This window comes from Myotis myotis, unplaced genomic scaffold, assembly GCF_014108235.1.
Source record: "Myotis myotis isolate mMyoMyo1 unplaced genomic scaffold, mMyoMyo1.p scaffold_m19_p_19, whole genome shotgun sequence".
NCBI classification, from domain to species: Eukaryota; Metazoa; Chordata; class Mammalia; order Chiroptera; family Vespertilionidae; genus Myotis; species Myotis myotis.
In genome coordinates this window covers 127,168-188,115 of record NW_023416323.1, presented here as the reverse complement: position 1 = coordinate 188,115, position 60,948 = coordinate 127,168, and the positions used below count along the sequence as shown (strand labels likewise).

The window sequence follows — 60,948 nt, the reverse complement described above, 5'->3', positions numbered from 1 at the left end:
AAAGGAAAAATCACTCTTCAAGGTCGTACTCTCAACAAGGCCACATGGATTTCTGGTAGATGAAGCCTGTTTGTTGGAAAGAATCTCACAATTCATGTCAACACACAGGAAGAAAACAGCCCAGCAGGAGGTAGAACCAGCAGACACAACAGGTGACAGAAGTGATGGCCCCAAACACCAGGTGACTGGATTATCAGGCGTACTACTATACTATGCGCAACATGCTTCAGGATGTCCAAGAAGAATCTAAAACATGAAAAAAGATCAAGGCGCTACCAAAAATTAAAAGCAGAGGAATTGGACAGAGGGAGAATCGGATCTACGTGAGCGACATCCCTTCGAAGGAGGTGAGTTTAAGACTGCTTTGCCCAAAATAGGAACAGTGACAATCATTTATTAAGTCGGAATGGGAGCCAAAGAGAAGGAAGCCAACTTCTGTGCAAACTACCTTTATTTATAAAGAAGAACGTCCCCATTTTGTTACAAAACCAGCACTGTGTGAAGGCACTTGGTCGGTTGGAGAGTGTGGGGCGGGGATGGGGGGGGGGAGTGTGTGCAGAGATCCCGGTAGAGAGACCAGCGTGCCTCACCTGGTCCCCCCCAGGGCGGCTGGGAGAAATGGGGGCAGAGGTGACTCCCAGGCAAAGCCACTGGAGGTGGCCCATCCCACTGGGATGATGGGTGGGCTTGCTTTGAGGGGCTTGGGGAGGAGCTGACAGGAGTGGAGGGCACTTCAGACAGAATCTGATTTGGCAAATGGCGGGCGGGGGGTGGGGGAGTCGTCTCTCTTGCCCCACATGACCTCCCACAGTTAAGGCAGGCTTCTAAACGGAAGGCTGAGCTTCTCCTTCTCCCCTGGGCGGGCTTCTGGGAAAGCAGAGAGACGGTGGCGAGGATCCCGCCCCTGCCGGGCTTGGGGTGCAGGGAGGGGCAGCGGTCAAGGGTCGGGAGGTCTGGGGCCACGGCAAAGCTGCTTCCTCCTGTCTCCCCTGAAGATGTCCTCTCCGCTAGACCTTACTCCTCTGAGCCTTCACCCTGGGGAAGAGCTGGGGGAGGACAAGAGTTTCAGACACCAGGGGCTCCCACCCCTCTTCCCTCCCCCAAACTGACTGCAGTCTCCTACCCACCCCAAACACCAGCCGGTCTCCCTCATCCCATTTCTTCCTGAGGACTAGCTCAGCACCTCCCAGCCCGCTCTGGAATCCTGAGTCCCTGTCACCTTCAGGCACCACACGGAGCCTTCCGGCAGGCAGCCTGCTGGATGAGCTGGGAGGTTCTGAGCCCCCACTCCGCCTCTCCCCACCCCGTGGCGGTCTGGCTGGGACCCACCTCCACCCATCCCCAAAGCAAAAGACTCTCCTCTCTTAGACATAATGGGATCTCCTTGCTCTCCTTCACGAACCTTGTAGAATCCCTCCCTCAATTCTACCATCATTTTATTAATGGATTCTTTCTCATCCTGCCCAATTCAGCATCACAATGTAATTGTTCATCTCTTCCCTTGGCTGAAATACACTCTTTACCTCCCATTAGTATAATAAGGGATGATAATAAAACTATCAGAGCTCGAACCAATCAGATAACCATGAGGCAGTTTTGGTGCACACCCCACGCAGTACCGCCCGTGGGAGGCCGCTCCTTACCTCCCGTTACTATAATGGACTTTCCTCACCTTCCCAGGCCCAGGCGGACTTTTCTGCACCCGCCCCTCCCATATAATGGACTAACCCTCTCGCCCTTCGTTTTCCTGGGGGGTCACCCCTGTCCCCAAACAGCCATCTGTAGGCCCCACATGTCTCCTCTGGGCTCACCCCGAAGTAGTTACGGGGCACGTAGCCCTCCTGGCCGTGCAGCGTGGCCCACCACCAGTCCGTCTCCTCCGGCCCGTCCCTGCGCAGCACGGTGACCGACTCGCCCTCGCGGAAGGACAGCTCGTCCCCGAACTCGGCGCTGTAGTCCCAGAGGGCGTACACCATCCCGTTGTGCATCAGCCCCATGCTCTGCTCCACGTCTGAAGGCGAAAGGGCGGGGCTCGTGAGGGCCGGGACACTCAGGGACGCGAGGCACAGGCTGGCTGGGGACAGGGCCAGCCAGGCCCCGGGTTCGGTGCTGCCCCGGCTGGGGGTGAGCCACCGGAGCTGAGTCAGCTGCCTGGACTGGCGGTCTCGAAAGCTGGAGAACGTTGGGGTGCATCAAGCTGGGCCAACCCCCAAGACAGGGCCAGAGGTCTCCATGCCCTCTTGCACATTGAGTCCCCATTCCCCCTGTTACATGCCCTCTTGTACATTGAGAGCTACAGTCGCCTGCACCCCCCACTTAAGTGGTTCAGCCCTACTCGGCCTTCCTCTCGGCGGCCCCATCTCCCCTCTCCAGAGGGTGCAGCCCACTCTGCCCCGCCTCCCTAAGTGATGAAGTTTCCAAAAAGGTTGTAATAACTTCCCTGGATGGCACAGCCCACCCCCCTCCCCAGAGGCCACAGCCCTTCCTCTCTCTGGTGAACAGTCTATTTCCCCACAAGTGGCCAAATGCCAGTCTGGCCCTGGCCACCCGTGAGGCCGCTGTCACAGCCCACGGCTCTCACCCACTTTCTGCCACAGCAGGCTTGCCTCGCCCCTCAGGCTCCTCTCCTAACCCCCTGGTCCCAGCCCCGGTCCGCAGCCTGCCTTGCCCCATCTGTGCAGTTCCTCACCCTGCCCTGTGCCCTCCAGGGGCGCAGCGCAGAGCCGATGCACACCCCGAGGTACAGCCTGGTTAGGTGATGTGGCCCCCCTCCTGGAGGTATAGGGTACAGCCTCATATGGCCCTAAGTCAGCGGTTCTCAACCTGTGGGTCGCGACCCCTTTGGGGGTCGAACGACCTTTCACAGGGGTCGCCTAAGACCATCGGAAAACACATATATAATTACATATTGTTTTGTGATTCATCACATGCTTTAATTATGTTCAATTTGTAACCATGAAATTGGGGGCCACCACAACATGAGGAACTGTATTAAAGGGTCGCGGCATTAGGAAGGTTGAGAACCACTGCGTGGAAGAGTCCCCGAGCCCCTCTGCAGAAGCCACGGCCCGCTCACCTGCCAGCTGCGTGTGCTGTATCTCCCGCAGGGAGCACAGTCCACCTGCCCAGCCCCAGCTATGCCAGGCCGGTGGTAGAGTGGGAAAGTCCAGCTCCCACCCCGCCCCCCCACCCCCGAGGTGAGAAAGCAAATGAACTGCCCAATTTCTACGACCACTTTTCTCCCCATTGGAGTCCAACTTGCAAGGCACAGCCCCCATGGTACCCCTCTCCCTCCAAGGTAGCACCCTCTGCTCTCCCACCCCGTTTGCACCTGCGGGTGGGGGGGGCGTCCATCCTGCAGCCCCCTCTTAAGCTACCTGAGCTACGTGGTTGGAACAGCCCCCAAGTCCTCCCTCTTTCCAGTGTGAGCGGCATCTGCGACCTCGCCTCCCCGCCCCCCCCCCAGGCGGCCCCGCCCATCAGCCCGCCCCGCAGGCCCGGCCCCGCCTCGCACCTGCCAGGTACGTGGCGCAGTCGCCGTAACCCTCCCGGTAGGGGTCGCACTTCTCGATGGCGGTCGCGCCGTCGCTGAGCGTGGTGGCGAAGATGGCCGCGCCGTGCTGCACCAGCGCCGTGCAGATGGCCGTGTCGTTGCACGAGGCCGCGCAGTGCAGCGGCGTCCTAGGCGTGGAGGCGGCGGGAGAGGCGTGAGCAGCCGCCCGCGGGGGGCCCGGTCCGCCGCCGTCCCCGCCCCCGCCCCCCCCTCCCCCTCCCGCGCGGGCCGGGGCTCACCAGCCGTGGCTGTCGGGGGAGTTGACGTTGGCGCCGGCCGCAATGAGGAAGTCCACGATGGGGTAGTTGGCGCCGCAGATGGCGTTGTGCAGGGCGGTGATGCCCTCCTCGTTGGGCTGACTCGGGTCGTTCATCTGGGCGGCCCGGAGACCCGAGGCTCAGTGCGCGCCCTCCCGCGTTCGCGCCGCGCCCCGCCCGCCCCGCGGCCCGCCCCGCTCACCTCCTTCACCGCCTGCTGCACCACGTCCAGCTCCCCGGTCAGCGCCGCGTCCAGCAGCAGCACCAGCGGGTTGAGACGCGCGCGCCGGGCCTTGCGCGGAGAGCCCGCCTTCCGCAGCACCGAGCGCATCTCCTGGGCGACAGGGTGGGGGGGATTCAGTGACTTCCAAAGATTGGGAAGGAAATACTCAAAACCTAAGCCAGGGTTCTCTCCAAGTGCTGTGATTTGGGCCTCTTTTGAAAAAAACATATTTTTATTGATTTCAGAGAGGAAGGGAGAGGGAGAGAGAGAGAAACATCAATGATGAGAATCATCCATCAGCTGCCTCCTGCACCCCCCGGCAGGGCAAGTGCCCTGACCGGAATCGAACAGTGACCTCCTGGTTCATCAGTTGATGCTCAACTACTGAGCCACGAGGGCCTGACACGGATTTTGGCCTCTTTAGTCTTATCTATTTCCTTAAGTTTCAATGGTGTTTGGGTATTCCTTTCTGGTAGAAATATTCATTTAAAATATAAATCTGTATAACAACATATTAGTGCACTAATCTGTGACTTTATGATTCAAATGACAAGTCTTTTAATTTTCAGGTTTAGGGACTTTTAAGAATCAGAAATTAGCCCTGGCCCACACGGCTCCGTTGGTTGGAGCAGCCATCCAATACACCTCAGGTTTGATTCCTGGTCAGGGCACGTATCCAGGTTGTGGGTTTGATCCCCCACGGGGGGCACTTAAGGGAGGCAACCTACCAATGTTTCTCTCTCACGTTAATGTTTTTTTTTTCTCTCTCTCTCTCCCTCCCTCCCTCTTTTTCCTCCCTCCCTTTCTCCCTCTAAAATCAATTAAAAAAAAAAAAAGAATCAGCAACTATGCACCTGAAACCTGTATAATTTTGTTAACCTGTGTCACCCCAATACATTTAATAAAAAGGGATAAAAAATCAGTAATGAACAGGATCTGTGTTACTTTTTAATTCTGAAATCCCATTCTTCAAACCTTTAATGCTCTAAGAGTCTGGAATTGTGACTGTGATTCCAGGATTGAATTATTGAATTCTGTGAGTCTTCAAGTTTCTCTGTGGCCAGGATTTTGTGATTCTACAATGAGGCAACTGGGCCATCTTACATTCATCATGTCAAGATCCTAAGCCTCAACAGTTCTTGGCTCCACACTCAGGAGGGCCTGGGAGAAGGCATTTTAAGGTGCCCCCACTTCTTAGGGAATTGTTCCCCTCCATCTCCCCACACTGAGCGATCAGGACTGTTTTACGTGACCACACCCCCCAATCCCAGCCAAGATGCAAAGACTAGACAAGATCAGCAGGAGGCCATCCCCTGGCCAAATAATAGCAGTAATAGCAGTTAACAGGCAAGTGCCAGGCACTATTCTAAGCAATATGTTAATATATTTTATCCTCATAGCAACCCTACGATTATTCTCATCCCCATTTTACAGAAGAGAAGACTGAAGCCCAGAGAGGCTAAGTGTCTTGCCTAAGGTTGCACAGCGGGTTAGTGCTGTGGAGCTGGTATTTGACACTTAACCACAACAGCCACAGCCTCAGAAACCAGAGACTTGCTCTTGGAAATCTGAATGGAAGAAGCTCCCAGTAGAGTTAAGAGGACTCCATGGGCTTGAACTAAGAAGTCATTTTGAATCAGGGCTGGCTGGGCCATTTCTAGCCATGGGTTTGTTGAGGTATAAGAGGAGAGAAGGCAGACACAGAGCCTGTGTAATAAAGTGCCTTGCTTCAGACAGGCTTTTCAAGTCCCAGAATAAAACCTCTGTCTGCCAAGACACGGTCATTTCCAGGTTAGAAGACTCCACAATTCCTAGCCCTGGCCAGGTAGCGTGTCATCCCGATACGCCATGGTTTCAGGTTCAATCGATGGTCAGGGAACATATAAGCATCAACCAAGGCCCTAGCCGGTTCGGCCCAGAGGATAGAGCGTCAGCCCGTGAAAGGTCCCAGGTTCGATTCCAGTCAAGGGCACATGCCTGGGTTGCGGGCTCGATCCCCAGTGGGGGGCGTGCAGGAAGCAGCCCATCAATGATTCTCTCTCATCATTGATGTTTCTATTTCTCTCCCCCTTTCCCTTCCTCTCTGAAATCAATAAAAATATCTTAACAATAATAAACAAACAAACAAACTTGACATGCTTCTTAAAAAAAAAAAAGAATCAACCAAGGAATGCATACATAGGTGGAACAACAAATCAATGTCTCTCTCTAAAATCAATTTAAAGAAACGCACACACACAGCTGCAGGCTCCCGGGAGGGTGCCCTGGCGGGGCGGGGTGTGCTGGAGAGGAACAGGGAGTCCGGGTGGCCAGGGCATTTGCTTGTTGCTCCATGTGTTTTTCCTTTCTTTTGAACACGGGCACGCTAGATTCAAAACTACATTTCCCAGCCTCCCTTGCAGCTGGGTTCCTAGCCAATGGGGCGCAGCAGACGTGATGGGCGCAATTCCCAAGTTCTGTTCTAAGCGGGAAGGGGCACCTCGCAGGTGCTAATATACCTCACTTTCCTCCTGGGTTACTCACCATGCTCTGCAGCTGCTCTGGTGGGCTGCTCTGGGGCGGGGCCGGGGGTGGTATGGGAGCTGGTGGGGCGGGAGCAGGGGGTCCCGCCCTGGCCTCAGGTCCCTCAGAGATGGAGGACAAATCGGGCTCAGGCGCCCCGGGCGCACCATGACGATGGAAGAGGCGGCTGATGATCTGCTGGTACTGCTTCTTATGGGTGGGGGGCAGGGCTACGGCAGGGCTCTGTTCCATGGAACCCCTTCGTTTGAGGGGACGAGGAATCTCCGCCAGCACCCGTGCCACCTCCTCCAGCTCAGGCACCGACTGTGCCTCGGGTGGCAGCGCTGGCTGCAGCCGCGTGGGACTGAGGGGCCGAGTGACAGTGCCTTCATCTGCATCTCCAGCCTCCAGCACTGGTGCCAGCAGCCCCTCCAGCTCTGGTTCAGGCTCCAGCTCAGCAGGGGCTTTGGGGGCGCCTAGAAGGAACGGAGGCAAATCAGAGGGGTTCTCAGGAGGCCCCCAAGACTCCCTCCCCACAACCTCCAAAGCCTGCAAGCAGCACCTGATTTGCTGTGTGGCCTCAGGGCAGTTCCTTGATCTCTGGGCTACCTGTTCCCTGGGCTGTGATGCCATTTCCCCTTTATCAAGCATTTAGCATGTAGCTGGTGCTGTACATGCCTGTCTTGCTGAACTCTCACCTCACCATCCTGTGAGGTAGACATGTCTATCACCTCCTTATCACAGAAGGGAAACTCAGTCTCAGAGACAGCAAATCAGTTGCCCAGTGACAAAAAATTGGGTTGCGACCTCAGTTCTGACTCTGTACTCCTACCATCACGATAGACGTGAAGTTCTAAGCATCTAAGTATTTCTTCTTCTACCTAGCATGTCAGGAGAAAACTCCTGCTGGGACTAGAATCCTGGCCTTGCTGGTCTCTTCTGACTGCCTTATTCCCCTCTATCAGAGCTTTAAAAGCAGGTAGAAATAATAATGATCACTTTATACACATTATTATTATACACTGAATTCCCAACAGAACTTGTGCAATAGATATTATTAGTCTCTCTTCACAGATGAGGAATTAGAAGCTCAGGTAGGTTAACTGATTTATTTGGCACCTCACAGCATCCATGGCGGAGAGAGGCTCAGAACCCAGTCTACTCAACTCCAGGCCCTGCACTGGTCTCCCACCAGGAAACAGTAATAATCATTATAACGAATATGATAGCTATAAGATTACTACACATCAGGCCCTTTATATAAGATAGGTTCTATCATCACCTTTTACAGTCCAGGAAATTGAGGTTCAGAGAGGTGAAGTGACTTGCCCATGTCACTCAGCATGGAGCCAGGCTGTCTGACTCCAGAGTCCCTGCTTAACCACCCTGCATCCCCAGCCCCCCCCCCTCACCCCCCCCCCCCCCTTCCCCACGCTTATCTGGCCTTGCTCTGCAGGGACAGGCTCTGAAAACAGGTGTTGGGCCGCGATGGCTCCCTCTGCTGGTCGGGTCCCCAGCCATTGGACCTCCCTTCACCAAGCCCTCTGGAATCCCCATTGCTGACTTACCTTCACTCCAAGTCTGTTGGGGGAACTGGGGCACTGGGGCAGGGGGTTGAAGCTGGAGCTGAGGCTGGGATGGTGGTTGTGACTGGGGCTGTGGGGGCACCTGGGACTGTGGTTGGGGCTGGGGCGGTAGCTGGGGCTGGGGAGGTGCTTGGGGCTGGGGAGGCATCTTGGGCGGAGGAGCTCGGGAGAAGATGGGGGAGCCAGGGAACATGGCTCTGCTGGCCCCGTGCTCCCAGAAGGCGTTCTGCAGCTTAAAGATCATGCTGAGGGGGATGGGGCGCTGGCGGGGGGCGCCCCGAGGCTGGGGGTTGGAAGGAGGCATGGGGATGCGGCTGACAGGCTGCCAGCTTCGCGGCAAAGTGCCCGATGGCCCCGGGGAGCCCAGCGATCGGCGGTAGCTGCCCACGTCAGAACGCCTGTCATTGGCCAGAGGGGAGACCTTGTAATTGCGGGGCAAGGTGGCGCTGGTGAGGTTGTCCTGGGGAGAAAGGGGGGAGGAGGGAAGGGAGAGGGGCTCAGGCGGGAGGAAGATAAGGGAAGGAAAGGTTAGGGGGGGCAGCAAACGATGAGAAGGGAGAGAAGGAGGTGAGGGAAGCCAGAGAAAGTGAGGGGAAGAGGACAGGGAAGGACTGGAAATCCAGGATAAAGAAGGAAGCGCTTGGGGGAAGGGCACAGAAAATGGGGGCACGGCCTGGAGGGGGAGACTAGCCCCGGCCCCGCTCCCGGCCCTTGCCCGACAGCCCCCTCCCCAAGCTGCTCCAGCCCCTCACCTTGCCGGTGGCCCCCAGCCCGTCCAGGCTGCTCTCTCTCCAGGGTAACAGCTGCAGGCCCGGGGAGGAGGGCCTCCCGAAGGCGTCCAGGCCTGAGAGGGGGGAGTCATTAGGATCTGGGGGCCGCCTCTCCGCTGCCCCCTCCCCCGGTTCCCCTCACTGACGTTCGTAGCTAACTGCGTGTGAGGACTTCTTCTCGTATGCCACGTCCAGGTCCGACTCGTTCCAGGCTTTGGGAGGCCGCCGGCGCAGCATGAGGTCGTCTGGGGAGAGGCGGCGAATGAGGATGCGAGAGGAGACCAGTCCCGGGCCCCGCACCCCTCCCACCCTCCAGGTCCGGCCCGTTCACCTAGAGCACGCAGAGGCGGGGCGAAGGCGCTGCTGCCCGCGCCCAGCAGGGGGACACCAAAGGCGGCTGGTGCGTCGTAGGCGGCGGAGGGGCGCGGCGAGGGCCCGCGCTCCGGGAAGAAAACCTGGGGCCCCTCGGCCAGGGGGCTGCCACGGGGGGAGCTGGCGCGGGCCAGTAAGTCGAAGGGCGTCGGGGTACCCTGCTGGCGGAGCGGGCCCGAGCCGGGCCGGGGGGAAGGCGCACGGCCCAGGGAGCCGCCAGCGCCCTCGTAGGCACGGGGCCTGGGCGAGGGCGCGCGGTCCAGGCTGCTGTAGGCGTCCGGCTGCAGGTAGATCGAGGTGCGCGGTGACGACGGCCGGCCCTTAGGGGACAGCGAGCTGTAGGGGAGCAGAGCCGGGGCGCTCTCCGAGCGTCCAAACGCGGTGTCTGCGCCATCGCCGGGCGCCTTCCGGGCGGACCCGCGGCTGCCGAAGGGCTCTTGGACCGGGCTGGAGCTGTACCGGGACCGCTGGGGAGAGACCGGGACATCGAGGCGTCAAAGGAGACATTACAGAGGGCTGGGAGGAGGTCAAAAGAGAGCATCGAAAATCAACCCAAGGCGGTTGAACGGGGACTGGAGATTCAGGCACAGCCCAGTGGGAGCGCGTGGGAAGAGAGCTTGAAATCAGGGCTAAGGCTGGTCGGTACAGCGCTTTTGAGCTTAGAAAAAGGCCCCTTTCCTTCCGAGGGACCTGGGAGGTGTCCGCTTCCACTGGTCCCCTCTAAAGTGCCCTTTTCTTAAATATATTTTATTGATTTTTTACAGAGAGGAAGGGAGAGAGATAGAGAGTTAGAAACATCGATGAGAGAGAAACACTAATCAGCTGCCTCCCGCACACCCCCCACTGGAAGAAAACCAAGAAAACCTGCCCGCAACCAAGGTACCTGCCCCTGACCAGAATCGAACCTGGGAGCCTTCAGTCCACAGGCCGACGCTCTACCCACTGAGCCAAACCGGTTAGGGCTAAAGTGCCCTTTAAGAGCCCACACCCCTACGCCCCTACCAAGCAGCCTTGCCTGCACTCCCAGCGGAAGGAAGCTGGCTTCGGGGGCGCTGGGGGGCTAGGGTGGGGACCAGGCGAGCGGCTCACCCTAGCGGGGGCTCCAGCCTGAGAGCCAGGTGGCGTCGGCGAGTCTGACCACAGCGACTCCAGCTGCTTGGTCAGTTCGTCCACCTTGGCCGCCGCCGTGTCCAGCTCCATCTGCTTCAGGTCCATGTGCTTCATGGCCAGGGCTGGGCGGGCGGGAGTGGCGGTGAGGACCCGGACCTCCTCGCGGGGGCCCGGCTCCGCCCCCAGGACCCGCCCCCTTCCCCAGCTCACACTGGAAGTTCAGGTCCAGAAGGTCCCCCGAGCTCTGGAATGCCTCGCTGTCCATGGTGCCGGCCGGAGCGGGGCGCCTGTGTTGGGGGGAGCAGGGAGGTTCTCAGACACCGCCCGTCCGACCTCCCCATCCCCCCGCAGGGAAGCTGGGGCCGTGAGGATCGTCCCTCCACTATACCCCCCCCTCCACTCCCCGGCTAGGAAATGCCAACTCCTTCCAAACCCCCTGGAAGGCGCAGGACAATGAACTCTTTATGTGACTGACTTCGTCCATCTCTCTATTTCAGCCCTAAGAAGATCTGAGTAATTCCTTCAACAATTCATCCGTCGATCACCTACTATGTGCCAGGCATTATAGCGAACAGAGGGTGCAATAAAGCAGCTATCAAGCCCTGGCTGAGTATCTAGGTTCGTTAGAGCATCGTCCTGATACGCCCAGGTTGTGAGTTCCATCCTGGTCAGGGCACATACGAGAGTCAACTGCTGAATGCGTGAAACAACAAACCGATCTCTCTCTCTCTCTAAAAATCATTAATAATAATAGTAAGAAAGAGCAACAACAACAAAAATAACTATTAATTACTGAATGCCTAATAGGGACCAGGAGACAGTATGCTAGATGCTGAGTATATTTTTAAAATTTTTTAAAATATATTTTTATTGATTTCAGAGAGGGAGAGAGAGAGAGAGAGAGAGAGAGAGAGAGAGAGAGAGAGAGAGAAAGACATCAATGATGAGAGAGAATCATTGATTGGCTGCCTCCTGCACGTCCCCTACTGGGGATTGAGCCCACAACCCAGGCATATGCCCTTGACCAGAATCGAACCCAGGACCCTTCAGTCCCCAGTCCCATGCTCTATCCACTGAGCCAAACCAGCTAGGGCTATTTTTAAAAATTTTAAGGTATTGATTTTGAGAGAGAGAGAGAAACATCTACTTGTTGCTCCACCCATCCACTGGTTGATTCTTGTATGTGCCCTGTCTGGGGAGCAAACCCTCAACTTGGGGTACGCTGGCCCCAACCAGGTAGCTCAGTTGGTGAGAGCACCGTCCCCATATGCCAAGGCTGAGGGTTTGCTCCCCAGTCAGGGCACATCCAAGAACCAACCAGTGAATGCATGAATAAGTGGAACAACAAATCAGTGTTTCTCTCTCTCGTTCTCTCTCAGTTTAAAGTCAAACAATAATGGTAATCGGGCTGCCCACTGTGTGCCAGGACTTGTGCCAGTTGCGTGGTATAACAAAATGAAGCAATCGTTTATTGATGAGCTGCTGCTTCCTAGAATTTCGCCAACTGCTTTGCACCCAATACCTCATTTGATGGTCAAATCAGCACAGCAGGCAAGAAAGAGGGGCTCAGCAACATTTGTTCAAGGTCCCCCTGCAAGAAGTCCAAAGCACTAGGTTTCACACCTGGATCGACCTCGTTATTTTGGGTCCCAGAGGGCAGGGACCACTCAGCTTCGTCTCCTCAGAGTCCCCACCCAGAGGAGACCTAGCTCACAGGGACCCAGTGTCAACAGGAAGACCAGGGAAGTGGCGGGGGGAGGGGTGGTGGTGGCTGGGCTGCTGTGGTCATTAGCCCAGTGGATGGGAGCCAGGCCACCAGGAACCGGTCAGGCCAGCACTATCTCCATCCCACAGCAGCCGCCACGCCCACCGGCTCTGCCACTTCCGCAGGCTTCACCAACAGCTTAGCTCAGCGTGGGCAGCAGGCGGGCTGGGGCATGCTAGCCTGGCCTCCGTCTGACAAGCCTCAGGACAGAACCTGCTGGAGTTGGTGGCTCGTTTGGGTGTGTTGGGAGTCTATAACCTTGGGCAACGAGTCCCCTCCACTCTTGGGGCCTCAGTTTCCCCAATAATGAAGGGAGGAGGTAAATCAGCTGTGCTGAGGGGCCTCTTGGTCTCTCAGAGGCTTAGATTCTGAAACTGGAGGGACCTTGAGATTGTCCCACAGAGCCCCAAACCCGCAGCTTGAGCGTCTATTGTTCCAAAGGTTTAAATCCAAGATGCTATCTTTGGAACATTCTAGAATTCTCCAATTTGGCTATCCCAGGACCCCACGGGCCTAAACGCCTACGTGACTGTATGGTCTAGTGCAGCGGGTAAGAGCACAAGGAAGGGGCCAGACTTCCAGGGTCCTAATCTGGTGGCTCCACTGTCCCACCCTGACCAGAGGGCCTCGGTTTCCTGATCTGGAAGAGGAGAAACAGCAGTCTGTCTCAGCAGGGGTATTTATTTTAAATATTATTTTCCATGTTATTGATATGGAAACATCAACAGTGGTGATGATCCAACTGGCCAGAAGGCGCAAAAGGAATTAAGGCTCTGAGAACTGAGGCCTCGGGCAGTAGAGACTACAGGAGTCAAAATCAGTCTGTTAGACGCTTAGATACACACGAAACACTCTGTGTCTGTTAAAATATAAAAACTGAACAATTCCATGCAGCCTCCTGTGCCAGCATTTTGGCAGCGAGCGGTTGTTTTGGGGATATTTCATGATTTCCAAATTTCTAAGACGCTCAGATCCCACGCTGACATCCTCTGAGCCAGAGGAAATGCCGACGCTGGGCGTGGGGGCCGACCCGGGGCTGGCGCGGGCGGAGGGAGCGTCGGGGCCGCCAGGGGGCGCTCCGGGTCACGCCCGACCCCAGCCCAGCAGGCGGACAGCACCTGAGCTCAGACCTGGGGAATGCGCCGCGCGCGGGTCTGGGCAGGTGCAGAACCTCCCGGGGCAGAGGAGCGGGGCCGGGCGGGGCGTGAGGGCGGCGCCTCTACTCCCAGGCCCTAGCCCTTCACCCCCAGGTACTCTCCAACCCAAGCTCCCGCTTCTCCCCTGCCTCCTACCCCTAGCTCTCTTTCCCAGGCCTCCTCTGCGCTCCAACCAGGTTCTCTGGGTTAAGAATCCGGGCAGGAGGTGGGGGTGGGGCTGGGGGTGGGGTCGCCCCAGAAGAATCATGCTCAGTAGGAACCGTGTCCGAGCGCTAGGCTGGCTTGGGAATACCCAAGTTGTAATCCTACAGTTCTGTGCGGACAGACTGACGCTGGAAGAAGCCCCGCCCTCTCTGGGACTGGGTACCGTCCTCTGGGGACAGCTGGGGTATGGGTTAGGACCTTCCCCTCTCTAGCCTCTACCTTGGACTAGTTATTGAGCTTCTCCGTGTCTCAGTTTTCTCGTGTGTATAATGGGCGATTAAAACCTTCACATTACAGGGTGTGAGGTTTGAGTGACAGAATTTATGTGTTTAAAACAGCGTTTAGAACAGTGCAGGGCGCCAAATAAAGTTCACACATAGAGGATTCTTAATTATGGTCTTCCTTTGCTTATCGTTAAGGTATCACAGGGTCTGGCACAAAGTGAGGGCTCAATACTCAAAGTAATGTCCCCCCCAAAAGAGCCCTTTCAACTCTTTCTGAGATTCTAAAAGCCCCGCATTTGGACCTCTGGAGTCTTCACTTCCTGAGCCCTGACCTCTCCATGTACATTCCTGAGTTCTGGCCAGGGATCATCCACAATAATTGAAGCACAGGGGCCCGAGGAGCCCTGGAAGGTTCCAGAGAGAACGTGGCAGAAGCCCAGGGCGTAGGCTGTGCCTGTTCTCCAGCCGGTCTCCCCACTGGAGCAGGGAGAAGTCATTCATTCCCTGGGGTGGGGTCAGCAAACCTCATTGGAAGCGACACCTTTGAACGGTTGCCGGAGACAATGGGCAGCGTCTGGTCTACCTGCCAACCCCGAGCCTGGCATGCCGTGAGCTCTCTTGGCAGCCACGGTTATTATTTTTAATGTCATCACAGGCTGTTACCAAATGCCCTTCAAGCCCAAACTATTAGGAAGTTCTTCCCTCTCGAATCAGAGCCCCTTGCCTCCCGACGCCCTGGTTTAATCCTTTCCCATGACACTTGCCGGTGGAGAGAAGGGGAGACAGAGGGATGTTGGGGCCCTGCCCTCCCCGGCTTCAAGGACTGACACACACCTCCAGAATTAGCCTTGATCCCTCCCTTATCTCCCACGCTACTTCAGATCAGACAGAGGGGGTGGAGGTGACATTTCTCACCTCAGGGTCAGGGCCAGTAGCACTAGGAGGGGAAAGGTTAGTCAGAAAATCTAGTGGGAGCGGATGGAATTCTGCACCCCAGAGAGCTGCAGAGGGAGGGGGGATGCCAAATCTGGGTTTCCCCTCCCACTCTGACCTCCGAGCTTGGTTGACCCCCATCCTCTCTGTGTAATGACTGCGTGGTGCCCAGCTCTGCAAGCCTCCCCAAATCCAACCCCATCTTCTGGAATTCGGCCCTGGTTCTACCTAGAACGCCCGCCCTCTGCAAACCCCGGTGGTTTCCCACCTCCATGGGGCAATCCGAGGCACCACACCCGCGCCAGGGGGCGCCCTTGGGCGGAGGTCCCTTCTCTGGTTAGGCAGGTCTGACGCCTCGGTTAATGACATGTTGGGGATCGCGCAGCGGCACCGGGGAGTTTGGAGAGCTGCCCCAGCCCTCCCACCCCAGCCCCCACCCCAGAGCCGGGAAGTTTGGGGAGCGCCACACAGCCTCCAGAGGGACCCCGGGTATTTGTCTCGCTCCATTTCAGGAACCCGGGCTCCACTACCCCCTCCCCACCCTAATTCTTCTCGGAGACCTACAGGCTCGGTGGAGAAGGCAGCACCGAGAGTGGTAGGACGGCCTCCCATTCCACAGCCCCAGCCGTCCGAGCCTCCCATTTCTGCCCGATTCAGGCACCCGCTTCCCCCAATTCTACTCAAGGACTCAGGGTTCCGAGAGCCCCCAGTTCAAGGGACTCAGGAGTCCCAGCTCCAACGTATCCCCCGGAACCAAGGCGTCCGAGTCCTCCATTCCAAGAACTCAGGCATCCCGGCCCCCTTCCCTTCTGCCCAGTAAACCCAGTACCCAAGTTCTCTCCTTCCACGGACCCTGCGTCTGCGCACCCCCAATCCCGCGCTGGGACTCGGCGTCCGGTTCCCCTCCCAGTCCTCCCAGGGACGCGGTGTCGGCTCCCCCAGAGCCGCTGGACCCGGGCGAGGCGGAACTCACGGATCAGGGGCCGATCCCGGCACCAGGGGTCTTCCTCCGGCTTCGGCTCCGGCGGCGGGGCGCGGAGGACGGGGCGGGGCAGACTCCGGGAACAGGTTGGACAACGTGACTTCGGCTGGAGGGAGGCGGGTCCCTGAGGGGAGGGGGAGCCAGGGTCGCCTCGAGCACCTTGGGACTTGTAGTCCCGGAGGAGCAGGGCGCCGACGGAGCCGTTCCCACTCAGAGGCATCCGAAGTCCATTTCACAGACAGGAAGGGCGAGGCCCAGAAGCCCAGAGAGACCTGGCCACGGAAATAGAGTCCAGACTTCTCCCGCCCTGTGGCTGCGGAAGATGGACTCCCACGTCCCGGCCCCACCCCTCCAGGCTCAGTTTCCCCTCCTGGAATGATTCGGACACTACCAAGGGGGGGAGATGGTCGCAGACTCGGGGAGACTCACGCCCCAACCCTAGAGCGAGAGGCCTCCCTAAATAGTACCCCTCGAGTTTCTGAGCCTCAGTCTCCCCGTCGGTAAAAAGGGCGATTGGATCTTGTAAGATGTCCCGGCCACGGCGCCCAGGCTGGGACTGCGGTCCCTGGCGGCGTCCACAGCCGAGTTGGGCGCTCCCCCGCCCGGGGTCCTCTGGGAATTGTAGTCCCAGAGCCCGCGGGGGCCACGCCCCGGTGTCTCGCCCCCGCGCGGGAACTGTTTGGGGACCCCCAGCGGAGGGGGACGCGTCCGCTGACCCTCCCTCCGCTCTGGGAAGCCGCTCGCTCCCTGAAAAGAGGGGCACCCCAATGCGGGAGTAAGATCCGAAATCGCGGCAGAGGGGGCGGGAGGCGGCGCTGACACACCGGCCAGGAATGCTGTTGGGTCACCCTGTCTAGCCGCTGTCTCGCCGTCCCACGGGGTGCCGTCGCTGTCAGGGGGGCGTGGACGCGTCCCCCAAAGCTGGGCCCACGTGCTGCTGTTTACAAGCGCCCCGGGTCTGGGAAGGAGCTCTGGCCTTCTCCCTCTCCCGTCCCCAACGCCTTCGGGGATGTGCTCCACTCGAGATTAAATCCTCCGGGACAGCTACCTGCCTCGTGCGACCCACAGGCCCCATCCCTCAGCCCGCACGGCCCCACGCGAGTCTGGAGGCTCCGCCCCCCATGTTTCCCGCTCCCCGGAGGTCCAGAAGCCCCGCCCCTGGCTGGTACCTCACGCCCTCGAGAGGAATCGCCCCCTTTCCTCCACTTCCCCACCCCTCCCACTCAAGTTCTGAACTCCCGAGCCCTCTGGGCCTCCCTAGCAGGGACTGCAACACTGAAAGCACAACCAAGCCAACCAAGACTCTTACCTACCTCTTTACGGACTTCAGACCAATCGATCCTCCTGTCTCTTTAAGAGTTAGGTCCCATCAATGTGGCTGCCCCTTTAAGGCGACGTTGGAGCAAACAATGTCCGAGAGACTAAGGGGGGTGCCCGCCGAGGCCTGGTGGGGCTCTACCTCCCGCCAGACCTCGAATCAGCTGCTTCCGGGAGCAGATTTACAGGAACAGAGGTCTTCCATGGTTGTCTGCTCCGCACAAATGGGAATTTCCCGCAGTTCTGCTCACAAAGCGAGCGGGCTCCCAGCGACACCTCCGCGTCCCCGCACCCTTTGGGCGCTCCCGAGCCAGGCCCCGCCCCCTCGGCTCCACGTGGTCGGCGGCGGGGCTGGGCGGCTCAGCTACGGATCGGCCGGAGCGGTGGGTCCCGGGATGGCGGGTGTCCCGTCCGGAGGTGAGTTGCTTCAGGGCGGGCCGACGGGGTGCAGAAGGCTGGCTGGCGGGAGGGGGGAGGGGCGCCGGGAGCGCCTGGACGGAAGAAGGGACATCCCCGGAAACAGGACCTGCGAAAAGCATGCCCCGAGGAAGGCGGGGGTGTTGGGAGTTGGGCCGGAGAGAGGATATCTTGGCAGGGCGACCGGTGTAGAAAAGAGCCCCCCAGGATTTGGATCAGTGGAGAGAAAGGGTCTCCGTGGAACCGACCCTGGGAGAGACCGGGTGAGGGCCTTCGGGGTGCTCAAGAGGTTGGGACCGGTGCGATAGGCGCCCTGGAGGATGGGACTGGCAGGAAAGTGTCGACAGACCCCCGTTTCCCCTTCTGCAGGTGCTGCTCGGTTCTCTTGTCCCCCCAACTTTACCGCGACGCCCCCATCGTCAGAGTGCACTCGTTTCTCCTTGGAGGCGCTGACGGGCCCGGATACGGAACTGTGGCTCATCCAGGCCCCTGTAGACTTCGCCCCAGACTGGTGAGTGGTCCCAGCCGCCTCCCTGGAATACCCGCCACTCCAGGGGATGCACTTGGGGGGAGTTTAGAGGGCTTGTCCTAAGGAACCTAGCAATGCAGCTCCCCAGCGCCTCTCCCTGTGCCACCGAAAGAATCTGACCGCTTCTGCCCTCCCCCTCTATCTTTTCAGCCTCAATGGGCGGCTGGTGCCTCTCTCTGGCTCCCACATGGTGAAGGGCAAGGTGGCAGGCAAGCGGCACCGCTATCGGGTCCTCAGCACCGGCAGCCCCCAAGCTGGAGAAGCAACCCTGCTGGCCCCCTCCGCAGGGGCAGAAGGCGGACTCACTTGTGCCCCAGCCCCCAAGGGCAGCCTAAGGATCTTAGAGGGTCCCCAAGAATCCTTACCGGGGATCCCGCTGCAACCCATTCCCACCAGCCCCCCACCACAGATCCCCCCTGGCCTGAGGCCTCGGTTCTGTGCCTTCGGAGGCAGCCCACCAGTCACAGGGCCTGGGTCAGCCTTGGCACTGAGGTCACCGGCCTCAGGGAGGAGGAAAAAGAAGAGGCATGTGTCCGAGGTCTCCGTTCCTGGGGAGGCAGTGAATGGGCACGGGACCCTGGAGGCGGACACAGCTTTGGGGCCCCCAGAGATGGATGTGGGGAAGAAGAAGAAAAAGCAGCATCCCAATGAACTGGAGGCGATGAAGCCGGAGCCCGGGGCTGAGGTGCTGGAACCGCCGGGAGTGCTGTTCCCATCCACCAGCAAGAAGAAGAAAAAGAAGCCTAAAGAGACAGAAATGGGGGTGCTGGAGCCAGAAGAAAGGACTGTGGAGCTGGAACTCATGGTTAAAACCGAGCCTCTGCAAGAGACAGTCCTATCCCCCACCAAGAAGAGGAAGAGACACAAGGGGACAGAAGGGATGGAGGCTGTGGAGGGGATGAGAGCCGAGTTTCAGCTACAGGTGAAGGAGGAGCCCCAGGAGGAGGCCATCCCACTGCTGTGCTCAAAGAAGAAGAAAAAAGGAAAGGGGCACAGAGTGCTGGTGGAGCCAGGGACTGAGGCTGTGGAGCCAGAGATGAGCACGCTGGAGCTCCCAGGGGAGAGGATGGAGCCCGAACTGCCACGTGGTGAGGGTGAGCCACAGGCCGAGGCAGCTCTGGCGTCCACCAAAAAGAGGAAGAAAAAGGAAAAATGGCAAAGCCCGATGATGGAGCCAAAGACAGAGGTGGTGGAGCCCCAGGAAGAGGTGATGGTGCCTGGGCTGCCAGGCGATCTTGAGCCTCAGGCAGCTCTAGCATCCCCCAAGAAGAAGAAGAAGAAAGAAAGAGGGCACAGACGGACAGAGCCAGGGACTGAGGCGACTGACCCAGGAGGTGAGATGACGGAGCCTGAGGCCAGGGCAGATCCAGCGTCCACCAAGAAGAGGAAGAAGTGGGGCCAGGAAAGTGGGGTGCCAGAGACGGCATCCCAGGAGGGGGTGCCAGAGACGGCATCCCAGGAGGGGGTGCCAGAGACGGCATCCCAGGAGGGGGTGCCAGAGCCGCCACTGAATCCAGAGTCTGGGGAGGTGGCTCCCACGAGACGGGAGAAGAAGAAAAAGAAAAAGCTGCAGCAGGATCCTGTGTAGTCTCCTCCAGGGAAACGGACAACTGCTAAGGAAGCTGAGGTGGCCACCTGGGCCGTCAGAGCCGAGCAGAGAACCCCTTCCGGTGGTTGCAGCAGCACACGAGCAGGAGCCTGGCAGGAAAATGCTTTATTGTCACCCTGGGGGCCTCCTGGGCAGCTGAGGTCATCGGGGCACTTTCAAGAAGGGCTCGTGGAGGACATCAAACAGCCTGCGGGCCTGGGTCCGGGAGAGAGAAAGGAGCCAGTCATTAAATGAGCCATTTGTTTGGTACATCCAGAGTGGACTTTGGTTCTTTTCCTCCCAGGCTGGCTGTGTGAGGTTGGGCTGGTACCCACCCTCTCTGGGCCTCAGTTTTCCCCATCTATAGGAGAGGCACTGTGGGACTTCGGAAACCTCAGAACTTTAGGATGGGACCCCTCCTGCCCCTGACCCCGTTCCCAGATCTCTTACCTTCTGGGGCCCCAGGCCCGGGCACAAGGCCAGATCTTCCCTCGATGCGGCTATGAGCTGTTCCAGAGACTGAGGAAGGCAGGAATGAAGGGTCAGGGGAGGTGAGCATAAAACTCTGCCCTGCCCCAGCTGATCAGGGATCTAAGATATTCCTGAAAGGAGGTGAGGGCCTGTGGGAGGGCAGGGAAGGCAGGAAGGGGGGGGGGGGGGTAGGGAAACAGTAGGGGGCTTCCTCAAAAAGGCACGGGGGGGGGGGGGGGGCGGTGTAGAAATGCCTGTACGGACACAGGAATCCTTCCTTACCCCAAAAGTGGTCAGGAGGGTCTGACTGTCCGTTTTGTTGACGGACTTCACAGTGGTCAGACACTCAGTCACCTGGAAGGGGAGGAGGAGGCAGAGTATGTTGGCAGAAGAAAAAGGACAGCCCACGAGGGCAGTGCTGTTACCACTGTGTCCCCAGACTGCCTTGCATGCAGGTGCTGCTTAATAAATGCCTTTTTTTTTTCTGATAAAGAGGTCATCTTAGAGTGATCCCCAAATAGCTGAAAGGGTGTCGGTCATGCAACGAGAAGATAAATGCCACTTGTTTATCTCGAGTTCGTTCTGCCCAGGGGAGGACTAGGCTCTGAAGTTGGAGCTGTGTTCAAACCAGGCCCCACTGCTTACTCCCTGTGAGGTCCTGGCACAGGAATTCATCTCTAGGCCTCCATTTCCAGGCAAAAGGGAATCCTAGCAGTACCCACCTCAGGGGTGGCTGCAGGCATCCACCATTACTCTATCACTAGAGGCCCAGTGCATGACATTTGTGCACTGGGGTGGTGGTGGGGGGTGTCCCTCAGCCAGGCCTGTGCCCTTTTGCAGCCCAGAGCCCTCATGGAGGCATGAGGCTCCTGCCACAACAGCTGTACTCGCAAGCTGTGAGCCCGACTTCTGGCTGAGGGGCGCTCCCCCATGGGGGCGCACTGACCACCAGAGGGCAGCTCCACAGGTGGTCAGTGAGCATCATAGCGACCAGTAGTTCTGCTGTTCAGTTGATTTGCATATTACCCTTTTATTATATAGGATTGGAGCCCAGATTCAATTGTTCGTTCAGTGGATAGTCCTTGAGTACCCATTGAGAGCTGGGTGGTGCTGGGGACACAGCAGGGACCAAGACAGCCCAGCTCTGCCCTCCTGGGGCTCCCAGTAAAGTGTGGGAGACAAATTAGTTCCAGACAGTGGTGACTCAGATGGGCTGGGATGGGGGGTCCATTGGGGGCACCTGGCCTGGCCTGGAGATCAGGGAGGGCTTCCTGGAGAAGAGAGCAACAGAGCTCATGTGTGAAAGATGGGATACTGAGAGAGGCCGGTAGGTGTGGGAGAAGGGACAGAATGCAAGGGCAGGGGGCGGCAGGGCCTGGTAGAGCAGGGCAAGAAAGCCAGGCTTTCCCTGAGGGCACTGGGGAGCTGGGGAGGGCAGGATCAGGTTTGTGCTTAGAAAGACCCCGTTAGCTGCTGTTCGGGTGGGAGAGGGGAGACTGGAGGTGGAGGGTGGGGTTGGGGAGGAGAGGCATGACTGGCGATCGGAAATGAAGCTCAAACACCCAGCAAGGTGCTGGGGGAGGGCCGGGCAGGGGGGTGACGTGGCCTCACCCGGGAGACGAAGTCCTGCTCCAGCTTCTCCATCAGAAGGTCTGCTGGCTTCTGCTCGTAGGCCTTGTAGGTCTCCAGGTACCGCCCGGCCTCCTCGGGGCTAGGGTGAGAGGACATGGGGGTCATGTTTTAGATTCATTTCATTATGGTAGTAATTGCTGATGCTAAAAATTTAAAACTCTAATATATAGGAAAATGAACAGCCCTAGCGGGTTTGGCTCAGTGGACAGAGCGTCAGCCTGCGGACTGAAGGGTCCCAGGTTCAATTCTGGTCAAGGGCACATGCCTGGGCACCAGTAGGGGGCGAGCAGGAGGCAGCCAATCAATGATTCTCATCACTGATGTTTCTATCGCTCTCTCCCTCCCCCTTCCTCTCTGAAATCAATAAAAATATATTTTTAAAAAAAGAAAAATGGCCCTAACTGGTTTGGCTCGGTGGATAGAGTGTCGGCCTGCGGACTGAAGGGTCCTGGGTTCAATTGTAGTCAAGGGCAGGTACCTTGGTTGCGGGCACATACCCAGCAGGGAGTGTGCGGGAGGCAGCTGATTGATGTTTCTCTCTCATCAGTGTTTCTAACTCTCTATCCCTCTCCCTTCCTGACTGTAAAAAATCAATAAAAAATATTTTTTAAAAAAAGAAAAGAAAAATGAACATTCTCAGCCTCCTCTAAATGCCCCCTGGGTATTTTACACATTTTTTCTGGCTAAAGACCAGAGCTTGGGGACCCTGACCAGTTGGGTTCAGGGCTCACTTCCCACATGAGTGACCCTGAGCCAGTGATTTTAACCTCTCTGAGCCTGTTTCCTCATCTGTCAGGTGGGCTGGTGGCAGAACTGTGACAGTTCAGTGAGTCACCGCTCTGTCAGGGCCTGGCATGGAAGCCTGTTCAAGAACTGTCAGCTATTCTGGAAGGGACGCCAGCGACGGGACCCTTTGCTGTGGGTTTGAGAGAGGAGAACCAGAACTACTGTTTATTTTCCCAACCACAGGAAGACAACCTCATGAGCATTCAGCTTCCTACCACCAAGAAAAGCAGCTTCTGAAAGGGTTCCTATACGGCCCACCTTCTCCTTGGTTGGGTAGCTAGTTGGTTAGAGTATCTTCCTGATATGCCAAGGTTGTGGGTTTGATCCCCAATCAGGGCACATAGAAGAAGTAACCAATGCATGTAAAACAAGTGAAACAAAGCAATGTTTCTCTCTCCTGCCCCTTCCTCTCTCTAAAATCAATCTATCAATCAATCAATACATTAAAAAAATAAAGCCCACCTTCAAAAGAAAAGCTCAGCCCTAACCGGTTTGGCTCAGTGGATAGAGCATCAGCCTGCGGACTCAAGGGTCCCATGTTCGATTCTGGTCAAGGGCATGTGCCTTGGTTGCGGGCACATCCACAGTAGGGGGTGTGCAGGAGGCAGCTGATCAATGTTTCTCTCTCATCGATGTTTCTAACTCTCTATCCCTCTTCCTTTCTGTAAAAAATCAATAAAATATATATTTAAAAAAAGAAAAAGAAAAGCTCAGAGTGCTGACTGCTGAATCCTTTATAGCAATAAACATGATTTAATAATCACCATTAATTTTTACATTAGGCCCAGTTTTTTTGACAAGTAATTAACTGTTTCACACAGTGGAAACAGCTAAATCATAAAAAGGGTCTATATGTGCTGGCCTTTTTCCTCTGGAAATTGAGACTAATGAACTGAGTCGAAGTAAAGTATTTGTCTTGCATTTTCTTAGCCTTCAAAATCCAGCTAGTAAAAAATGTTGATTAAATGTCGATTGTATTTTTTATTCCATTCTTGAAAGAAACGTTCATTTTTCTAATTCTTCGGGATATTTTGCAGCCATTTAATAAATGAGACTGAGCTCTGTCTTCTAACGTGGAAAGATGTCCACGTTATATTGTAGAATGCAAAAATGAAAGCAAGTTATAGAACTGGATCCAGTGTGCTAACCTGTGTGTCCTGAACAAATGTCATTACAATAATAATAATAGTACCTGCTGCATAGAGAGAAAAGCTGCAAAACCCATTTTATGGAAAAAACCCGCCAGCTCTACACTCTGCTGCTTCCCACACAACAGAGTGACTTTTATACTTGCTTTTGCTTTAATATACAACTAATACATAAGTACATTTTTTCCAAATACTCCAGCAGTATAGAGGTACATACCCGGAGGGAAGGCACAGAGTTACAAATATCCTTTGGCCTAAAAAACCCATTCCCGGGACTCAGGACAGAAGCAGGAGTGTTGGTGGTAACAGCAGAAGACAGAGACCACCCCAGTGTCTACCAATAGGGGTTGACCTGTTCCATCTACACAATGGAATAGTTTAACGGCTGGAAAAGAATGTGGATCCAGACAATGGGATATGATTCAGTGATTAAAAACAAGTGACCGCCCTAACCGGTTGCTCAGTGGTTAGAGTGTCAACCTGCAGACTGAAGGATCCCGGGGTTCAATTCCAGTCAAAGGCACATACCTCGGCTGCAGGCTTGGTCCCTGGCACCAGCCAGGGAGTGTGCAGGAGGCGACCAATCGATGTGTCTCTTTCACACTGATGCTTCTCTGTTTCCCCCCCTCCCTTCCATTCTCTCTAAAAACTCAATGGAAAAAATATCCTCGGGTGAGGATTAACAATGACAACAAAAAAAGTCAGTTACCAAGACATGAAAAGACATGAGGAACCGTCAGAGCCCAGTGGAAGGAGCCAGTCTGAAGAGGCGTGTGAGACAGAGTACAGTCTAGGCTGGTGTCTGCCCCGGGCTCCTGGGACAGCTGCCGAGACCCTCTGAGTTCCTAAGTGCCAAGAGCCCCGAGCATCTTCTGTTCTAACGAGGTGACTCTTGGCGGGCTCCTGGGTGGGGCCGGTCACCGGAAAGTCCAAGCCATGATTAGGAACCTGGTTTCTGCCCCAGCCCGACCCCATCCTCCGGGGACGGAGAGGGGCTGGAAGGGAGTTAATCATTGATGGTGCCGACGTGCGGGAGCTTCCTACTCTCTCAGAAGCACGGGTTCAGAGAGCATCGGGGCTGGTCAGCACATCCACCCCAGCGGCGTGACTCACGCCCTCTCCACGGGGACAGACAGTCCTGCACTTGGATCCTCCCAACCTCGCCCTCAGTCTCTCCTCACTGGCTGTTCATCTATCTCCTTTAATGACTGGTAAACAGCCTGGCTGGTGTCTCAGCTGGTTGGAGCGGCGTCCTGTGCACCAAAAGGCTGCGGGCTCCATTCCTACTCAGGCCTTGGTTTCGGCCCGATCCCCAGTCAGGGTGCGTTCGGGAGGCAGCTGATCAATGTTTCTCTCCCCACCCCCACTCCCCATTCTCTAAAATCAATTAAAAAACACATCCTCGGATAAGGACTAAATTAAAAAAGAAATAAACTGGGAAACATAAGTCAGTGTTCTGCTGAGTTCGATGAGCCACTCCAGCGAAGTGTCAAACCTGAGGGGTCGTGGGGACCTCCCTCTATAGCCGCTTGGTCGGAAGCACAGGTGACGGCAGCCGGCGCCTGGAGTGTGTGTGGGATCTGACTGTCTCCAGATAGATGGCGACAGGATTGAGTTAAATTGTAGGAAACCTGAAGGGTCCCAGGTTCGATTCAGGTCAAGCGCATGTACCTTGGTTGCGGGCACATCCCCAGTAGGGGGCGGGCAGGAGGCAGCTGATGGATGTTTCTCTCCCATCGATGTTTCTATCTCTCTCCCTTTCTCTCTGTAAAAAATCAATAAAATATATTTGAAAAAAAAATTGTAGGAAACCAAGCCGGTATCGCAGAGGATTGCTTGGTGTGGGGAAAACCCCGCACATTTAGTGGCCGGAAGTGGAGTGCTTTGTGAGTAGTGAAGGAGACACAGGATAAAGACCCGCAGTGAGGAAGAACTGGGGCTCTCCCGGCACAAGAGGGCCCCGGGTTTCTCCACTTCAGCTGTATACTCTATGACTCCAGTAGGACATTCTGGAAAAGGCAAACTGTGCAGACAGTACAAAGAGCAGTGGTTGCCCGGAGGGAGGGAGGGATGACGAGAGAGAACACAAGGGACTTTTACGTAGGGCAGGGAAACTATTCTGTAACCTGCTGCCCCGCCCCATCCAAGAGAGACACAGAGGGGCTGGACATGGAGTTAACCATTGGATGCAGGAATTTTGGACGTATGTCATACCTCTGTCAAGACCTATAGAATGTACAACACAATTGTAACAAATGTATCACACTAAATGTAAATGTAATACAAGATGTAAATACTAGGAGAAATCGTATGTGGGAACTCTATACTTTTTTTTTTGAATTGACTAGAGAGGTGGAGGGAGCCCGGCTGGCATGGCTCAGGCCAACCTATGAACCAGGAGGTCACGGTTTGATTCCCCGTCAGGGCATATGCCTGGGTTGTAGGTTTGGTCCCCAGTGGGGGTCATGCAGGAGGCAGCCGATCAATGAATCAATGATTCTCTCTCATCATTGATGTTTCTATCTCTCTCTCCCTTCCTCTCTGAAATCACTAAAAAAAAAAATTATATATATATATATATATATATATATATATAATTTTTTTTTTAAAGAGAGAGACAAAGGCAGAGAGAAACATTGACTGTTTGCCTACTGCCTGCACCCCAACCGGAATGGAACCTGCAACCTGGGCATGTGCCCCGACTGTGATCGAACCCACCACACTTTGGTACACAGGACGACGTTCCAACCAACTGAGCCACACCGGCCAGGGCAGAAGTCTGTACTTTCTGATCAATTTGTCTATAAACTTAAAACTGCTCTTCAATAATAATGTGTACTGATTTTTTTAAAATGTGGATACTATATTGGACTACTGCACAGCTATGAAACAAAGAATGAGGCTGCTCTCTACACGGACATGGAAAAGACCTCCAGATAATGACACCGCAAGGCACAGAGCAGTCTACAGACAGCGCCCAGCGCACTGCTCCGACTTACGACTTGTCGACTTTACAATGCGCAGAAGTGATGCACACCCAGCACAGACCGGCCAGGCTGCCACGCCGTCCTGCAGGGGAGGTGTATTCACTGCATTTCACCTGACGGTATTTTCAGCTTACAATGGGCTTATTGGGTGGTAACCCCACCCTAAGCCAAGGAGCATGTGTACGCAGTATATGCTACGTCTGTCTAAGAAAGGAAGGAAACTGAGATGTTTTCGCACATGCTGCTTGTGTTTTATAGAAACATTGAAAGGGAACCAGGAGACCAACAACAGTGGGAAGGGGAAGGGGAGTAGGAGGGAAGGGGTAGAGGAGACACTTCTCCGTATATATTGCTGATTATATGTGTGTGTGTATATACTGAGTGGCCAGATTATTATGACCACCCATCAGTACAATGAAGTAAATTAGTTATGCAAATAATAATAATAATAATAATAATAAAACCTTGAGAGTATTCGCTTAGGAAGTTTTCAATATTCAGTATTTTTGGAAGTGTCAATGAAGTACTGATGGGGTGGTCATAATAATCTGGCCACTCAGTGTATATGCAGTCTATACATTATACCCTTTCTATATCGCTTCTGAATTTTGAACTACATGTTACAGCCTGTGTCACTGCACACACAAGCAGGGATCATCAGCAAGTAGAAATTCCAAGTGCAGAAATTTATGTGTCTATTTTCTGGTTTTTAAAAATTAGTATTACTTAAACTGGTGATTATAATAGAATCAGGGGCATAGAAAGGGAGTGGACTGACTATTCTTGGGGGGGAAAGGGGTGTGGGGGGTGTGGGAAGAGACTGGACAATAATCGTGCACCTATGGATGAGGACAGTGGGGGGGCGGTGAGGGTGGAGGGTGGGGTGAGAACCGGGTGGAGGGTAGCTATGGGGGGGAAAAAGAGGAACAACTGTAATAATCTGACCAATAAAGATTTAATTAAAAAAAAATAAAATAAAAAATAAAATAAAAATTATTACTATTAAATTTACTGGGGTGACACTGGTTAATAAAATTATATAGGTTTCAGGTGCACAATTATATAATACATCATCTGTACACTGCATTGCATGTTCACCACCCAAAGTCTAATCTCCTTCCGTCACCATATATTTGACCCCCTTTACCCATTACTACCTCCATGTTTGGACATCAATCACGTCTCCTGCCAACCGAACATGCAGGTGCCCGTTTCATACTCTCCGTCTTGATGTTTCACCAAATTAATGGGTGAAAAATGGCACCTCATTTTTCAAATTTTACTTTTTTCCTGATAAACTATAATATGGTTGATTAATTTTCTAGGAGTTTTTGGCCACCTGTATTAGACTTTTTAAAAATTGGGTCACCTTTTTCTTCTTGACTTGTAGGAGGTTCTTTATAAACATATAATGAATATTAGCATTTAGCCCTGCCTGCTGTGGCTCAGTTGATTGTAGTTTCGTCCCAAACACCAGAAGGTGGCAGGTTCAGTTCCGGGTCAGGGCACATACCCAGGTTTTGGGTTTGATCCCCCATTGGGGCACGTGCAGGAGGCAACCAACCGACGTTCCTCTCTCACATCAATATTTCTCTCTCTCCCCCTCCCTTTCTCTCTCTAGGGTTAATTTATTATTATTATTTTTAAAATCCTCACCCAAGGATTTTTTTTTAAGACAGTGGAAGGGAGAGGGAGAGACAGAGAGAAACACCAATGTGAGAGAAACACATCAATTGGTTGTTTCCTGCATGCCCCCTAACCAGGGATCGAGAGCCTGCAAGCGAGGAACATGCCCTTGACCGGAATCGAATCCGGGACCCTTCAGTCCTCAGGCTGACGCTCTATCCACTGAGCCAAACTGGCTAGGGTTTTAGATTAATTTTAAAAATAAATAAAATATAAAGTTGACTGTGGCTTTGAGGTATTAAAAAAAATTTAGGATTAAAAAAACAACAACATTAAAATCAATGGAGAAAATGTCCTCAGATAAGGATTAACAAGAATTTAAATATATTTTACCATCCTATCCTATATAATAAAAGGGTAATAAGCAAATTGACCCTAACAGCGGAACGACCAGAACGACCGGTCGACCAGTCACTGTGAGGCGCACTGACCACCTTTCGGTCCCTTCCCCCGGCCTGCAGGCTCCCATCACCCGATGGAATAGGGAACCAGGGGTTGTTGGTGGCCGGGGGTGGGGCCGGCAGCCGGCAGCCGAGGAGATGGCCCTGATGGCAGGCCAGGCCTAGGGACTGTATCCGTGCATGAATTTCTTGCACCAGGCCTCTAGTATAAATATAATTTGCATGTCCATATATAAATTAGGGACCTTAAATCTGTTACATACACACCTAGTCTTTTTTCTTAGTTTGTCATTTGCCCTTTTTTTGTTGTTGTTAATCTTCAACCGAGGGTATTTCTTCCACTGATTTTTTAGAAAGAGTGGAAGGGAGGGAGAGAGACAGAGAGAGAAAAATCGATGTGAGAGAGACCCATTGATTGGTTGCCTCCTGCACGCCTCCAACTGGGGCCAGGGATCAAGCATGTAACCGAGGTACATGCCTTTGACCAGAATCGAACCCGAGACCCTTCAGTCCTCTGGCAGATGCTCTAACCACTGAGCAACAGGCTAGGGTTGTCATTTGCCTTTTAACTTTGTTTACAGTATCTCTTAACATCCAAAAGTTTCAAATTATAATTTTCTCAAATCAGCCAATCTTTTCCTTTATGGATTTAGGGGTTTATGTCTTGCTTTGGAAGACTTTTCATACCCCAAGATTATAAAAAATATTCTCCCATTAAATTTCTTGTAACGCTTTTATTGTAAAAAAAATTTTTTTGGTTAAGCCTCACCTGAGGATATTTTTTCCACTGATTTTTATTCCCATTGATTTTTAGAGAGAGTAGAAGGGAGGGAAGGAAAGGGGCAGAGAGGGAGAGGAAGAGGGAGAGGGAGAGAGAGACAAACATGGATCAGTTGCTTTCCTTATGTGCCCCAATCGAGGATTGAAACCACAACCCAGGTATGTGCCCTGACCAGGAATGGAACCAGCAGTCTTTTGGTGCATAGGACAACATTCAACCAACTGAGCCACTCTAGCTGGGCTATTGTACTTTTTTCCCCCTAAAATATATTTTTATTGATTTCAGAGAGGAAGGGAGAGTGAGAAAGAGATAGAAACATCAATGAGAGAGAATCATTGATTGGCTGCCTCCTGCACACCCCTTACTGGGGATGAAGCCCACAACCTGGGCATGTGCCCTTGACTAGAATTGAACTTGGGACCCTTCAGTCCGCAGGCTGATGCTCTATCCACTGAGCCAAACCAACTAGGGCTATTGTACTATTTTTTTAAAAATATATTTTATCGATTCTTTTACAGAGAGGAAGGGAGAGGGACACAGAGAAACATCCATGAGAGAGAAACATCGATCAGCCGCCTCCTGCACACCCCCAACCGGGGATGTGCCCGCAACCAAGGTACATGCCCTTGACCGGAATCGAACCTGGGACCCTTCAGTCCGCAGGCCAACGCTCTATCCACTGAGCCAAACCGGCCAGGGCTATTGTATTTTTAAAAAAATCACTTGTCAGGATTTTCATTTTGTTTATGGTGTGAGAGAGGGGTTCTTTTTTCCCCCCAATTGGAGAACCCATCTATGGTCTTTAGAGAGCCAGACGTGCAATTAATTGTTCAGCTAGATTTTATGTCTAATTCATAAGTGACTAGTACGGTCCTGGGAATTTGATCTACGTTACCTGCCTTTGTGCCTACATCCCTACAAGAAAGACAGTAGGACCCTATTTTACAGATGAAGACATTGAGGCCAGAGAGAGGCAGTGCCTGGACCAGGCTCACAGAGAGTTCATGGGAGGAGAAGAGAAGGGCTGAGAAGGCTGGGGGAGAGGAATGACTCTCGGGATAGAGCCTGACCTGGCTGGGAGCCTCGATCTCACCTCCAGGCAAGGACCAGGGTGCAGTCTGCCAGGATGCACATCTTAGCCAGCTCCTTGAGGGCCTGCTGAGGATCTTTCTGGGCAGAGGAGAAAATCAGAATGAGAGATCTGGGAGAAAGCAAGGCATTATAGTCTTGAAAACACAGTGGCTTAGGATGCCAGGAACCTTCCATTCAGTTGACACTCCCTAAGCTCCTACTGGGCGCCTGGCCTGTGCTGGGCAGTACCAGGACCCAGCAGTGACCGAGACAGCCCTGGTTCTATCCTCCTGGAGCTCAGTCTGAAGAAGGGACAGACCCATCCTCAGACAGTGAGGACCCAGAGTGGCCAGAGCTGAAGGGGCTGGGGGCGGGGAATCCAGGGGAGCCTATGACCTGGGTGAGTTCAGGGAGAGCTTCCGAGAGGAGAAGACATCTGAGCTGAGACCTTACGGAGGATGAAGAGGAGTAAAGGCAGCACAGGAGAGCAGAGAAGGGAACCTTAAACATAGGGAAGAGCATGTGCAAGGAAGGGAGGAAAGAGAGGGCTGGAGCAACTGCAATCACTCAATATGGGATGGAGGATGGGAAAGAAAGGTTTTTGTTTTGTTTTTTAATATATTTTATTGATTTTTTACAGAGAGGAAGGGAGAGGGATAGAGAGTTAGAAACATCGATGAGAGAAAAACATTGATCAACTGCCTCCTGCACACTCCCCACTGGGGATGTGCCCGCAACCAAGGTACATGCCCTTGACCAGAATCGAACCTGGGACCCTTCAGTCCGCAGGCCGACGCTCTATCCACTGAGCCAAAGCGGTTAGGGCAAGAAAGGTTTTTTTAAAAAATTGATTTTAGCCCTAGCTGGTTTGGTTCATTGGACAGAGCATCGGCCTGTGTACTGAAGGGTCCCGGGTTCGATTTCGGTCAAGGGCACATGCTCGGGTTGCGGGCTGGATCCCCAATAGGGGGCATGCAGGAGGCAGCCGATCAATGATTCTCTCTCATCATTGATGTTTCTCTCCCTCTCCCTTCCACTCTGAAACCAATAAAAATATATTTAAAAAATAAATGGATTTTAGAGAGAGTGGAAGGGGGGAGGCGGGAGGGGGAGAAACACCGATGTGTTTGTTGTTCCACTTATTCATGCATTCACCAGTTGATTCTTGTATGTGTCCTGACCAGGGGTCAGACCTGCTACCTTGACGTATTGGAACAACACTCTAACCAAGGGAGCCACCTGCCAGGGCAAAAGAAGGGGTTTTCGCACGGGAGCTTGGGCATGAGCCCAGAGAGCTGGGCGAGGGTGGGGACACAGAGAGCGTCCTGGGCCATGGCGAGCACTGGGAAGCCACTTAGGGTATTTTTGGTTGTTGTCAATCCTTACCCAAGGATATTTTTTCCACTGATTTTTTAGAGAGTGGAAGGGAGGTAGGGAGGGTGGGAGAGAGAGAGAAACACTGATTTGAGAGAGACACATTGATTGGTTGCCTGACTGGGGCCAGGGATCGAACCTTCAGCCCTTGACCAGAAATCAAACCCGAGACCCTTCAGTACGTGGGCCGATGGTCTAACCACTGAGCACAATGGCCAGGGCCCATTTAGGGGTTTTAACACCAGACGGGTGTGTTAGGAAGACCCCTCTGGCAGCTATAAGGATGAGAGGGGTCAAGGCTGGAGGCCATGAGACACTTGCATTTCTCCCTGGAAGGGGTTCAACAGTCCCCTTGGCTACCAGGAGGCCCAAGGCTCCCCGCTGCACAGGCGGGGCAGTGAGGCTGGAGGGGGGACCCCTGCTTACCACATCCACCTGCACGAGCAGGACCCGCAGGGCGAAGCTCTTGCCCAGGCTCTGCAGCCGCTCGTGGATGTAGTCCGGGTGGAGGTTGTGGTAGCGGAGGCTGGGAAGGGGAGAGGAAGGATTGAGAGGTCTCGTGGCCCCGAGTTCCGGGGAGCCCTTCCTCACGCTAACACGCAGGGAGCTGGGGCAGCCTGGCCAGAGCTGAGGCTCGGAGAGGGTACGCGGCCTCTCCCTTGCAGGAGGGGCACAGAGGGGTTTGCAGCAGCGGCTGCCTGGCTCGGGCTCCTGCAAGGTCTTCACTGAGGAGCGGAGACTGGCTTCAGGCAGAGGAGACCAGTGCCCTGAAGAGCAAGACCGGGACCCGCGCGGCTGGTCTTGGGAAGCAGGGGCCACCCCAGGACTTTGGCTGGTGGGGGGGGGGGGGGGGCTCCTGCACCTGGGAACCAGGGGACATCCCTGCCCAGGAGCCGCCAGCTCTCACACCTACAGGGAGGCCAGCAACTCAGAAGTTTCACTTCCCCTCTGCCTCTGTCTGGAGAAGGGCTCCGGGTTTAATGGGGGGTGCGGGGGGAGGGGAGCTCAGGGAGATCTGGCTCTTGTCAACTTCAGTCCTGGATGTTGGAGTCACTCAGTCTGGGGCACGAGTGACCCGGCCCCCAACCTGCTCAGACACAGGAGTCTGGGCCCTCAGCTCTTGTCACTCCGGGCGTCCCCAGGCCCGGCCTCTTCCTCCCACCCGAGGCCCAGAGCGCCCAGGGCCATGCCTGGCGGTCTGCTGGGGAAGAGCCTAGAAGACCAGCGCACACCCTCCCGTGCCCTCCTGAGGTGGGACAGCCCCAGAGCTCACCTGAGGAAGAGGGCACAGGTGCTCTGACCCAGCACGTAGTCAGGAACCACGTCACCGAATTCCCAGGGCACGTTGCGCACGAACTTCAGTACGGGGTTGCCCCTCTGGGGAGGGAGGGAGAGCAGAAGCCATGAACAGGGATGACCCCCCCCAGCATCTCTCCACCCTTCTCCTGCCCTGCGCCTGGGTCTTGCAACTTCTCTCTCCTCCTCTGCCTGGTCAGTTCTGCTCAGTGGTTAAGCATTGAACCATGAACCAGGAGGCCGCGGTTAGATTCCCTGACACCCGTGACGAAGGGAGAGGGAGAGAGATAGAAACATCAATGATGAGAGACAATCATTGACCAGCTGCCTCCTGCACGCCCCCCACTGGGGATCCCGGGCATGTGCCCTGACCGGAACTGAACCGCGACCTTCTGGTTCATTGGTCGATGCTCAACCACTGAACCACACTGGCCAGGCAGACTCACCTCCTCTTTAGCCCAACATGTCCTTGACATTCCAGCTCTGATCTAGACCCCGCTCCCCGAGCCCCAGGCTTGAACTGAAGGGTCCCTGGGTCTGTCTCTAATTCAGCCTTTTCTCCCAGCCCAATCTGGGTGTCCTGTGGCCACCAGACACTTCCCCTGGACGTCCACCTCCTGTGTCCAAACGGCCCTCAGCATCTGCCCTCCCACTTCCTCCCCCCCCCCCCCCGGCACCGGCTCCATCGTCCAGAGACCCCGACTTGGTCACGGACACTTCTCTCTCTTCCACCTCCCCCTCCTCCTCCTCCAGGTAAGGATCTGCCATGAATGTCTCCCCTCCACTGCCAGCACCGTTGCCCAGGCCCCCACACCACCGCCTCCTGGTCTCCTGCCCCAGTGGTGTCCCTAAGTGGCCACCCTCCAAACAGCACCCAGAAGGGTCATCCTACAGCACAGACCTCCTCCTCCCGGCTCTAAAGCCCGCTGTGGCTCCCCAGTGCCTTCAGGAGGAGTCTCATGTGGCTCCACACGTCAGGCTCCCAAAGCCGGAGTCTGGTCAGCAGGCTCCTCTCCCGTTCTCCCCTGACCTTACCCTGTAGCCTAAAACTGCAATTCTCCGGGGAAGTCAAGCTCTAATCCATCAAGTATTTAATGAGCACCACCCGTGTGTCTAAGTGCTGGGGAGATAGCAGTGACCCAGACAGACAGAATCCCTGCTCCCGTGGGGACACAGACATTAAACAGAATGATCTCGGGGATGAACGTGTGATTGCCAAGTGAGGTGGGGTGTGGTTCTAAGAGGGTGGGACCTGCTCTCGTGGTGGGTGTGGGTCAGGGGTCCTCAAACTTTTTAAACAGGGGGCCAGTTCACTGTCCCTCAGACCGTTGGAGGGCCGGACTATAGTTTAAAAAAAAAACTATGAACAAATTCCTATGCACACTGCACATATCTTATTTTGAAGTAAAAAAACAAAACGGGAACAAATTCAATATTTGTATTTGCATGAGGCCCGCGGGCGGTAGTTTGAGGACCCCTGGTGTGGGTTGGTCAGAGCAGCTGGGGCGGGAAGGGCCTGCAGGGGTCCGCAGTCCCGCAGGCCCTGCGCCATCTGACCCGAGGCACTGGGAGCCATGGAAGGGTCTGGGCAAGGGAGGGACGGATCGTACTTTAACTTTTGAAGGACATGGCCAGAAGCAGGAGGACAGACAGTGACAGGTGGGGAGAAGGTGGGGAGACTGGGACATTCGCACATTCCTGGTGGGAATGTAAAACGCTGCAACTTTTTAGAAAATAGTCTGGGAGTTCCTGAAAAAGTTTAACATGGAGTGACCATGTGACCAGCAAATCCACTCCGAGATCAATACCCAAGAGAACGGAAAACATTCATCTGCACCAAAGTTCACAGCAGCATTTTTATAATAACAAAGAAGTACAAATAACCCAGGGGGTTGTCCACCAGTGGAGGAATGGATAAACAGGATGTGGCAAATCCACAGAACAGAATATTACTCAGCAACAAGAAGGGATGAATGAACCTTCAACAAGCTCAGTGAAAGAAGCCAGTCATCAGCTGATGGACGTTTGAGTTCTACCCACTTTTTGGCTATTGTGAATAAAGCCGCTATGAACACTGGTGTACAAGATTTTGTGTGGACACACATCTTCATTATCCTTGGATATGTACCTAGAAGTGGACTTGCTGGGTCATATGCTAACTCTATCATTAAACATTTAAGGAACTGCCAGACCATTCTCCAAAGTGGCTGCACCATTGCACATTCCTGCCAGCAGTGCCTGAGGGTTCCAGTTCCTTCGCAGCCTCACAGCACTCGTTATGTCTGTGCTTTTTAGTCTAGCCATTCTAGTAGGTGCGGGTGGGATCTCATTGTGTTTATTTTTTTTTATATATGTTTATTGATTTCAAAGAGGAAGGGAGAGGAAGAGAGAGAGATAGAAACATCAATGATGAGAGAGAATCATTGACTGGCTGCCTCCTGCACTCCTGGGCGTATGTCCTGACCAAGAATCAAACCACTGAGCCACACCGGCCGGGCACTCATTGTAGTTCTGATAAGCACTTCCCTGATGGCTAATGATATTGAGCATCTTTTCACCTCTTTTTCTTTTTAAATTGTTGACAGTTTTACAGATGCCCCCCAATTCCTCCCAGCCCCTACCCCACCCCATCGTTTCACATTCTGGAGTCCTACTGTTGTCTTTGTATAAAGAACACCGGCTCCATCAATTGTGGAGACTTTATGCTTCCTTTCTATCACTCTATCCCCTGAGCCTAGAACAGCATCTGGCAACCTCTGAATGCATTTGTGGATTATAAGTGGATGAACCCCCATTTTATTTTATTTATTTATTTTTAAATATATTTTATTGATTTTATAGAGAGGAAGGAAGAGGGCTAGAGTTAGAAACATCGATGAGAGAGATCAGCTGCCTCCTGCACGCTCTCTACTGATGATCAAGCCCACCACCAAGGTACATGCCCTTGACCAGAATCGAACCCGGGACCCTTCAGTCCACGGGCCGACGCTCTATCCACTGAGCCAAACCAGTGTTTAGGGTGTGAACCCCCACTTTAAAGGCACAGATGGGTTAAGTCACTTGCCCAAGATCACACAACTACTATGTAGCACAGCAGATTTGAATTCGGGTCTGTGTTCAATAAATAGTTTTTGAATAAAAGAACAAAACTGGGGTTAGGAAATGTAGCTGCACTAACACAATCACACCCTGGATAAGAACAGTCAGCCTGCTGTGGATGGAATGTGTCTGTCCCACCAAAAGTGAAACCCTAACCCTCAATGCAATGGGATTAGGAGGTGAGGGAGGTGATTAGGTCATGTGGGTGGGGCCCTCATGAAGGGGATTAGTGCCCTTATAAAAGAGACCCCAGAGTTCTCTCACCCCTTCCTTCACTGTGAGGACACAGTGGGAAGACAGCCCTCTATGAATCTCACCAGACACCAATTCTGCACGTGCCTTGATCTTGAACTTCTCAGCCTCCAAAACTGTGAGAAATAATTCCAAAACTTTTGTCTAAGCCACCCAGTTTTTGGTATTTTTGTTATAGCAAAATAAAACATGTGGGGCAGCATCAATCTACACACAGTCGTTGAATGAATGAATGAATGAATGAACTGTGTTGCTGACAGTACAATGGCCAGAACTTAGACCTCCTTCCACTGCCTACCAGAAAGCCATCCTTATTAATATTTTCCCCACCAAAACTTAAAGCCCCACTTCCCCATCCTCCTCCTCACCTGCCGGGGGCTCACAATGATGCTGTTGGATTTTGCCCCTGGTTTGGGAGCCTGGTTGGGGGTCTCTCCTGCCTGGGGTTCTGGCCCGGTGGGGGGTGCGGCGCCAGCCCCTCCTGCAGGTCCTGAGATAGCATACTCAGCGTAGGTCTGAGGGGCCGCCTGGGCTGAGGTCTCTGTGGTGGGATGGGTCCGAGTGGATCTGAATAAGGGCTTAGCCTGTGGGGAGAGATGGTGGGACGGATCAAAATCAGAATCTCTCTACTTCTCCCAACTTCTCAGCCTCCACCTTGGTCCCAGTCACCACCCTCTCTCCCTGGGACCACTGTCATCACCTCCTCACCAGTCCCCTGCCTAACCCTCACCGCCCCCCACACTGTCATATCATGTCCGTCCTCCGCCCATAGCCTGCCTCAGAGTAAAAGCCAAAGCTGTCACCACAGCCCACTCTACCTGCTTTCCTTATTCAGTCCCATTGGCCTTCTTGCTGCCCTCAAACTTGTCAGGCTCTCTCTGACCTCAGAGCCTTTGCACTGGCTGTTCCCTCTCCCACAGATGTCACGTAGCTCGCTCTATCACTTATTCACGTCTCTGCCAAGATGTCACCTCCTCCGGGAGGCAGTCCTTTGACTGTCCTACCTAAGGCAGCACCTCTCCTCCATCACACTCTATATCCTTAGCCTACTTTCTCTTTCTTTTTTTAAAAATATGTTTTTATTGATTTCAGAGAGGAAGGGAGAGGGAAAAGGGGGAATAGAAACATCAATGATGACAGAGAATCATTGATCGGCTACCACCTGCACGCCCCCCCCCCCCCGCCCCCCTTACTGGGGATCAAGCCCACAACCTGGGCATGTGCCCTGACCTAAACTGAGCTGTGATCTCCTGGTTCAGAGGTCGAAGCTCAACCACTGGGCCACACTGGCTGAGCCCACTTTCTTTTCTTCATAGCACATATGTCAGCAAGAAACCCGGGCCTTGCAGGGTGCTGGCCACATAAAGCACATCCCGGGGCCACTCGTTTGCTGCCAGTTCGCAGCCTCTGCCTTAGCCTCTCTTAGAGCCACCAGGACGTTTTACAGACAGAGAAACTGAGATGGAAAGCAAAGGGCTGATTGCCCAAGGTGACCCAGGCTCCAGCATTTCCTAACCCTCCCTGTAGCCCCACTGCCCCCCCCACCCCCACCCCGTCACTCTCCCTCCACAACCCTCCCAGCCTCCCAGCGGCCGCCCAACCCCCCCCCCCCCCCCCCCGCCCCATCTCTCTGTCCTACCCCAGCAGGAGGGGCCTCATCCCCGTCTAGGGGTATGAGGAATTTCTTCCTTGTGGGCGGCTCAGCAGGCGGCCCAGCAGGCGGCCGCACTCCCCCTTCGTCCATCCCACGGCTCTTCTGGGGCCTGTAAATGAAGACAGGGCGGCGGGGCGAGTGAGACATCAGCGTCTGCATTCCCATCCCCCCAGCAGGAACCCCCGCTCACAGCCATCTGCCCCCCACCCCGCCCCCCAAAATCCCAGGCCTCCATTGCAAACACCCAGCGCCCCAGGTTCTCCAAAGCCCCGTCCCGAGGGAGCCTCCACCTGCGGCTCGCCCCGCCCCACGAGGCCCCTGCGTCCCATTCGTGTCCCTCCCTCACCGTACCCCGCCTTTCCAGCGCCCGCTCCGCCGCGGTCCCCACCTTCCGTCCGCCCCGCCCCAGGGATCGCACCTGGATGCCCGCCCCTCCCTCCCTCCTGTCCATCTCGGACACCGCAACTGCTGATTGGCTTCAGCGGCTGCCAATCGCCACCAGCAGCCTCCAGCCCTCTCCCCCTCCACCTGTCTCCCCACTGCCCTTCTCGCCCCAGTCCCCGTCGTCGCGGTGCCGGGAGGACTCACCTCCCTGTCCCCGAGCCGCTGGGAAAAGAGCGGGGGCCAGAGCGTCCCCGGGATCGCTGCACTTCCGGCCTCTCTAGCCCTCGAGCCCAGAGCGCGGTCCCGCTCAGCTCTCTATGGTCGTGGAGGACTGTGCAGGTTAGGGCTTGGAGAGAGCAGGCGGTCTCCGGGCCTGAGCGTCTCTGGTTGCCAAGCAGTTCAATTTCAATGCCCTGATTGAGCGCCTCTCGTGTGCTGGGGCTCGGGACAGGGCTCCCTGAGCGGGAGGTGGTGGGAGATCACACATCCTTCATCTATGTGAGGCCTTGGGGTTGAGCCCCAGCTCTGCCATGGACCTGGCCTCAGTTTCCCCATCCATTCTTTTATGCCACACACATTCCCCAAGCGCCTCCTTGGTTCCCGGCCCTGAGCCGGGCAGCGCTAGTGACACTCCGGTGACTAACGATAGCCCCGCGCCTGGAGCTCCTAGTGCAGCGGGAAAGACAGACCGGGGCTTCCAAACCGTGAGAGACCCAGAGAGGGCAGGGCTGGGGCAGGAGACCTCAGCGGGCCGAGGCAGGGGGTGCGTGGGGGTGCGTGGCTGATGTGTGACGGAGGAACCTAACCCCGCGTGAGGGTCAGAAAAGGCTTCCTGGAGGAAGGGACATGGAGCAGACCTGGTTGATGAGTTGCAGATTAGTCATTTCCTGAAAGCATAGTACCACGCTGTTCTAACTTGCAGCTCTCTGATTACTAAGGAGAGAGAACATGTTTTCGTGAGTTTATTGGCTTTATGTATTTTGTCTGTTGTGAATTGCTTGCTCATATCCTTTGCCCACTTTTTAAATGGGGTTTTATGCCTTTTTTATTACTATTAATTTGTAGGAGTACTTTATGGTTTCCGATTCTCTTAGTCAGTTACATAGCTTCCAAATATTTCCTTCTAGTTTGTACTTTGTATTTTAATTTTTGTCACTCATAAGTTCTTAGTGTTTATTCATGGCTGTTTACCAATGTATTCCATCCTGTTGCTTTTGGTGTATTGTTTAAGAGGCCTGCCATACCCCAAGGTCATAAATGTATTCTATCATTTCTTTTAAGATTTTCCCTAGTTTTGTTTTTGTCTTTAACCTACAAGAGGCTTATTAGAAAATGCACTAAAGCAGAATTTATAATGGATGTAACCAATTGTCCTAATACCATTTATTTTAAAAGGCAACCCTGCCCGAGCCAGTTTGGCTCAGTGGATAGAGCGTCGGCCTGCAGACTGAAGGGTCCCAGGTTTGATTCTGGTCAAGAGCACATGCCCGGGTTGCAGGCTCAGTCCCCGGTGCGGGGCATGCGGGAGGCAGCCGATCAATGATAATCATTAATGTTTCTATCTTTCTCTCCTTCTCCCTTCCTCTCTGAAATAAATTAAAATATATGTATAAAAGTCAATCCTTGCCCCAGTTTTAATATTCCATCTTTATCATGTACCAAGTTTCCATATACATATATATATATACATATATTTCTATTATGTTTCATTGATCTCCATATCTGTTTCTTGCCTCCATGCCATACTGTTTAATTATTATAGTTTGATATGATTTGCTATTTTAATAAGGCAAGTGTCCCCTCTATTCAGTTTCAAATTTGTCTTTACCATTCTTTGTTCTCTTTAATTGATTTCAGAGAGGAAGGGAGAGATAGAAACATCAATGATGAGAGAGAATCATTGATTGGCTGCCTCCCCCCCCCCCGCCCCCCTTACTGGGGACTGAGCCTGCAACCTGGGCATGTGCCCCTGACTGGAATCGAACCCGGGACTCTTCAGTCCGCAGGCCGACGCTCTATCCACTGAGCCAAAAGGGCTAGGGCTGTCTTTACCATTCTTGTACATTTTCTCTTCTGGCTGGATTTTAGCAGCTGCTTTTCTAGTTCCATGAAAAATCCTATTGGGATTGAGATTGGAATTGCATTGAATTGATGGCTTAATTATAAAATAATTGACATCTTTTCCATATCCATAGACATGTCTCTATCCATGGATTCCAGCTTTTGTTAGGAGCCTATTGTAAAAGTTTTTTCTCATTAATTTTTATTTATACAACTGATTCATGAATACATTTTTGTATTAGTTTCCTAGGACAGGACTGCTATAGCAAAGTACCAAACACTGGGGCTTACATAGCAGAAATGGATTGTCTCCCAGCTCTGGAGGCTAGAAGTGCACAATCAAGGTTTTGGCAGGACCACGCCTCTCTCCCAGCTTCCGGTAGCCTTCGGTGTTTCTTGGCTTGTAGATGGCAGTCTCTTTCCTGTGTCTCTTCGCTTTGTCTTCCCTCTGTGTGTCTGTGTCCAAATTCCCGTTTTATAAGGGTATCAGTCATATGGGATACCCTAGTGACCACAATGTAACTTCATTATCTCTGTAAAGACCTTATTTCCAAATAAGGTTACATTGTGAGGTGAGGACTTCAATATATATTTTTGAGGGGACGCGATTCAACCCATAACAATTCTGTTATTTTTTATTCATGCCAGAGCACATGCTCTTCTATTCATTCACAGACCGTTATGGAGCGTACCTCATCTGAAAATACCTTTATTTCACCCTCACAATTGGAATCTCAAATTCTGGATTCCTGGTCGTTTTCCTTGCAAAACTAGAAGGTGCTGGTCCTCCATCTCCCTGACTTCTCGGTTGCTGATGAGAAGCCTACCATCCCCCGATTCTCCTTCCTTCATAAGCAGTGGCACCACTGGGGTCATTTTCCGCAGCGTCACTTACCAGCAGGGTGACCTTGCGCCAGCAACTCAGCTCCTGTGTGCGTGTGTCAGTTTGCTCATCTCTAAAATGGGGATAATTGCTCTACCCGGTTTGGCTCAGTGAATAGAGTGTCAGCTTGCGGACTGAAGGGTCCCAGGTTCCATCCCGGTCAAGGGCACATGCCCGGGGTTGCAGTCTAGATTCCCAGTAGGGGGTGTGCAGGAGGCAGCCGATCAATGGTTCTCTCTCATCATTGATGTTTCTCTCTCTCTCTCTCTCTCTCTCTCTCTCCCCCCCCCCTCTCGGAAATGAATGAAAATATATTTTAAATGGGGATAATAATAGCATAATTATTAGGAGGATGGAATGAGTTACGTGTAAAGCAGCTAAAATAGTAGTTGGCATCGTGCTGTATTCAGGTTTGTCATATAAATAAAACAGCCTTGACCAAGTCCTGGGCAGGCAGGAGCTATTTTAGCTGTTGCTGTATCACAGGGCCTGGCACCCAGACGCTATCAACCTGGATGTTGTGTGAAGAAATAAAAGGTAGAAGCCAAACCCTAGCTGGTTTGGCTCAGTGGCTAGAGCATAGGCCTGCAGACTGAAGGGTCCTGGGTTTGATTCCAGTCAAGGGCATATGCTCGAGTTGTGGGCTTGATTCCCAGTAGGGAGTATACAGGAGGCAGCCGATCACTGATCCTCTCTCATCATTGATGTTTCTATCTCTCCCTCTCCCTTCCTCTCTGAAATCAATAAAATAAACAAATAAATTAAAAAGATAGAAGGCAAGCCCTAAGACAAGTGACTTCACTACTGGGAGCCTCAGTGTCTGTATCTGTGATTGCTAAGATGGAGAGGATTCAGTAAGACCGCGGAGCCTGTCTTGAGATGGACTGGTCCACGGTTCACTCATTCCTTGAATGACTATGGATCGGGACTATGTGCCAGGCACTTTGTGAGCAAGTCAGACCAGGTCCCTGCCCTGTGGCGCTGGGCCATAAACCAGAAGAAGGAAACATACAAATAAGTTTCGGGCAGCCATACATGTCCTGAAGGAAATACAACACAGCCCTGTGAGGCAGGTGACCAGGGAGGGGCCACACCGCCACGGGAAGGAAGGCTCTATAAGGAATAAATGTTGCCACCAACTAGATTGCCATCAAAACACAGCAGTCCCGCCCTCACCGGTTTGGCTCAGTGGATAGAGCATCGGTCTGGTCCCGGGTTCGATTCCAGTCAAGGGCATGTACCTTGGATGCAGGCTCCTCCCCAGCCCAGGCCCTGGTTGGGGTTCCTGCAAGAGGTAACCAATGGATGTGTTTCTCTCACATCGATGTTTCTCTCTGCCTTTCCCTCTCTCTTCCACTCTCCCTAAAAATCAACGGAGAAATATCCTTGGGTGAGAATTAACAAAAACAAAACAAAACAAAAACACAGTAGTCCCTCCCCCCCCCCCTCCCCTTTTATCTGTGGTTTTGCTTTCTACAATTTCAGTTACCTTCGTTCCACTTTGGTCCAAAACATTAAATGGAAAATTCCAGAAATGAACAATTGATAAGCTTTAAATTGCACAGTGTCCTGAGTAGCGTGATGAAATCCTCGCTGCCCTGCTCCCGCCCCGCCCGGACAGGAATCACTCCTTTGTCCATTGTGTCCGCGTCATGAGTGCTCCCCTTAGTAGCGGGCTCCGTCATCAGATCGACAGTGAGTCATCAGAGTGCCTGTGCTCCAGTCACCCAGATTTTACTTAGCAATGGCCCCCAAGTGCAAGAACAGTGATGCTGGCAATCAGATATGTCAAAGAGGAGCCGTAAAGTGCTCCCTTTAAGTGAAAAGGTGAGTACAGCGCAACAAAAACTATCTTGACAGATAAGACTACGAGACAGAGAGACTACGTTCACATAACTTTTATTCCACTATATTGTTATAGTTCTACTTTATTAGTTGTTATTGTTCATCTCTTACTATGCCCAACTTATACGTTAAACTTTATCATGGGTATGTCTAGGAAAAGAGTATTTATAGAGTTAGGTACTATCCACCTTTTAGCCACTCACTGGGCATCTTGGACTGCCCCCCCTGCCCCCCATGTGGAGGACCAATGTAGACTGAGCCCTTCCTCTGAGCCAAGGCCTCACAATCACCCTCCCCTTTGAGGAATGAAGGAACTGGGCCCCAGCGACATATAGGGACCACACAAATGTGTCTTTGGGGCAGCGGTTCTCAACCTGTGGGCCGCGACCCCTTTGGGGGTCAAACGACCCTTTCACAGGGATCGCCTAAGACCATCGGAAAACACATGTATAATTACATACTGTTTTTGTGATTAGTCACTATGCTTTCATTATGTTCAATTTGTAATAATGAAAATACATCTTGCATACCAAATATTTACATTACGATTCATAACAGTAGCCAAATTACAGTTATGAAGTAGCAACGAAAGTAATTTTAGGGTTGGGGGTCACCACAACATGAGGAACTGTATTAAAGGGTCGCGACATTAGGAAGGTTGAGAACCACTGTTTTGGGGAATGGCCGCCCAGCAAATCTGCAACTCGTGCCTTTCCCGCCAGGGGGCGATGGCGCCCCAGCAGAGGATGTTTGCTGCGGGGACAGGAGAGCTGCTCTGCCGCGACCCACGCGGGACTAGACGCCCCGGAAAGCGGCGCGCTTCGCTTCTCGTTTTAGTTTCGCAAAAATGCTGCCAAGACCCCGCCGCGTGCGGTTAATGTAACTCTGAGCCTGTTAGATGGGGGGATGGGGGGAGAGTTGCCCTCGGTTCTGCATTTTTTTGCAAGTTTGATTTCTGCGCTCGATTCGCAATTTGCACTTTCGGATCCTGGATTCGAGTCTTCCCCGCGCGCAGAGTTGAGAGTTCGAGTCTCCCGGAGGCCCGCGTCCTTCTCACGAAGGTTCCAAGCGCAGACTTAGCTGCAACCCCCGCTGCACCCCCAAACCTCCCCCTGATCCCAACTTCAAGTTTGCTCTGCGCCAGGCAGGAGTGCGGAGTGGGTGGAGAATAGGGGGACCTCCGCCGCTAACTCCACCCCAGCGGCTCGGGGCGGGCGGGGAACGGAGAGAGCCGCTGGGCCGAAAGCTCTGGAAGCGGGGGCGCGGCGGCCGGCGCGGGGACCGGGCCGCTGTCCCATCATCCCGCCTCTAAACTTAGCCGCGGTGACGCGTGGCCGGGCGATCGCTGCGGGGCCGCGGGCGCATGGGGGGGCCGAGCGGAGGGCGGCCGCCGGGCTCCGCGAGCCTCTATTAATAGCGCCCGGAGCCCGAAATAGCGCGGAGTGGAGCGGCCTGGATGACGCGGGAGCCGCGGGGGCTGACTCACCCGGCCCGAGCGGCGGCTCCCGGATCGCGGCCAGTGGAGGCGGCTGGCCCCGACCCCGCGCCTTCCCGGGCACCTCTGCTGCCGAAACGTCCCGAATTTCTCCAGGTCACCACTGTGGATGGATAGAGAGCAAAAAAGGATCCGCAGCGTGAGAGACCGAGGTTAGATCAGAGGTGGGACTTCCCTCGAAGAGCCCAGAATCTGGGAACGCATTTATACACGCAGAGAGGTTGCGCCCTAGCGGGTGTGGCTCAGTGAATAGAGCGTCGGCCTGCAGACTGAAGGGTCCCGGGTTCCATTCCGGTCAAGGGCATGTGCCTTTGTTGCGGGCACATCCCCAGTGCGGGGTGTGCAGGAGGCAGCTGATGGATGCTTCTCTCTCATCGATGTTTCTAACTCTCTATCCCTCTCCCTTCCTCTCTGTAAGAAATCAATAAAATATATTTTTTTAAAAAGAAAATAAAAAAGAAGAGAGGTTGAGAAGGAGGGGCTTAAGCAGAGAGGCACACCTGCCTCTCACCAGCATCAGGACAGAGGTGTCTTGGGGGCAGGGGGAGGGGCACAATAACCCGGACAGTTGCCAGGTCGGCGCGCCTCCCTCTCCACTTGCCATGCTGTTCCCACGCTGGAGAATGCCTTTCCCTGCCTCCCAGCCTTACAAACTCGTCCTCTTGCCCGAGCCGGTTTGGCTCAGTCCCGGGTTTGATTCCGGCAAGGGGCGCTTCCCTCGGTTGTGGGCTCCATCCCCGGTCCTGGTCGGGGTGCCTGTGGGAGGCAACCAATGGATGTGTCCCTCTCCCATCCACGTTTCTCTTTCTCTGTCTCTCCCTCTCCTTTCCGCTCTCTCTAAAAGCCAATGGGAAAATAACCTCAGGTGAGGTTTAACGAAAACAAAACAAAATACAACAAAAATAACTCCTAGTCTCCAGGGGCCTGGCAGTAGGGGCAACCCCTCACAAATGAACTCTAGGACCCACTGGACTGGCAGCCGCAGGAGGGCAGGGCCAGGCCCTTCTCAGCCATCACCATGTCCCCAGCGCTGCCCAGCACAAGACAGGTCTCTGGAGAAATTAATTGCACGAATAAATGTGGGTAATAAAAGAAAATGATGTTTCCCAAATTATAATAGCCATGTTGATTGTGCAAGACTCTGAGACATGCCTCCTCTGGGTCTCCCTACAGCCCTAGGAGGGAGGTGCTTTTACTATTTTCAAATCATCAGCCCCAAGTTAGAGATACAGCAGCTGAGACTCAGGGGTCACCTCGCGAGTAGTCAGTGCCGTCTCGTGAACCAGGCTGCCTGGCCCCAAAGGCGTTCAGCTCCCACTCTAGGCGCTATAGAACCCAGAGCTAAGAAGGGTTTTCAAAGTGCAGCCCACAGAACCCTGGCTGGGAGGTGCCTGGGTCCCCAGCGCCCCTTCAAGAGGTCCCCGAGGTCAAAATGATCATCATCATCATCATATGAAGGCACTTACCTGCCCTTTTCACTCCCCGTTTCCTGAGTGTACGGTGCAGGCAGCACAATGTCACAACAGACCCAACACAGAAGTGAGGTGAGGACCCAGTTGTCTTCTGTTGAGCCAGACATTACAGTAATTTGCAAAAATTACTACACTTTTAAATTTAGTAATTAAATTACTAATTTTAGTTCTGGAAAATATGGTTTTTAATTAAGACTATAGCCCTGGCCCTAGCCACTTTGGCTCAGTGGATAGAGCACCAGCCTGTGGACTGAAGGATCCCGGGTTCAATTCCGGTCAAGGGCACCTACCTCAGTGGCAGGCTGGTTCCCCAGCCCTAGTTGGGCATGTGCGAAGGCAACCAATCAATGTGTCTCTCTCACATCGATGTTTCTCTCTATATATATCTCCCCCTCCCTTCTACTCTCTCTAAAAATAATGGAAAGATATCCTCAGGGAAGGATTAAAACAAACAAACTATAGCCCTGGCCAGTGTTGCTCAGTGGTTAGTGGGCCCCGTATACCAAAGGGTCTTGGGTTTGATTCCAGTCAAGGGCACATACCTGGGTTGCAGGTTTGATCCCAGCAGGAGGCAACCAACCAATCAATGTGTCTCTCTCACATCGATGTTTCTCTCTCTCTCCCCTTCCCTCCCTTCCTTGCACTCTCTCTAAAAGTCAATGGAAAACATATCCTCTGGTGAGGATTAACAACAACAACAAACCCTATGGCTTATGGTAACATGAAATTGGTTTTATCTTCTTTTTAAATGAAGTGAGTGTTTCTGAACTGCATTAGTTCTCATTGCCAATACAGTGAATATTGATAGATATACTCCACATCTACAAATCTTTTTGGGGTCCTCTTTTAAGAGCAAAAGAGACCCTGTGACCAAAATGTTTAAGAATCAGTGAACTAGTAATCACATAAACCTGACAAGTGCCACGAAGGACAAGAATGTGCGGACAGTATGACAGCATGGAGGGACCTGGAGAGCACTATGCTAAGTGCAATAAGCCGTCAGAGAAAGACAAGCACCATATGATTGCACTCATATGTGGAATTTAACGAACAAACCGAACTACCAAGCAAAACGGAGACGGACTCACAGAGAGCAGGCACACAGCTCTGGTGGGTGTGGTGGGGGTAGGTGTGAGGTTGAAGGATCGAGCAAAAAGGAAAGAAAAAAAGGAGAGAGAAGTCATGGACATGGACAACAGGGCAGTGATTGCGGTGGGGAGTGGGGGTGGAGGTGGAAGAGGGCAGAGAAGGGAGAAATATTGATGGAAAAATTAAATATAATTAAATTTAAAATAAGTAAATAAAAGAATGTCTGGACATCATTTTAACCGGGGGTGGAGAATGGGAGGACAGAAGGGATGTGGTTAATCTCCAAAGTATATAGGGCACTCATACAGCTTAACAAAAAGAAGGCGAACAATCCAATTAAAAATGGGCAAACGACCTAAATAGACAATTTTCCAAAGTGGACATACAGATGCCTAAGAGAAATACGAAAAAATGCTCAGTCACTGACCATCAGAGAGGTGCAAATTAAAATGGCAATGAGGTATCACCTCACAACTGTCAGAATGGCGACCATCAACACATCAACAAACGACAAGTGCTGGCGAGGATGTGGAGAAAAAGGAACACTCGTGCACTGCTGGTGGGAATGCAGACTGGTGCAGCCACTATGGAAGACAATATGGAGTTTCCTCAAAAAACTAAAAATGGGCCCTGACCAGTTTGGCTCAGTGGATGGAGCCTCGGCCTGCGGACTGAAGGGTCCCGGGTTCAATTCTGGTCAGGGGCATGTGCCTTGGCTACAGGCACATCCCTAGTGGGGGGGGGGGGGGGGGGGGTGCAGGAGGCAGCTGATTGATGTTTCTCTCTCATGGATGTTTCTGGCTCCCTGTCCCTCTCCCTTCCTCTCTGTGGGAAATCAATAAAATATATTTTTAAAAAATTAAAAATGGAACTGCCATTTGACCCAGTGATCCCACTTCTAGGAATATATCCTAAGAAACCCAAAATACCAATCAGAAAGAATGTATGCACCCCTGTGTTCATATACAACGAATATGAACGAATTTTGTTGCTAAGAAGCAATAGCTAAGATCTAGAAACAGCCCAAATGCCCATCAGTAGATGAGTGGATTAAAAAATAAAAAATAAAAAAGCCAAGGTACATTTACACCATGGAATACTGTGCAGCAGTAAAAAAGAACAATCTCGCCGAAACCAGTTTGGCTCAGTGGATAGAGCGTCGGCCTGCAGACTGAAAGGTCCCAGGTTCAATTCCGGTCAAGGGCATGTACCTGGGTTGCGGGCACATCCCCAGTAGGAGATGTGCAGGAGGCAGCTGATCGATGTTTCTCTCTCATCGATGTTTCTAACTCTCTATCTCTCTCCCTTCCTCTCTGTAAAAAATCAATAAAATATATTAAAAAAAAAAAAAAAAAGGACAATATCTTACCCTTTGAGACAGCATGAAGGGACCTGGAGAGTATCATGCTAAGTGAAATAAGCCAGTCAGAGAAAAACAAGTATCACATGATCTCACTAGTATGTGGAATCTAAATAACAAAATAAACTGATGAATGGAGTGGATCCAGAGACACGGAAGCATGGAACAGAGTGCGGATTCTCGAAGGGAAGGCAGGGGAGGGGGGGTGGGTGGGAGGAGATCAACCAAAGACCTTGTATGCATAGATGCGAACCCATGGACACAGACAACAGGGTGGTGAAGGCCTGGGTGAGGAGTGGGGTGAGCTGGAGGGGGTCAATGGGGGAAAAGGGGGACGTATGTAATACTTTCAACAATAAAGAATTATTTAAAAAAATAAAATAAATAAATGATATTATATTCCTTGATAAGATTTATTAAAGTTGAATATAGTCTCAAGGAAGCTCTATAACTATTTATCCAATGCCACATTCTTTTATATATATTTTTTTAATTGAATTTTTACAGAAAGGAAGGGAGGGGGATAGAGAGTTAGAGAGAGCCCTGACCGGTTTGGCTCAGTGGATAGAGCGTCAGCCTGCAGACTCAAGGGTCCCAGGTTCAATTCCGGTCAAGGGCATGTACCTTGGTTGCGGGCACATCCCCAGTAGGGGGTGTGCAGGAGGCAGCTGATCAGTGTTTCTAACTCTCTATCTCTATCCCTTTCTCTCTGTGAAAAATCAATAAAATATATTTTTTTTAAAAAAGGAATCATCGATGAGAGAAACATTGATCAGCTGCCTCCTGCACATACTCCACTGGGGATGTGCCCACAACCAAGTTACATGCCCTTGACCGGAATCAGTGGGACCCTTTAGTCCGCAGGCCGACGCTCTGTCCACTGAGCCAAACCGGTCAGGGCACATGCCATATTCTTGATAGAACATTTTTCTCACTTTAAGTCTAGAATGCTCCGAGTGTTCTGGTAGAATTAGTATTTGGGTCTTTACATGTGGTGTTTGTGAAAGTCACTGTTTTCAATAGGAACTTCAGCATCGCTAGTGATCCTGTGTAGAAGAATATGTTTTTTTTTAAATATATATTTTATTGATTTTTTATAAAGAGGAAGGGAGAGAGATAGAGAGTTAGAAACATCGATGAGAGAGAAACATCGATCAGCTGCCTCCTGCACATCTCCTACTGGGGATGTGCCCGCAACCCAGGTACATGCCCTTGACCGGAATCGAACCTGGGACCTCTCAGTCCGCAGGCCGACGCTCTATCCATTGAGCCAAACCGGTTTCGGCGAACTGTGCATCTTAAAATAAGCTAGCGGAAAGCATTTTCCACTGGAAAGCTCTTCTCTTCTCCTAAAGATGTCTCTAAAATGTGGCAGTCAGGCAGATTATAGCAATCCAAGGCTTAGGTGCGGAAAGTTCCTTTTAATATTTGGAGGACACTGCGGCCGTGTTGTCAATGTTTGCACAGCACATGTGCTGCTCTGTTGGGTCTCCGGTCCGGACTGGTGCCCAGTGGGAACTGGTGGGTGGGTCCATCTTCAAAGCCCGTGCTCCCTCAAAATTGCCGTTTGCCCCCAGACATTCAAAAGCACGTCAGCAATGCTTACGTCAGGCATGCGTGACCGTGTAGTGCAGAGGCGCGTGGCCTGGGAAGGCAGTGGTACCCGACCTGCTCTCACCCCAGCGTGGCCGAGGCGCTAAGGGACTCTCCTGTCGCCAACACCGGCTCCCCAAGGGCAGTGATTCCCGTGATTGCACCGAGGAAGGCGATCAGGCCTAGGCCAGAGAAAGGCCCAGTGCAGGGAGGGTGGGGTCCTCTGCACACGCAGCGCATATGAGCATCCCTGGAACACGGAGGAAATGGCGCCGGTTAGCAGCTTACACGGTGCGGCTTCAGGGCATCACCTGGACACTTTGGGTCTCGGTTCCTTCACCTGTGAAATGAGGGGACTTCAACCGCGTGGTCTCAATGTCTCTTCACTCTGACTCTTAAAGAAAAAAAGAAGAGCGGTAGCCCTGGGGAGCTCAGTTGGTATCAGTGGTCGGCAAACTGCGGCTCGCGAGCCACGTGCGGCTCTTTGGCCCCTCGAGTGTGGCTCTTCCACAAAATACCGACTTCTGCGCATGGGCCACGAAGTTTCGATCGCACTGTACGTGCGCACCCGCACGTGGTATTTTGTGGAAGAGCCACACTCAAGGGGCCAAAGAGCCGCATGTGGCTCGCGAGCCGCAGTTTGCCGACCACTGGCAGATCATCCTCCCGACATGCCAAGGTTTCAGGGTCAGTCCCCAGTAGGGGCACACACACAAGCCAACCAATGAGTGCATGAATAAGAGGAATAATTAATCAATGTCTCCCTCCCTCTAAATTTAATTTTTGAAAAAGAAGAAGAAGAGATGTACAAGATAACTGGAGGGAGAGCTTTCAAGGCAGCGGGAACAGCTTGTGCAAAGGCCCTGTGGTAGGAAACTGCTAGGTGAGTTTGAGGAACATAAGGAAGGCCTGTGTAGGTGGAGCACAGGGAGTGAGGGAAAAGTGGCAAGAAATGAAGCTGGGCAATAAATAAACAAATAAATAAAAGAATGTGGGGACATATTTTTAACTGGGGGTGAGGAATGGGAGGGCAGAAGAGCCTTCTCTGTCTGGCTTTACCAGCTCACATAAGGCCTTGAAGGCTGTGGTATTTTTTATTCATTTTATTTTGTTTAATATATTTTTTCTTTTTTTAAAAAAATATGTTTTTACTGATTTTTAGAGAGAGAGGAAGGGAGAGGGATAGAGAAATAGAAACATCAATCAGCTGCCTCCTGCACACCCCCTACTGGGGATCAAGCCTGCAACCCAGGCACCTGCCCTGACTGGGAATTGAACCGGTGCCTCCTGGTTCATAGGTAGATGCTCAACCACTGAGCTACCCTGGCTGGGCTATTTTTAAAAATTGATTGTAGAGAGAGTGGGAGAAATGAGGGAGGGAGAGAGAGCGAGAGAGAGAAAGAGAGAGACAGATTAATTTATTGTTCCACTTATTTATGCATTCATTGGTTGATTTTTGAAAAATTTATTTTTGATTTCAGAGAGGGAGGGAGAGAGAAATAGAAACATCAATGATGACAAGAGAATCATTGATCAGCTGCCTCCTGCACACCCGCTACTAGGGACCAAGCCTGAAACACAGGCATGTGCCCTTGACCAGAATTGAACCCGGGACCCTTCAGTCTGCAGGCCGATGCTCTAGTGGCATCTGGGCCAAACTGGCTAGGGCAATTGGCTCACCCTTGTATGTGCCCTTACCTGGGATCAAACTCAAAACCTTGGTGTATCAGGATGATGCTCTAACCACCTGAGCTATCCGGCCAGAGCTGGTGTTGGTAAGTATTTTAGACTTATTCTGAGTGAAGAATGTAGGTGGTCAAGGATGGAAGCAGGAAGCCCAGGGAAGATCAGATGGCAGTCTGTACTAGAGTGATGGGGAGTCAAGAAGAATTCTTAGCCCTAGCCAGTTTGGCTCAGTGGATAGAGCGTAGGCCTGAGGACTGAAAGGTCCCGGGTTCGATTCAGGTCAAGGGCACATGCCCAGGTTGTGGGCTCAATCCCCAGTAGGGGGCGTGCAGGAGGCAGCCAATCAGTGATTCCCTCTCATCATTGATGTTTCTATCTCTTTCTCCCTCTCCCTTCCTCTCTGAAATTAATAAAAAATATTTTTAAAAAAGAAGAAGAATGCTTAGGTTTGAGGGACTGGCGGTAACTGGAACCAGAAGATCAGACTGGGGAAGAAGGCTGAGAATTCTGACAGAGCGCCTTAGGGTTGGAGACACCTTTGAGAAATTCCAGTGGGAACGTCAAGTAGGCAGGAGGGAGCTGTGGGTCCAAGGTTGAAATCTGAGAGTCACCAATGTACATGCAGATGGTACTTTTCTAGTTTATGAACTCATTTTCTTTCTGCTATAACTTCCAATTGATTCATGCTATTAAATATTGTTGGTTGACCCTCTAACAGGCAATGTGGCCAAATTCTCATATTAAAATAGTTTGTTGAGTTTCTTAGGTTTTCCTTGAAAATAGTGGCAGTTTTATCTCTTGCCTTCCGATGCTTACATGCCATTTCTTTTTCTTTTTTTAAAAAAATATATATTTGGCTCTATCCACTGAGCCAAACCAGCTAGGGCAAGTTTTGAATTTTAAAATACATGTTATTTATTGATTTTAGAGAGAGAGGAAGCGAGAGAGAGAAAAACATCGATTTGTTGTTCCACGTACTTACACATTCATTGGTTGATTCTTGTATCAGGACAAGACTCTAACCAACCAAGCTATCCGGCCAGGCCTTACCCCCATGTTATAGAACAGTGATGGCGAACCTATGACACGCGAACCCATTTTCTTGGTTGATTTTTCTTTGTTAAATGGCATTGAAATATATAAAATAAATATCAAAAACATAAGTCTTTGTTTTACTATGGTTGCAAATATCAAAAAATTTCTATATGTGACACGGCACCAGAGTTAAGTTAGGGCTTTTCAAAATGCTGACACGCCGAGCTCAGAAGGCTCGCCATCACTGTTATAGAAGGAGAAACTGAGGCACAGAGAGGTTTGTTTCTTGCTCAAAGACACACACCACGTAAGCAAACAAGACACCAAACCAACCTTGTGTTCTCAACCACTGCCTTAAAGTAAAACTCAATACGCATTCTGTATGTTTTTAAAATTGTTATTGGTTTTAGAGAGAAAGGAAGGGAAAGAGAGAGAGAGAGACATCAATTTGTTGTTCCTCTTTCTTGTGTGAGCCCTGATCAGAGATTAAACCTGAAACCTTGATGTATCAGGATAACGCTCTCACCAACTGAGCTACCCGGCCAGCGCTGCATTCTATATTATTTTAATGGGCAAATACCTGCAGGCTTCCACAATGACCCCTGGATCTCGGATGAGTCTCGGGCGGTCCGGGGTCCGGTTTTGACTCCAGCCCCTTTCCAAGCCTCCGTTTCCTCCTGTGATACGGTATCTGAAAGCCAGAGAAACTGCCTTCAGGGTGGAGAAGACAGGCCCCTAGATTATATCAGTGTCCTGATTACCACAAACTTGGTGGCTCAGAACAACAGAAATTTATTCTCCCACAGTTCTGGCGGCTGGAAATCCGAAATCAAGGTGTCAGCAGGGCCACACTCCCGCCAAGGCTCTAGGGGAGGGTCATTCCTTGCCTCTTCCAGCTTCCGGTGCCTCCAAGTGTTCCTGGCTTGTGGCCGCATCAGCCCAGTCTCCGTGTGTCTGTCTCTATCACCCTCTGCCTTTTCTCTCGTAAGGACACTTACCACTGAATGCAGGGCTCACTCGGATAACCCAGATTTCACCTCGAGATTCTTACCTCAATCGCATCTGCAAAGACCCTTTTTCCAAATCAGCTCACAGTCACAGGTCTCAGGTGGACATACCTGGGGAGGGGAGGGGCATGCCCTTCAAGACACCACAGATCAAAACAGAGAAATGAAAATGGAAAACACGTGGCAGAGTTCAGACGAGGAGGTGCCCAAAGCTTTTCGCCCACACAGGTCCACCCAGCACAGAATGTTGGCGCACCCGCCCTGGAGAGCCCAGAGGGCTCAGTACCGCCGCCCCCGTGGCTGTTAGAGGTTGCGCGTGCTTCCACGTCTTCCTGGACGTCTCCACGTTGAGGATGTGAAGTTCTGGAGGGAGTTTTTCATTCTTCAACTGTTCGTGTGAATTTAAGAGATTTTTCCCCCCACAAAACTCCAAATAATAATAAAAGCCAACATTCATACAGCGCTTAACATGTACTAGACCGTGTTCTAAGTGTTTAATATCTATGACTTCATTTGCTCACCAAAAAGTACCCCCCTAGCCCTGACTAGTTTGGCTCAGTGGATAGAGCGTCGGCCTGCAGACTGAAGGGTCCCAGGTTCGATTCCAGCCAAGGGCATGTACCTTGGTTGCGGGCACATCCCCAGTAGGGAGTGTGCAGGAGGCAGCTGATTGATGTTTCTCTCTCATCGATGTTTCTAAACCCCTATCCCTCTCCCTTCCTCTCTGTAAAAAATCAATAAAATATATTTTTTTAAAAAGTACCCCCCTACCCTGCCTGGGTATCTCAGTTGGTCAGATCATCATCCCAAAAAGCCAAGGCTGCAGGTTCGATCCCTGGTCAGGGCACTACAAGAATCAACCAATGACGCACAAATAGATGGAGCAACAAATTGATGTCTCTCTCTCTCAAAATCAATCAATAAATACAAAATACCTTCTGAGGTCTTGTTGGTGACTCCTTCTTTTATAGAGGAATTAGAGGCCCAGTGCATGAAATTCGTGCATGGCGAGGGGGGGGGTGTCCCTCAACCCAGCCTGCACCCTCTCACAATCAGGGGCCCCTGGGGGGATGTCCGACTGCTGGTTTAAACTGGCAGTCGGACATCCCTCTCGCAATTTGGGACTGCTGGCTTCTAACCACTCGCCTGTCTGCCTGATCACCCCTTACTGCTCACCTGCCTGCCTGATCGCCCCAAACCGCCTCTGTCTCAGCCCCACCACGGTGGCTTCCAGAAGGATGCCCAGAAGGTCGTTCGGCTGTCTGACCTAATTAGCATATTATGCTTTTATTATTATAAACTAAGGTACACAGAGGTTGGGGTTGCAGCTTGGAAGTTCCGCAGCTATATTTGCAGCCTGCAGTCTGGAGTCTAGGGTCTTGGCCTCAAGCCGTGCTGTCTCCAGGAGGCACACTGTCACTTGTAAAAGCTGCACTTTGAGGAACACGCACGCCCAGGTCTGAGGGCAGGCCAGCACCCATGGCTGTGCCACCCAAGCACTTAAAACATGGCTGGCCCAAAATTAGATGTGCCATGAGTGTAAAATCCACACCAGGTTTCCAGGACCTGGTGAGATAAAAAAGAATGTAAAATATCTCATAATTGCTGATCCTGAGGACATGTTTATTTTTCTTAAATCTTTTTTTCAAAATATATTTTATTAATTTTTTACAGAGAGGAAGGGAGAGGGATAGAGAGTTAGAAACATTGATGAGAGAGAAACATCGATCAGCTGCCTCCCGCTGGGAATGTGCCTGCAACCAAGGTACATGCCCTTGACAGGAATCGAACCTGGGACCTTTAAGTCCGCAGGCCAACGCTCTATCCACTGAGCCAAACCGGTTTCAGCTTCTTAAATCTTTTTATTGATTTTTAGGGAGAGAGGAAGGGGGGGGAGAGACACAGAGAGAGAAACATCGATGTGAGAGAGACACATTGATGGCTGCCTCTTGCATGCTTTCCAAACAGGGCTGGAGATGGAGCCTGTACCCAAGCCTTGACCGGAATCGAACCCAGGACCCTTCAGTCCTCCGGCTGATGCTCTCTCTATCCACTGAGCCAAACAGGCCAGGGCTGGAATATATCCTTTATTCATAAATTACATACATGTGTGCCTCTATTGAGAATGTTATAAAATAACTTAGCAAACACCGAACCGGTTTGGCTCGTGGATAGAGCGTCGGCCTGCGGATTCAAGGGTCTCGGGTTCGATTCCGGTCAAGGGCATGTACCTTGGTTGCAGGCACGTCCCCACTGTGGGGCATGCAGGAGGCAGCTGATCGATCTCTCTCATCGATGTTTCTGACTTTCTATCCCTCTCCCTTCTTCTCTGTAAAAAATCAATAAAATATATTTTAAAAAAAAATAACTTAGCAAACTGAGATAAACACTCAACATAACTGGATGAGTAGGCGGTGTGAGGTCAGCGCTTCAAGTCCTGACTCTGTGCCCTCCTTAGCCTGACTCCTTCACTGAGTCGCTTGCCTCAGTTTCTTCATACAGAAGCTGGGGTGTTTGTTCCTGTCCTGAGGGTTCTGGGGGAGCTCCATGAGACCGAGCACGCAAAGGAACCGGCACACGCAGCCCAGCAGAGAACCCGTTACACCAACCCGGGTTCTCTGGAGGAGGGGGCTCAGCTTAGGGGGAGGGAGTCACGCAAGGCTTCTCAGCGGAGGGGATGGTTGAGTTGGACCTTGAAGACTGAGAAATATTTACTTGGTAGAAAAGTATGAGAAAGGTATTTCATTCAGAGAGAGGGCTTGTAGGCCAGGGACTGGAGCACTGGGGAGCCATAGCAGGCTCTAAGCAGTCTTATGGTTTAGCCAGATTCTTCTAGAGAGGTGGTGGGGCTGGGGCCGGAGACCAGGGAGGTGTAGGACACAGTGAAGTGGGGCTGGGGGATCAAGTAGGGAGGGGAGGAGGGAGAACCTACGACATCTTTAAAAGATAGACCAGAAAGGAGTGAGGAGCTCTGGGAGGAAAGTGGAGGAAGACAACCAAGACGAGGCCAGGCCTCGGGTCCAGGAGACACAGCAGTGTGGGACTACGGCTGAACTGGAGAGCGGGGAGGAAGAGGCACAGGAAGGAAGCTGTCGAAGTCAGGGTGAGATCCTGTGGGACATCCAGGGGGAGGCATCCAAGATCTGCTTGACACTTAGGTCTAGCGTGCAGAAGAGATGGCAGAGCTGAGCCTGGGAGGCCTGCAGAGCTCAGACAGTGCTGAAATACTGACGAGGGAGGCAAGTGGCGGGTGCAGTAAGGTGAGCTCACCACCAGCCAGCGATGACTGTGGGGAGCGGCATGCCCCAGAGCAGTCTGGGTGCCGGGTCCTTAGCCCAGCCTGTGCCTGGGACACAGAGCTGAGCAGACCCCCTGGCTGCCCCGCGGGGGAGCCCAGATGCACACGCGGAGTCCATGACTTCATGGGGCCGCATGTGATGACTGCGGTCTTCGAGTGACCCATTCTCAAGGTCTAGGGCAGGGGTCCTCAAACTGCGGCCCGCGGGCCACATGCAAATACAAATATTGTATTTGTTCCCATTTTGTTTTTTTACTTCAAAATAAGATGTGTGCAGTGTGCATAGGAATTTGTTCATAGTTTTTTTAAAACTATAGTCCGGCCCTCCAACGGTCTGAGGGACAATGAACTGGCCCCCTGTTTACAAAGTTTGAGGACCCCTGGTGTAGGGCATGGAAAGTGTCAGTTTCTCAGCTTCCAGTGCAAACTTGTTTAGGGAAATGCATTGGCTCACGTTAGAAAAAGATCAGGGGGCCCAGCCAGTGTGGCTCAGTTGGTTGAGCGCTGTCCCATGCACCAAGGGTCACCGGTTTGATTCCCAGGTCACTGGTTTCATTCCCGATCAGGGCACATGTCCGGGTTGTAGTTTTGATCCCCAGTAAGGGGCGTGCAGGAGGCAGCTGATCAATGTTTCTCTCTCTCTCTCCCCCTCTCCTTTGCTCTCTCTGAAATCAATAAAAAGCATATGGGGGGCGGGGGGAAGCACCTAAAAAAAAAAAAGGTCAAGGAGTAACCAGGCGACATCAGTCACAGCTTGATCCAGGAGCTCAGAGATGATAAGAAGGCCCCGCTCAGTCTCTGGGTTCCGTATTTCCCTGATTTCTTTCCCCCTCAGAAAGATTTTCCTTGAGAGAGCAAGATGACAGAGGACGCCAGCAGCTCTGCACTCACACTTTATCCCCTTAATGACTCCAGAGGGAGCAAAGGTCATGCCCACGGTTCCATCACTCATGACCCAAATGAGTCAAACGTCTGCCCCTGAGCCAATCACCGTCAGCAGAGGGCAGAGGACGCTCTGCTGGGCTGGGCCCAGGTCATGTCCCCTCCCTCCCGCGTGCCTAGAGGGAAGGGAGGTGGCCAAACAGATTTCCCGCCCCCGAAATAAACAGGGAGGCAGTGGGGCACGGGACCAGGACCTCAGCTCCTAGGTTTATGGGAGGATTCAGGACAAGGCAGGTTAGCGGACCGCTCAGCGCAGGTAGGTGCTAGATCCATGGCAGCTGTTATTTTAAAAATAGTCACCAATATTACCGCTGCTGCTGATGGGCAGGATCTATATGCTGGACAAGAAGGACCCTGGGAAGATGGGACCAACCGAAGCTGGACAATCACAGAGTGGACGCTCATGCAACCTGCATTCTGCAAGCTTGGGCCCAGCGGGTCCTCTCGGGCTCTGCCTCCAGATCTGTGAAATGGGATGAAGGGATTGACTTAAACCAAACCTTTTTAATGTTTTTTTTTTTTTATTGTTATTGATTTCAGAGAGGAAGAGAGAGAGAAATATCAATGATGAGAGAGAATCATCCATGCCCCACCCTGGGGGCGGAGCCTACAACCTGGGCATGTGCCCTGACTGGAATCGAAAGGTAACCTGTTCATAGGTCGACGCTCAGCCACTGAGCCACACTGCCTGGGCGAAACCACGTCTTCTTAGAGCCTGATCTTATCGTTCAGTTTACAGTTAAGTGTCACCTCCTCAGAAAAAGACCCTCCCGACCACTCCTACCAAAATACCCTTTAACACAGTGGCTCTCAACCTTCCTAATGCCGCGACCCTTTAATACAGTTCCTCATGTTGTGGTGACCCCCAATTCCATTGTTACAAATTGAACATAATTAAAGCATAGTGATGAATCACAAAAACAGTATGTAATTATATATGTGTTTTCCTGTGAAAGGGTCGTTCGACCCCCAGAGGGGTCGCGACCCACAGGTTGAGAACCGCTGCTTTAACATGTCATCTACTTTCACTTTACCCGCAGCGCTATCACAAGGTGAAGTCATCTCATGCACTTACTATGTCTCCCCGCATCAGAACTTCAGCCCCAAGGGGCAGACCTCTGGGTCTAGTTCCCTGCTGTGTCCCCAGCACCCAGCACAGTGCCTGGCACACAATGGACCCTTGACAAAGATTTGTTGAACGAGGAGATAAATACCACCAATAAAAGGAAACGGTGCCTAGCCCTGGCCGATGTGGCTCCTTTGGATGGGCATCCACCGTGAACCAAAAGGTCGCTGGTTTGGTTCGATGCCCAGTCGGACTGTTGTGGGTTTGATTCCCAGTCAGGGTGCCTACGGGAGGCAATCAATCGATGTTTCTCTCTCACACTGATGTTTCTCTCCCTCCCTTTCCTTTCCTCTCTCTAAACAAAAATATCAATAAAAACATATTTTAAAAAGAAATAGCCCTGGGCAGGGGGTTCAGCTGGTTGGAGCATCATTCCAATACATCAAGGTTGTGGGCACATACTAGAAGCAACCAATGAATGCACAAATACGTGGAAGAACAAATCAGTGTTTCTCTCCCCCGCCCCCCTTTCTCTCTCTCTAAAATCAAAAATTTTAAAAAGAGCCCTTGCTGGTTTGGCTCAGTGGATAGAGCGTCCGCCTGCGGACTGAAGGGTCCCAGGTTCGATTCGGGTCAAGGGCACATGCCCGGGTTGTGGGCTCTATCGGCACTGGGGGCTGTGCAGGAGGCGGCCAATCAATGATTCTCTCCCATCATTGATGTTTCCATCTCTCTCCCTCCCCCTTTATGTCTCTCTAAAAGAAAAAAAAATCAATGAAACATATTTTTTTAAAATTTTTTTCAAAGAAAAAGAAATAGTGGGTGCCCAGTTTTCTGATAGGAAGTAGTGAGTTCCCCATTAAGGGAAGTGTCCAAGCTGAAGCTGAACGATCGTACCTGACGATTCAGGCTGCAAGGCCCCAACCAGTTCCTCTCCCAGCCTCAGTTTCCTCGTTTGGAAAACAGGTATGTGGGGGGCCCGTAGGGCGCGCCCCGGCCTGGTGGTCCAACTCCTGCCCGCGATCCCCGCGGGGGCCACCAGGGGACGCCTCTGCCCCGGAATCCGCCTCTGGGGCCCGGCGGACGCGTCCCGAGGTCCCTGGAACATTCTGAGCGCCGCTGGCTGCCAGGCGCCCGGGAACCCCGGAGGCTGGAGCGGATGCGGGGCGCCCGGAGCGCGCGCGGCGTCTCCCCGCCGTGCAGGGGGCGGCGGGAGGCGGTGAGTCAGGCGCGCGCCCGGCCCCCAGCTCCCCCGAGGGGGCGCGCACGGCTTCGGGTACCCGCGCGGCGCCCGCTCCATTTTTACCCGCGCGCAGCTAAAAATAGGCGCCGCGCTCCTAGCCGAGCCCGAAATAGCGGCTCCCAGATAAGGCAGGACGACTCAGCGCTTCCGGGGAGCGGAAGGGGAGGCAGCGTGGGGCGTGAGGGGGGGTGGTCTGGGGGAGTGGGGATGGTGCTGGGCTCAGCCGGGCCCCATCCCGTCTGGGCTTTCGCACTGCCCGCAACTGCGACCCCAACCCGCTTCCCACAGCCTGTCACCGGCCTGGCCTCATCCCTCCCCGGTGCTCGGAGCCCCCACCCCCTCCACACACACCGTGTCCCATC

At 52.7% G+C, this 60,948-nt stretch overlaps 3 protein-coding genes across 12 annotated transcripts; 1 reads left to right on the top strand and 2 right to left on the bottom strand.

The window, feature by feature from the left end:
* Positions 1 to 433: 433 nt before the first annotated feature.
* PPP1R13L (protein phosphatase 1 regulatory subunit 13 like) lies at positions 434 to 17,246 on the bottom strand. Of its 5 annotated transcripts, XM_036345400.1 has the most exons (15): positions 16,952 to 17,246; positions 15,630 to 15,762; positions 11,896 to 11,964; positions 10,584 to 10,660; positions 10,353 to 10,495; positions 9,223 to 9,730; positions 9,038 to 9,136; positions 8,874 to 8,965; positions 8,104 to 8,581; positions 6,557 to 7,011; positions 4,013 to 4,144; positions 3,793 to 3,926; positions 3,515 to 3,681; positions 1,812 to 2,011; positions 434 to 1,046 (listed from the first exon to the last, which is right to left on the bottom strand). In XM_036345400.1, exons 3-15 carry the CDS (start codon positions 11,898 to 11,900, stop codon positions 1,008 to 1,010), a joined length of 2,529 nt encoding a protein of 842 aa, XP_036201293.1. In that variant the 5' UTR covers positions 11,901 to 11,964; positions 15,630 to 15,762; positions 16,952 to 17,246; the 3' UTR covers positions 434 to 1,007. The 5 variants fall into 5 exon arrangements, with proteins under 5 accessions (XP_036201293.1, XP_036201295.1, XP_036201294.1 ...); XM_036345402.1 differs by lacking the exon at positions 11,896 to 11,964 and having other exon boundaries at positions 10,586 to 10,660; XM_036345401.1 differs by lacking the exons at positions 11,896 to 11,964; positions 15,630 to 15,762.
* POLR1G (RNA polymerase I subunit G) lies at positions 17,239 to 19,759 on the top strand. 3 transcript variants are annotated; one of them, XM_036345405.1, is made up of 3 exons: positions 17,239 to 17,372; positions 17,742 to 17,883; positions 18,052 to 19,759. In XM_036345405.1, the coding sequence occupies exons 1-3, from the start codon at positions 17,351 to 17,353 to the stop codon at positions 19,487 to 19,489; spliced, it is 1,602 nt and encodes a 533-aa protein (XP_036201298.1). In that variant the 5' UTR covers positions 17,239 to 17,350; the 3' UTR covers positions 19,490 to 19,759. The 3 variants fall into 3 exon arrangements, with proteins under 3 accessions (XP_036201298.1, XP_036201299.1, XP_036201297.1); XM_036345406.1 differs by lacking the exon at positions 17,239 to 17,372 and having other exon boundaries at positions 17,531 to 17,883; positions 18,052 to 19,312; positions 19,367 to 19,759; XM_036345404.1 differs by lacking the exon at positions 17,239 to 17,372 and having other exon boundaries at positions 17,531 to 17,883.
* Positions 19,598 to 38,844, bottom strand: ERCC1 (ERCC excision repair 1, endonuclease non-catalytic subunit). Of its 4 annotated transcripts, none has more exons than XM_036345408.1 (10): positions 38,716 to 38,844; positions 38,113 to 38,236; positions 36,842 to 37,057; positions 33,100 to 33,203; positions 32,253 to 32,352; positions 30,475 to 30,551; positions 21,572 to 21,671; positions 20,243 to 20,314; positions 19,940 to 20,008; positions 19,598 to 19,705 (listed from the first exon to the last, which is right to left on the bottom strand). In XM_036345408.1, the coding sequence occupies exons 2-10, from the start codon at positions 38,215 to 38,217 to the stop codon at positions 19,652 to 19,654; spliced, it is 897 nt and encodes a 298-aa protein (XP_036201301.1). In that variant the 5' UTR covers positions 38,218 to 38,236; positions 38,716 to 38,844; the 3' UTR covers positions 19,598 to 19,651. The 4 variants fall into 4 exon arrangements, with proteins under 4 accessions (XP_036201301.1, XP_036201302.1, XP_036201303.1 ...); XM_036345409.1 differs by lacking the exon at positions 38,716 to 38,844 and adding an exon at positions 38,479 to 38,539; XM_036345410.1 differs by lacking the exon at positions 38,716 to 38,844 and adding an exon at positions 38,418 to 38,445.
* Positions 38,845 to 60,948: the final 22,104 nt, after the last annotated feature.

Bases quoted from the DNA above. Each gene is read 5' to 3' on its own strand.
- PPP1R13L (XM_036345400.1), bottom strand. The intron at 8,582-8,873 runs GTGAGGGGCTGG...CTTTCTCCCCAG, and splicing joins GGCTGGGGGCCACCGGCAAG to GACAACCTCACCAGCGCCAC. The intron at 2,012-3,514 runs GTGCGAGGCGGG...TTTCGCCTTCAG, and splicing joins CTGCGCCACGTACCTGGCAG to ACGTGGAGCAGAGCATGGGG.
- POLR1G (XM_036345404.1), top strand. From the start codon at position 17,693: ATGGGACTGGCAGGAAAGTGTCGACAGACCCCCGTTTCCCCTTCTGCA. The intron at 17,884-18,051 runs GTGAGTGGTCCC...CTATCTTTTCAG, and splicing joins GTAGACTTCGCCCCAGACTG to CCTCAATGGGCGGCTGGTGC.
- ERCC1 (XM_036345408.1), bottom strand. From the start codon at position 38,217: ATGGACGAAGGGGGAGTGCGGCCGCCTGCTGGGCCGCCTGCTGAGCCG. The intron at 20,315-21,571 runs GTGAGGCCACGT...CTCCCCTTCCAG, and splicing joins AGCAGGACTTCGTCTCCCGG to GTGACTGAGTGTCTGACCAC. The intron at 19,706-19,939 runs GTAAGAGATCTG...TCCCGGACCCAG, and splicing joins CGGGCCTGGGGCCCCAGAAG to GCCCGCAGGCTGTTTGATGT.